Below are 60948 nucleotides of genomic sequence, written 5' to 3'. Positions count from 1 at the left end.
CTTCCATTTCAGTCTACTCTTGAAAAATATGTTGACACAGTTCTCGATTAAGATTTTGAAAACTGAACAAACAAACATTCCGGAATGTCTTATATATCGTTGCGATTGTATGGCAATGCTTCCCACGTACTGTGCAACGCCTCTTCTGTTCAAATGTTTATCCCACGCAAACGAGAGATAGACGATCAGTCGTACGGGCCGTAACTGTTGTTCGGAATACCCCGTGTTAACATTTTTCGAGGTTGCATGATTAGAAAACACATTCCGACTGCCACTTTAATGATCTGGTAAGCGACGCTTTGATTGGTCGGATGAAAGGTCGTTCTGACGTGACCCATAATGGGATGTCCTCAGATCTTTGTTTAGCGATAGTGAGAACTAAGATCTGATTTTAATGATATTGGTTATATCTGTGATTGTTATCATAAGGAGGGTCTCTGCTCCAAGTTCTATGGTGTCTATTATCATAATCAGTTTTTGTTTGTTGTCTGGTTTATGGATTCCCCCCCTAAAAAGTTCAATTCATTGGGGAAAAATATATATAAGATTCTGACATGACAAGGCAAGGTAACCCAGCTGTGGCTGGAGTTTCTACCGCTCTGTCACCACTGCATTTCTTTCATGGCAAGTCGTCTCGATACTGTGTTGCGAGATTCTAGAAATATTCTTTTTTCTACTTCAAAAGTTTTTCGGAATGGCAGTGATAAAAATAATTTTTTAGAAACTGATTTTTATATTTTAATTGTATTTCGATTTTTTCTCAGTATTTTGGGTCGGAGAATCCACAAACCAAATAAAACAAATATTTTCAAGGTTAAAGTTAGTAAGTAAAGTAAGTGTTCTGGTGTTGATTCCATCAATTTACTGTATAATGTTGTCTCTTATCACATGCCAGGACAGCATGAAAACCAGACAGAGCCAAGATAAACATTAAACAAATAGTTCTACCCAGTCAACACACCACCAAGAAATACCCTTAACAGCAAACCTCAGTGCAGCATTTGACATTTAATGCAACCCAAATTGCCAACTTCAGACAGGCATTCTGAGTTGGGGGCACACATATACATATACATATATATTACAAAATGAAGCCCACAAAAATTGTTTTTCTTTCAGAGCAGTTTGTGGTGTCAAGGTGGTTGCCTGAAACTAATTGTCTTTCATGTGTTCCCATGACAACCACGCTGGTTCCGTCAAGACCACCACCCAATGGTTCATATAGGAAGAGTTTTCTGTGCTGTTTTTGAAGCCGCAGAGTAAAATATTTTGGTGAAGAATTTGAGTCCCGTCTGCCCCCCTGGAATGTAGCTGATGATGTACCTGTGAAGACATGGACGCAGGATGAGGAGGCTGGAGAGTTGGGGATTGGTGAAAAAGGTTCAAGATTGATTGTGGTAAAAATAAGCAAATCACTGATCAATTAACTATCAATCATGAATGAAAACAAACAACATACATTTAGAGTATTCTTTCCATGTATCTGTATTTTTCAACAGAAAATATAATGGCAAAACACTGAGATTGTATTTCAGGGTTAGAAATTCCTTGTCTTTCAGTCTGTGTGTAACACTTGACTGAACTGTCAGCAGCATTTCTTTGTACATTTTACTGATGTCATATAGAATTTGATCAGTTGAGCTTACTCCACCGAACACAATTTTACCAGACTTGGTCTCTGGACTAGTGGTTTATGTCGCAGACTGGTATTTTACTGCCCATGGCTCGGTTTAAGTAATAGTGACATGGTTAAGATAAGTTCTCTGTGCTAATGGTTGGTTGGTTGGTTTGGTGTTTTATGCCGCTCTCAGCAATATTCTAGCTACATGATGATGGTCTGAAAATAATCGAGTCTTGACCAGACAATCCAGTGCTTGATATCATGAGCATCGATCCACGTAATTGGGAGCGATGACATGCTTCAACCAAGTCAGCGAGCCTGACCACCCGATCCCATTAGTCACCTCTTACGACAAGCAAAGTCGCCTTTTACGGCAAGAATGGGTTGCCAAAGACCTATTCTACCCCGGATCTTCACGGGTCCTGTGCTATTGGACACACTTAGAAATAATGGGTTCTTTACCATGTTAAAAACAATACAGTTTGACAGTGTTTACTATATAGACTAGTGACAGATGTACTTTCACACAAATAAACATATAAACACATTGAAAATGGTGAACATGTGTATGTATTAAATGTATTCTAAGGGAGACAACTCTTACAGACCTTTTTCATTATCTTTTAGTGTAGTTTTCAAATGACCATTGGAAGTGCCATCATTGCCAGTCTTAATCTACATTGGGTTTTAAGTCAGTGGTTGCCATGGTGAATATCAGGAATAACAACACTGATACATGCTATAGCACCCTGAATGCTCCAAAACCTGTGCCCTTTAACACCTTGGTGAAACCCACAAGCACAGGCATAGCGCTGACAAACCAAGTACACATAATCAGGGATTCAGACCCACGATGATAGTTTCCTGGAGTGCCTAAGGGATGCAACTCTGCACAACTAATAGATGCCTGAGCCACCAATGCCTCATATAGCCATGAAGACAGATAGCATTGCTAATATAATGGAGTGTGTCCTCTTGTGTCCTACGTTCTGTATCAGTGACTGTATCCCTGCCCTACGAAACGTATCCAACATAAATATCAGATACACAAAATGGTACCCACCATACTAATGCAATGACTTGAGCAATGGCAAACAGCACTGTAAATATTGTACTCTTCACCTGCAGAGGTAAGAAAAATATGTGTTACAGGATAGTTATACATACAGGTTCTTACAATATCTATCAATGTCTTCATAACATTCCAATAAGCACCCCCTTAACCAATTTCTCAACCAATCTGTAAGTAATCTAAGTCTGAACAGTTGCATGACCACGATGACAGTCTGTACTTGTTTGTTTCCGATGTTTCACAGAAACACAGTAGTGTAGAAAGGATAATAATTGCCTTGTAATATCGAAAATGTTTAGTTTCATCGATGTCAAAATGAGTTTATTTTGTACTGCTCAATCTCTTGACAACAAGTTTTAACTTGTGTATGGATTTAATAAGCGCCCCATGTGTGTATTTTAACAGTGTGTCAGCTGTATCCCGAGGTGTCAGCTTGGTGAGGGAACAAAGGCTGAAGTAACACAGGACAAAGATGTGGACCACTTGAAGAACACAAGCACGGATAAGGTGCCAACAAATCAAGAATCATAATCAGGGCAAATCTGGGATTCAAACCAACAATCATTGGATTCTGGTACTACTAAGGGATGCAACTCATCCTTGACTGTCCAGGATACTATATCTTCATTCCATTATGATAGTATCTAGCCTTATTTCAATCATAAAAAGACTTTTATTACATCATATCTTTCGAACTAGGCACCACACCTGAAGCTTTAGCAGTGCATGTGACCAGAATTTTTATCATAAATAGAATTAAATAGATTAGAATAAATGGAATAAAAAAGAATTGAGATAAATAATCAAGAGGGTTTTCAACACACTGATTATTCACTTTTTCTGGAGTACAAATTGTTTGCGTGTCATCCTTTTCACCGTGTTGATATACATGATGCACTCACCCACATAGCAAAGTACAGTGTTAACACCATGGTTCCAAAATAGGCTGCTGTGAAAGGCAACCTTCCAAGTGAGCAGAGATGCTTCACATGATGAACAGGGCCCCAGAGGAAGGAGAAGCTAGGGAGAAATACAACAGTTACCATGGTTACTGTCTTACAACAAACGTGTAATAGTGTAATACCGTATATGACATAATAACGCCCAGAGCACTCCCAAAATTAGAAATAGGGGGCTCTTATTAGAATATTATTTTGGTGGAGAAAGCAGAGTTGAAAGATAAATTTCGTGGTTTATGCTGACAGCCTGAAATGTTATATATGACAGATATACTTTTCCAGAATTTAATTGCCCATAATTAAGGGTGCATATAACACACGAGTGCGTATTATACGCGAATGAATAAGTCTTGTATACATTGATCAATCGGAAGGGGAGCTAATTGGGATTGTTCAATAGCCAATATATTAGCAATTATCGCCGTGGGCGCTTATTACGTCGAATATGGTAATACTAAAAACCATGGTTCCTTTGTCTTTGACTGTGCATTATCTAGCTGAATTGTTATTAAAACACCAATTGGCTTTGTTTGACTAAACTTTTTTTCCTTATAATTTACCTTGATGATGGAATAATTTCACGAAACTGCCCATGCCATTAAGCCATCACAATGTAAATATGATTGTGCAATTTGTTTTTTGTTTAACGAAAAGTTCAAGTTGGCTTGACTGCCTCCATGGCCTAGTGGTAGAGCAGAAGGTCAGTGGTTCGATCCCTTGACACATCATACCAAAAGATATCAAAAGATTGTACTTCCTGGCACTCGGCATAAAGGGGCTAAAACAAGGACTGGTTGGCTCAGTATACTGTGTCTGAGTGGGGCATGGTATCTCAGTGGGCTCACACTATAAAACCGGCATTAATCTGCACTACTGGAAGCAGACCGACACCCACACACATGTGCATGCACGTCGCTATTTGAGAGCAATAATCTTGAACGCACGTTAAACATGTTAAACCCAATTTCACCTCACTTGTAAAATCCTTCAGATTTTTATGAATGTTACAAGGGGTAATTTGAGTCAAGCTACTCGCATGGAATTTTCAATTTCAGCTGTATCACAACAGTTTGTTAATTACTGAGTATGGGTCAGACAAACCAGTGGTTGACATTATGAGCAACATCCCTCATCAGCATGGAATGATGACATGCAGTCCACCATGTCACTGAGCCTATCGCCTCTCACATGAACCATAGCTTACTTGGGACAAATTCTACCCTCAAATCCTGACAGACAGGGCTTAAATTTAGCATAATCTGATAATCACTAATAAAAGCCTGGAAGAACTAGGGACATTTCCCAGTGGACTACCATTTTTACCATTAGGTAAACGGCAACTCTGAAGTAGATCATTTTATGCGGACAAGTGAAAATACAAAAAAATGAAACCTGAGGGAGTCCAATGAATAATGGCACAAACTTTAGCTCTCACCTGGAAATAATGAACAGGCTCCCAAGAGAATATAGTAAAGCAAATTTCCTTGCTTTCATGATCAGCAATGGTATGTAGAGACTCGCCTGAAACATATATGATACAGGTGAGTAAACATTATCAACCTGATAAAGAAAAATCATCACAGTACACTACATTGCGCTGGCCTCAGCATGCTTAAACATGGTAAAATGTAGATGAAACTTTTATACATTTTTCTGTTTCAGTATCAACCAACCATGATCATTTGATCAGAAAATAAAATGAAAATAGTCTTAAACATATTTTGATTTGACTCACCATGCTCACTGCTTTATCTCTTATGGATATAAAAAATAATAAGATACAAAATCATAATCAATTCACAAGTCATGACCAACCACTGCAGTACATAAACATGATGAAGTATTGTCAAGTTTTCTAATCTACAGTGATCTATGCCATGTATGAATATAATATGAATTTTGTGTCTGTATATACAGCACTATTGTCAAGCAGCATATTATGATCTGTACATGTATAATGGGTTGGTATCCCCTTTACATGACTAAAAACACAATATACAGCTTATCTGGAGCTCTGCAGTGAACAGGGTGAAGCGCCCAGCAAATATCTTTCTTCCTGTCCCACTGAGCATGCTGAGAGAGAAGAGCTGATTGGCTTGCAAGTCTTCAATAAACTCCAACTGACACACATTTCATAACATAGGCAGAGAGAGTAGAGACTAAAAGGTAAATTCCTCACCAGTGACATACAGAATGTCCCCAATAGTAAGCATGTTACAAATCCTAGAATTCTTTGCTTCTTTGACTGAAAAGGAAACAAAAGCATATGAACAGGATAACTACAAGCATTATCTGATTATCAGATGTGTTCATAATCATACATGATGTACAATGTGTTCTCAATCAACACCAGAAGCATGTTAAGTTATCAGGGGTTAACAATCAGGTTAAGTAGTTGATAAAACCTACCAAATATTATGGCCATTGTAACATATTATTATGGTTTTGGGAGTGTTGAATTATGTATCTTAATAAAGAAATCTTCGAAAACATCTCACAATGTCACATGTCTTTTCAGAAAATCAAATTAATAACATAAATATTGTAAAACTGAAGTTTACGCATCATAATAACACGTCATTTGGTCATCAGCCGTCACCATGGTTACATTACACTGTTTTTATGCGAACGTGTCATCCGTAAATGTGTGTTTGTTTGGAGAGTTCTGCTGTTCACCTTAAATAATTTACGACATATGTTTGACTGACAATAAACAAATATGACAAATACTAACCAAACTTGGCAACAGAGGATCGCTCTGTGCCTGGGCGAACCAGTTCCCAGATGTGTCAGTAGGGCTTGGTTCGTCAACATTTTGTTTCTTAAACAATCCAAATCCCGTAAATCCTGATGATAAACTCGATGATGTACTTTCACTCTTTGGAAGTGAATTAGATGACGATGATCGTGACAGGTAATCTTGCAGACTTTTATTGAGGTCAGCCATGTTGTCACTTTGGTTTCTTCAAAAAGAGGGATCTAAAATATAACATTTGTATAATTGTCATTGTAAACACTTTTTATTTTTGTAAATACGACATGAAGACAACCAATGACTCTAATATGCAGATATAACATGAAGTAATTGAAATGCCTCTGTCTCTTTAATTAGTAAACACACGCTAATCTCAATTCTAATCCATTTGTACATTTAGTTATCAATTTATGAAAACCCAAGGTCAAGGTAATGAATAGTACTTATCTGAAGTACCATTCGTTTAGTGACAGTCTCAAAGTTTAGATCATAAGTCATTCTTTCGTGAGTATTTATTGGCGTTCCTATTTAATTATTTAAACAAAAAAGCAAAATATGTTTCTTCATAAGCTTTTATCAACTCATATAATCAAAGTTACCTGAAAACCTCAGGTGGAGAAAATGTTCTAAAACGTAACTTTTTTCCTCTTACGCTTAATACCGTATACAAAAGATAATATATTCCTTCCAACATATCTCATTTATGAAATGAAGTCACCGGCTGTCGCCGACCGATGCGAATTTAATGTACACACTTTGAAATATCTCAAATCATGATAGTTATAGATAAAAATGAAAATGCAATTTTTCATCAATAATTCATATGTATATTGTACAATTACAGATAAATAATGTACTTCTACCACAATAAAGCACCAATCTGTCTCTTTGATAACAGGGGCGGTCGGGTAGCCCAGTGGTTAAAGCGTTTGTTCGTCACGCCGTAGACCCGGGTTCGATTCCCGACATGGGTACAATGTGTGAAGCCCATTTACCGTGTCCCCCGCCATGATATTGCTAGAATAATGCTAAAAGCGGCATAAAATCAAACTCACTCACTCTTTGATAACAAGATGACACACACAATGTACCTGACATCAAAGACCATAAATTGGTCTTTTTATGGTCTCTGCTGGCATGTTCAACTTATCGGCGTTGTGATAAAGAACCATTAAGATAACAATAAATTGGTACTTATAAAATATATAATTTGAAAGAAAATACAGGGGGGGGGGGAAATGTCTCAGATCCTCCAGCAACATTTGTTCGGTGGACACACTGATGCTGGGTGTTGTACATTACATGTTCGACGCTACCTCTCAGAGAGACCCGTGAAGATTCCGGGGTAGAAGAGGTCTTCAGCAACCCATGCTTGCCGTAAAAGGCGACTATGCTTGTCGTAAGAGGCGACTAACGGGATCGGGTGGTCAGGCTCGCTGACTTGGTTGATGCATCTCATCAATCCCAATTGCGTGGATCGATGCTCATGATATTAATCACTGGGTTGTCTGGTCCAGACTCGATTATTTACAGACCGCCGTCATATAGCTGGAATATTGCTGAGTGCGGCGTTAAACAACAAACCAACAACAACAACCTCTCAGAGAAGAGTTGACTTGTGAGCAAAAGATATCGAGTCTCTTACAAAAATGCCATTTAATCAAGGATTTATGGCATGTTTAGCGATTAAAGGAGTTTGAAAAATTGTAACATTGCCAACCCCAGCATTGGGAACTGGACAATCCGTTCCCACGGAGATCCGTATAAATATACGTACAGGTAGAAAGCTATGTATTGGGCGCTTCACTGCAGATTTCCAGATAATATGCGTATTGTTGTTTTGGGATCTGGGCCATCCGCACCCCTCGTACTAAATCAACTGGATGACTCACACCCCGAAAAGCGAATCCGTTTCTTACGAAAATATATATGATTTTGAAACATTAATAGTTTCTATTCTTACTTGTAGCAATGACCCGGTAATGATGTGTGACACTGGGGATGTTGTGATCTAAGCTTGGGATGGAAATCCAGGCCTGATGTGGTGAATGTATTACATGTTATGTAATATTGCGTCGCGGCACATCAAGAGGAATGGTCAGTCGTGATGCAAAAAGTCATCGATAGAAGGATTATCCAATGATACGGTAATTGATTAATCAATGTTAATTTGTCACAAGTAAGTGTTTATATGTGTAGGTTTACTCAAGCAGACGGAATATACCTGTATCTGGTCGAAATGTGCCTATGTGAAAACAACACCGTCCAAAGAATCGGGTTCAGGTCGAAATCTAACTAAAAACAACAACAGTCAATTATATTTAGGTATCTTGCTTTTGATAAAACTTGTTTGTTTGTCATTTGGTAGTAGCAGTACTAATCTGGAACTTGATTTTTTTAACCTATTTCTTTTCGACCACCTAGATTAAATTTTACGCCAAAGATTTTGTTAACCAACTTTTAAAAAAATAAAAGGCGTTATAACCAATACACACATATCACCTTTGAGTAAAAAAACCTACAAACTCATTAATTAATGGTTAGTAGTTAATAATAAGTTTACAAATTCTGCGATTCTTTCAAAACAGGCAAATTGATTTAAACGAAAGGACAAAACACTTTTATCGTCAACAGAGGGCGCTTACAATATTACACGATTATTACAAGTTGTAAGGAGAACTCGATTTAAATGTCATCTGCAAGGAAAACATCAATGGACGATATATGACATCAGACATGAATTAACGTAACATAACAGCTGAGTTTGACAATGTCCAGCCCATCAGATCGGATGAGGTTGAAGGATAGGATCATTTCAAACATTGCGAAAGCAATCAAAGCTGTAAGTATCGTACATCGCAGTTGTGTCAAAGGTGATATGTCTGTTGACTGTTGCTGAATCATAATGATTTCTCGTGCATATCACATGACCAGCCAAAGGACGAGAAAAATATTGTGTCATCTGGCTAATTATTTACTCATGAAGAAAATGTAATTATTCCACACGCTTTACTGTGTATTGAACATGATTTTATATGATTAATACTTAATTTCAACCAACAAGTGTTAATGCATTGTTCCGTTTAAAATCCTTTATATTTTGACAAGTTGAGACTTAAGGTACGTTGTTTCCAGGAACTATTTTAACTGGAAGTATTGGTAAATAAAATCTCTGTCTTTAGATCTCAACCTCGTTATTGGGCCTAATCCTTTTCTGTAGTAGTATATTCACGCAGAATACTGATGACTTTTGTGTATGATTACTGTTATGATCACTGATCAGATCTGCATTCTTACTCAACATGTTCATTCAGAGGTTATGATTCTTTCTGATGATTGTTACCTGGATCATTTGCATTATGCAGAATTCCCATTTCTAGAGTAATGCATGACACGAACTGGTTTGGCCATATATGACCTTGACTTACTGCATTAGGTGGCCTATACAGCTAAAAAAAAAGATGACCTAGTCATTTGTAACACTGAGCCTCTCTCATTATCATCATCATAATGGTTAGTTTTGACACAGTTTAAGTCAAAGATAGCATGCAGGGGTGTATCTGCACCTGCTCAAGGCCGGTATTTGTCTCCAAGTCTGCAGCAAATGTCAAAGAAATTCAAAATTCATGTTATAACTTATGACAATATTTATGGCTTTGAAAACATAACCTGTTTTTCATTGATAACCAGTGATAACAGGACCAATAAACATGATAATGAAGAAGAGGTTTTAATGCTTAGTTTTTGATATTAGATTAAACATGTTGAATGCAATCTCAAGTACAAATTTAAACATGTTAAAATAATGCTTAATTTAAAGAAAGAAAAAGAACTTTTGGCCTACCTTTAGAATACAGTACCACAAACTTTTCAAACACGTGATCATACCCTATGACGTAATTTGTAGTATTTTGGTGCCAGTCACACCGGCGCAACAATGCCCAGTGACGTCAGGGGTCATCGAGTGTGCATAAGCTCCTCCTAGTGATCTATCATCTCTACACGCAATGCCATTGAATATGCCCTGCGGTGTTGAGAGTTTTGAGTATTTGTTTACTAATTATAGCCTGCAGTGGCGCATTTTAGAGCAAGCGCTAGTTTACGAAACCATTTTTATTTTTTATATATTTTTTATTTCGTTTTTCTCGTAATTTAAGTGGATAAAATGGTTATAAATGGGAACTAATATACAATGATATACATATATTATTTTTTCGGTTCATTAATTTTCATTATTATGCACAAGAATGCAGTTTATTAGGGATATTATATTGGCGCTGAACACATCCGAATGTCGCCAGTTTTAGGATAGGTTACCCCGAACTCTCAATCCTTAGCCCTTGGATCCCTTTTACGATCAATCACCCCCTTTACGATCATTAGGGTTAGGAACCCGTTTAGTGGCTATTAGATTACCCGAAGTCTATCCTTAACACTTGGATCCCCTTTACGATCAATCACCCCTTTACGATCATTAGGGTTAGGTACTTGATTAGTGGCTATTATAGATTATAAAGCGGCTCCTAATATTCTTCACACAAAAACGTCGAGTAAAAAAGATGAAATGGTTTTGTGTCGAATATTTTGGCTACTGGAAACTGTCGTGGAACATTCACACAAGCCACTTTCACCGGCTACATTTTTTCAGTACTGATTCAAAAGCGAACTCACCGTTGTATCGTCACTAGTCATGCTTATTCCTCCATTGTTCCTTACTATTATCCACATCATCCTTACAGTGTTCCCTACCACACTTTTCTATCACAAAAATCACCCGACGAATTATTAAAAACCATATCATTCATGCGTACTCGCAAGTTCGACGTCTGACGCCTGGAGCCGTTTTCAGTTCGCGGCATATCGGCTCATTCCCCACCAATCGGTATCTTGTAGATTACGGAATGGGACAAGTGTGCCAAATGGCATCGGGATCATTCGTAAGTGTCTAAAGTTGCGAGACACCATGCCTATCCGTAACCTTCGTAAGTGTTCGTCACCTATTGGACCCTTTTCGTTCAGTTCCGTAACGTCATAGCATGACTAGGTAAATTTGCACTAAGTTTAACAGTGTGGACGTAGCTCAGTCGGTTAGCTGTCAGGCTAACAATCTGAAGGTCACGGGTTCGAGTCCGACGGATTCTCACACAAAACTGGTTGCTTGTCTTGAGACATGTGACCTACGGCAGAGATCGTCCTCACGAGAAGTTGTGGTACTGTATTCTAAAGGTGCTCCGAACTTTTAAAACAATGCCAGTTTAGAAAAAGTAACTGTTTTTTACCTAAATTGCCCTGCCAGGGGCACTTAGCTCAGAATCCTTGCTTGATAAGTCCTTGTTACATGTGTGCACCTAATTATCATGTAATATCACATAAAACATGTAAAACAATGTAAAATTTATTATGAATAGATGTGTACATTCAATTCTTAGCAAAGCCTAAAACCAAATGAAGGAAAAACTATCAAAGAAATATAACGTAAAATAACTTTATGGTTGAAATTAAGTAGAAAAAAACATTAGAAGGTTAAAAACTGAATTAAATGTAAGCATTAAATGCCCCCAGTTTCAACTTTTAACTGAGAGTTACAAATAGAAAGTTTTCTTTGTTTATATGTTATTGAGGTAGTTGCAGCTAAGGAACCGGAAGGCTAGCAAGAATGATTCAAGTTGTTCAAACAACACTTTAGTGGTTTTCGAACTCTTTATTGTATGAGGTAATCGTGTTGGTTTCACACAAGGAACTTACTTCAATGTCAAGGCTGGAAATAATCATTGAACAATGGAGCATGGTCTTCCTTGAATAACTTTATATTAATTGTGAAACATGAAACTAGACACAAGCACAGTTACAATATTAGATCAAACATTGTTTCCATAGTGATACTAAATGGAAACAACCCACAAAGTATTTATAGTTTAATATTTTTGTCATTTAGAGCATTGAAGTTATATTATACTTAATACTTATTTATTAATAAATTTATTATTAAAGTTTATTTTGAATAACTACCATTGAAGGTTTTCTAACCATGCTAAGGCCACAAATGGGAAAATTAACATTCTGAGTTTGCTCTTTTTGTTATCCTGCCAATGAAAGCTGATTGGATTGTACATGAAAAATATTTCAAAACAAGAACCCACTGAAGTTGACAAATATTAAACATGAGAGTTTAATCATGTTAATGAGGATGCATCATGTACAAAAGTATTCTTGCTTGATTCGTCAGGTTTGCACTGGTTAAAACAAATTGCTTTGCTTTTTATTTTCCCCATCTACTGAAAGGTAATGTCCTGTAAAAAATCCATAAAGCAAATATTAAAGAAAGTGTGGCCTAACAGTAACTGTTGTTATGGTTTAAGCATTATTGCAAAACATAAGTTCATTTTTAATGCTGATGATAATACACCCACAAGCATTTGCAGCAAAAGTGGAGAAGAATACCCACCATGGGGTCAATCAGAGTTTTGAAGACTCTTCAGTAGTTTCATATAAAATATCGCTTGCACAATCCGGGAACAACACCTTGTGAAACAGCTTCTGCCAAAAAGATATTTATCAGTCATCAGTAATATTGAACAATGCTGAATAAGGAACATTAAGTAGAGAACTTTATACATTACTTTTCATATCATTTGCAGTAGAACTTTCTCAGACTTTGCAATTAAAGAAAAAAGAGTGTCATCTGTTTTGATTTCTCCGCCATTTTGTGTACATGCATGTGTGACATAATTTCAAAGCAGTTGGACGATAACTAAAATAACAAAAAAACTCTCATTTAAGTTATTAGTATATATCATTATATACAGAAAGTCAGGCGGTGGGGTAGCCTAGTGGTTAAAGCGTTGGCTCGTCATGTCGAAGACCCGGGTTTGATTCCCCACATGGCTACAAAGTGAGAAGCCCATTTCTGGTGTCCTTCGTTGTGATATTGCTGGAATTTTGCTTAAAGCTGTGTTAAACAATACTCACTCACTGTACAGAAGGTACCTTACATTTATGAAGAAAAAATAACATACATTGCAAATATAAGCTCATGTTATTATTTTTCCTGGTGTATTTTTATGAAAGTGTACAGCTATGCTGTAATCATACTTACTTCAAAACTAATTATTACCACATGGACTGCCTCCATGGTTTAGGGGATAGAGTGTTTCCTGAGAGAGCTGAAGGTCAGTTACGATCCCCTGTCCGCATCATACCAGAAGACGTCACTAGATGGTACTAGTTGTCCTGTCTGATGTTCGGCACAAAGGGGATAAAACAAGGACTGGTTGGCTTGTTGTCAGTATTACTATGACTGACTTAACTGAAAGATATGAGTGAGTGTGAGTGAGTGAGTTGGGTTTAACAACGCTTTGAACAGTATTCCAGTTATATCACGGCGTGTCAGCTTAATGTGGGAGGAAGGCCTCAAGTGATGCAGGTCTCAGACGATTACCACTTCGGTGAAACCCACGAGCACGGGTATGGTGCTGACAAACCTAGAAACATAAACGGGGCCAACCGGGATTGGAACCCACAGACAGACACATTCACACACTTTCTATTTGGACCTGGGCTTTGGACCAGTGACTAAACATGCTGACGTCATAGTCTGCCTGTGAAGTTTGTTGTTATGCCGTTATGAAAGCAGCAGAATATGGAATGACACTTTGTTCGAGTGACAACCATGACTCAAGCAGGAATATGATGATGATTTCAGGAAGTGAATCAAATTCAGCAAACTTCCCCATATAACCTACTGTTCATAGCAAACTTCCCCATATAACCTACTGTTCACAGCAAACTTCCCCATATAACCTACTGTTCACAGCAAACTTCTCCATATAACCTACTGTTCATAGCCAACTGCCCCATATAACCTACTGTTCACAGCAAACTTCTCCATATAACCTACTGTTCACAGCAAACTTCCCCATATAACCTACTGTTCATAGCAAACTTCCCCATATAACCTACTGTTCACAGCAAACTTCCTCATATAACCTACTGTTCAAAGCAAACTATCCCATATAACCTACTGTTCATAGCAAACTTCCCCATATAACCTACTGTTCATAGCAAACTTCCCCATATAACCTACTGTTCATAGCAAACTTCCCTAAATAAAACCTACTGTTCACAGTAAACTTCACCATATAACCTACTGTTCATAGCAAACTTCCCCATATAACCTACTGTTCACAGCAAACTTCCCCATATAACCTACTGTTCACAGCAAACTTCCCCATATAACCTACTGTCATAGCAAACTTCCCCATATAACCTACTGTTCACAGCTAACTTCCCCATATAACCTACTGTTCATCATGTTCATAGCAAACTTCCCCATATAACCTACTGTTCACAGCAAACTTCCCCATATAACCTACTGTTCACAGCAAACTTCCCCATGTAACCTACTGTTCACAGCAAACTTCCCCATATAACCTACTGTTCACAGCAAACTTCCCCATATAACTTACTGTTCACAGCAAACTTCCCCATATAACCAAGCATACATGTGTCAAGACAAGCGTCCCCACGGCTGTAGATGGTAATCTAAAAATGTACTCAAAATTATCATTGTCCTGTTTTTAATCAGGGTATGTTTGTTTTGATGAGTAGTGTAGCAGGATTTGTCCAGGTGTGTGCATGTTTCATTTATTGGGTCCTTGAAAAGTACCTGAAGTTAATGTGAATGGGAATAGTGTAAATGGTCTTTTTTCAAAAACATGCAGAAATTTCAATTCAAGGGATAAATTGAAATGGGTAAGTCATGTATGAGTACTGACTGTTCAGATTTTCGTCATTTTTGCCCATCATTTGAACTCTTATTGTGATTATCAGATTCTCTGGAACCACCAGCAGCTCGTGCACATAGCACTTGTTAGCATTTAGATCAGAAGCTTTGAACATTTGACCACTTTCTAAATGGCATTGTGTGTTCATAGCTTTCGGCTATGGGAGCCGTTCCAATTTACACTTGTCAGAGGGGTACACAAAGTATGTGATCTAGACTACTGGTTGTCGGACGTCATTTTTGTAGAGGCTTCGGTGGCTGAGTGGGTTAGATCGCTGACTTTGTGTGCTGGCGATTAGGTGCCTCACTCTGGCAAGTGTGGGTTCGAATCCCGGACGGGACTCAACCTAAAAAAAGTACGAGAATCTGTACTTTACAAAGAAAGTGTTATCTCAAATATAACATTTGTTACATTTGACCACTTTCTAAATGGCATTGTGTGTTCATAGCTTTCGGCCATGGGAGCCAGGCCAATTTACACCTGTCAGAGGGGTGCACAAAGTACGTGATCTAGACAACCAGTTGTCGGACTTCATTTTTGTGGAGGCTTCGGTGGATTAGATCGCTGACTTTGTGTGCTTGTGATTAGGTGCCTCACTCTGGCAAGTGTGTGTTCGAATCCACACAAAAATAGTACGAGAAGCTGTACTTTACTAAGAAAGTGTTATCCCAAATATAGCATCTGTTACATTTGACCACTTTCTGAATGGCATTGTGTATTCATCTGTTAAAATGTTTTGCATCTTTTGATATGATGAAGCCAGGGGATTGAACCACGGACCTTCCTCTCTCTGGGCAGATGATCACAGGGATGGTTTAGATACATAAGATGTTTGAATTGCAGAAAAGTGTGTTGTTCAAAATGGCAACTGTAGCATCATGTATAGATGTCAAATTTAAGAATATCAGATGCAAACAATTGGAAAGTCTACTTCATCTGTACTTGAAACCGCGGTAAATGTGTGTGAGAAGTAATTGTACTGCAATTGCTTGTACACACCTGTGGGTGAGAAACCCATGTGAGATAACTGGGATGAAACATGTGAGATCAAATTCCAGGTCCCTGGCTTAGGGTCAGGTTAGGACTACTTCCCTGATTGTAATCGACTGATAAGTTCCTTGTGCTTCAGTCAGATTCACCTTTGTCTGCACTGAAAATTTAAAAATTATGCTTTGATGCTATCTCGTTTGTATCATCATCATTGCCGTGATAATCCAGAGATATGGCTGAGTAGTCAGCAGTATGCTGGATGACGTCACTCATGACAGTTGTTATGTATTAATGCGCCACTGCGATCATGAGAATAGACAAAATATACATTGATTTGATGCTAAAAGGTGTGATTTTAGGTGTGTTAGACACAGATGACTGCACTTGTGTCTGTCATGTACCATTTATCTTACAACTCCTTGTTTCAAAACATATCTAACTCGCTTTTGCTCGATAGATATGTTCTGAAATAACTCGTAAGATAAATGGTATATGGCAGACATACATGTAGTAATTTCTGTGTTTGCAGCATGTGAGAATCCCCGACGCTGACAGCATGTTTAAATCTCTGTCTCTCCATTGGCTGCAGATTCAGGAGTACCAGTTTTATAGTGGACAGGAAAGCAGTATCCTCCTGACTAACTCTGATTGGCAGTGTCACAAGCTATGCGAGCATCTGGATCACGCTCTCCTGCATGGGTAAGAAAAACTTATCATAGATTTTATTGGTCATGGAGCCATTGGTTTCCTTGTTATCATTCACGTTGGGTATTGATAGTTTTCTTTGGGTCATCAATATTATTTTGCTCTCTGGGGTTCACATGTTGTGATGTCACAATAAAATGACATCACTAATGGCTCTGCTACTGAAGCTGTTAGAAGTACTTTTAACACTTAAGACACTGCTTATTACTGTCTACAAACTGAAAAAGTTGGAAGAATGATGTTGGATGATAAATAAAATCTCACCCTCTTGTCTTTTGATATCAGCAAGCCTCAGAGTTTTTCAACTTTAATTATCTCATGTTGAAATATTTGATATCAAAAGACTCTCGGGTGAGATTCTCTATTTCTCAAACTAACAATATGAATAATGAAAATTATGTGAGTATAGTTGAGAAATACATATTCAGCAAAACAGAATTGGGTGTGTCGTGTTTGTCAACATGTTTAAAAACAAATGTAATTATGAAATGTGCAGCTATTACTCATGGCAGTGCAGTGAACCGAAGGACATGACTAGGCGGCTACTGACTCACCAGTCTCATGTTTCTAGGTTGCGCCATGTGACCCATGGGTACTGGAGGATGGTGAACGAGTTCACCAGAAAAAATGCCATAAAGGATATTGAGAGAATCCAGAATATTACCACGGATCTGGGAAGAGGTAAAATGTTTTAATATTTCACTTATTTAGTTTTGATATTATCTTTCTCAATTTATCTGCGACAGACGTTGCCGTGTTTATCCTGTTGGTTTAATGTTAATTCATGGACATAGGTGGCGCTGTGTCTGAGGCACTGCAATGTGCCATAGTTGCTGGGGTTTTGAATCCATGATGAACCTTGACACATTCGTCGCCACTCGCCCATTTCCATAACCTGCAAGAAGACTCATCCCCCTATCGATGAATGTTATGTGGGAAAATATGACTAACCAATCAGAATCCGTGTATGATTTCAAGTTCTTCGTCAAAGAATCCCTCAGAATTTTTTTTTGATTTATCATATATCTTACATCTAAAAATATACCCCAAACACAGTTAAATGTGGTCAATCATACTGTATAATTCTGCATGTCCCGATGTGCTTTAAATTGCATCTAAAATATATATAATATTTGGGGAAATATATGTGAACCATTACGCAACGAGTTGACAATAATTTTAGGTATGCCCGTTTGCGCTAAGACAGAACCCGGTCGCAAAAATGGCCATGAGAGGGGCACAAGTCGCTATTCCGCTTGTCCTGGAATAACACGAGTTCGTCACGAATGACCTTGACAATGACCCTTCTTTATTAACTATACAACGTAACTATGGTAACATCCATCTTTGTGTCATAGGGAGGGCATGGATCTTCATGGCTCTGAATGAAAACCTCTTGGAGAGTTATCTCAAATGTATCGCAGACAACTCCAAGTTTGTCAAGAAGTTCTACGTAAAGGAAGCACTTGTTCTTGACGATCAGGTATGTTTAATACCTAATATTGACCCAATATCATATGTGACATTATTCATGAATATTCAGTGTGGGATGACTGAGATATCAACAGGCACTCACAGTGAACCCTGAGTGAAATTTGAGCACCAGTCTAAATGATTCTAAAACGATTTAGCATTTTTGCTAAACCATCTCGACTTGGAAATTTCAATTTTAGTCAAAGAGGACTGCAACAGAACAACAATATACCTTTGCTAGTTCACCCATTTAGCATCTTCCCGAGGCGGACGCTCCTGAGGCAAGACAGTTAACTGACTATAAAAGTCCAGTTTCCACCCTTGCCGAACTAGGCTGGTATTATGGAGTTACATTTTGGCTGGACTAACGAGTCTATGCATAGTCCAATCAAAATTGCGCTCCAAAATCAAAATCTGGTTCGGAAACTGCCATGCAGATTTCGGTCGATTAGAGAATTTGCAAAGTATGTGCACCGCTAACTCGTTGTCAACAGATATTTTCTAAATCTTTTCATGTTTTTAATCAAGGTGCTCACGTGATTTGATGCACACCGTGATGTAAGGCTCATTTTATCACAATATAGATCATGATTATTGATCAGATCGTCTTGACGGGGCGCCACCGTTTGAAGCAAATGCTTGTTTGAAGCAAATGCAAGTGATATGAGAGGTGGAATCTGATTGGTCCATAGGAGAGGCATAGAACTCGTAATAGCCACTGATGGCGCTATGATCGAGCCCAGGAATTCCAGCCTAGTTCGGCAAGGGTGGAAACTGGACTTTTAAAGTAAATAAACTCTCTTGCCTCAGGAAGATGCCCATTTAGCAATGTTTAGGTGTGGAGGCCATGGCACTTAGAAACAACTATAACAATATTAGAATTTCCACATTATGATAGCATGGCTTTATTATTTGCATTCCGAGCCTCCCATCTATATTCGTTATCAAGATACAGAAATCAAATATTCTAGTCTGAATGCCTTGCGAACTTGCACCGGGATTTTAGATGCTTCAATGCTGATCACCTGACATTACTTCCTATCGTATCAGAGTAAAAGATCTGATTTTTGTAAGATTGATGTTCCTGTTATTTCAGAGAATGAATCTACTGCTGACCTTGACATCTGGACTTGAGATGGTCTGTTTTCAAATGGAATGTGTAAGTACTGGATATAAGCAATGATGAGATACGATAGTTTATATGTGGAAAATTTGCACAAGATATAAAACTGTGGACCATGATGTATCCCTTATCTTTTGTAATGAGACTCTTATATCTAAATATGTACCCAGTAATCAGATGTTTTTCACTTACCTTCTTTCTTGGAAATTGGCTATTGCCCAATGCAATCTTGATGCAGATGCAGTTTTGCCTCAGCATCTCCACTACTTCAGCGCTAAAAGACATCAACTGATGATACTTCTTGTTACCCTGCCTGGTGCTTGTCTTTAAGGGGATTAAACAAGGACTGGTCACTTGGAGTCAGTATACTGTATCTGAGCGAGGTGTTCATTTTAAACTGCGTCATGTTGTCCAAGTGGACAAGCGCTATAAAACCAGCATTAGTCTGGACTGGTACAAGCAGACGCACACGCACCCAAGCATTTTGCTATGTAAGTGCAATAATCTAGAATGTGACTTTAAACTCCATTTCACCTGACCTCGACCGTACTTCATCGTGATCTGTGTTTGTCTTCACAGGATGTGCCATACCTGGACCTAAGCACGTACCCACCACGTAGTCGCTCTCTGTCCAGGGAGAAGTCTCAAGAGGAAGATAAAGTGTCCCTTCACAGCATGGAGAGTATTGCATCTCGGAGGAGCGTCTCAGGGGTTGAGGTGAGTGTTTCACTGAGAAGTGTCTGAGTTGAGGCTAGCGACTCTCGGAGAAGTGTTCTCCGGGGATGTGGAGAGAGTTTTCTGAGTAGAGCCTCATTTGAGGTCTTTGTATCTTGAGAAGCTTCTCGGGTTGATGTGAGCATCTGTCAAATAATTGTGTTGGGTTGAGGTGAGTTATGCTTTGAGAAGAGCTTTGGTTAAGGTGGGTGTCTCTCTGAGAAGAGCCTCAGTTGAGGTGGGTGTCCCTGAGAAGAGCTTCAGTTGAGGTTGGTGTCTCTGAGAAGAGCCTCAGTTGAGGTGGGTGTCTCTGAGAAGAGCTTTGGTTAAGGTGGGTGTCTCTCTGAGAAGAGCCTCAGTTGAGGTGGGTGTCTCTGAGAAGAGCCTCGGTTGAGGTGGGTGTCTCTGAGAAGAGCCTCAGTTGAGGTGGGTGCCTCTGAGAAGAGCCTCAGTTGAGGTGGGTGTCTATCTGAGAAGAGCCTCAGTTGAGGTGGGTGTCTCTGAGAAGAGCCTCAGTTGAGGTGGGTGTCTCTCTGAGAAGAGCCTCAGTTGAGGTGGGTGTCTCTCTGAGAAGAGCTTCAGTTGAGGTGGCTGTCTCTCTGAGAAGAACCTCAGTTGAGGTGGGTGTCCCTGAGAAGAGCTTCAGTTGAGGTGGGTGTCTCTGAGAAGAGCCTCAGTTGAGGTGGGTGTCTCTGAGAAGAGCTTTGGTTAAGGTGGGTGTCTCTGAGAAGAGCCTCAGTTGATGTGGTTGTCTCTCTGAGAAGAGCCTCAGTTGAAGTGGGTGTCTCTGAGAAGAGCCTCAGTTGAGGTGGCTGTCTCTGAGAAGAGCCTCAGTTGAGACGGGTGTCTCTCTGAGAAGAGCCTCAGTTGAGGTGGGTGTCTCTCTGAGAGGAGCTTTAGTTGAGGTGGGTGTCTCTCTGAGAAGAGCTTCAGTTGAAGCTGGTGTCTCTCTGAGAAGAGCCTCAGTTGAGGTGGGTGTCTCTAAGAGAAGAGCTTCAGCTGAGGTGGGTGTCTCTCTGAGAAGAGCCTCAGTTGAAGTGGGTGTCTTGAAGCAACTTGGGGTGAGGTCAGCATCTCTTTGAGTTAAAACTTTCACAGGATCAGTAGTTTTAGGTCCAGTAACCTAGAGACATTTCAAGTATTAGGACATTACAGACTAAAGTATTTGAGGTCAACAACATTTTGTATTTCAGATGCTTGCTTCCACTCCTGAATCTAATAAGGTCTTGACAGACAGTGATTCCGGCAGCATCACCAGCTTTGAAACAAATGGGGTCATGGAAAGCTCAGTTGCAGGGTCACTTTCTTTAGACTCCGGATGCCATGTTGACACCAACAGCATTATGTCGAAACAAATATGCCCCTCAACAACAGACAACGTGTCAACGTCTAGTCATGGGTCAGGGTCTGAAGTTGAGCCACGATTTCGTAGAATTGAGACGATAATTAGTGTTGAAGAGGACATTGATCAAATTGAAACAGAGCTGAAGGTCATAAGGGTCAAATCAAAAGGTCAAAAGCTGAAGGGAAAGAAATCGAAACGTTCTTCAAAAGTTGTTGAAATTCCTGCCATGAAGGAAGAAGTGGGTAGGATCCCCATGGAGATATCTCAGTCACCAAATATTGAGTTTGTTGAAGCTTCCATTCTTAGTTCTTTCAAAGATGTGTTCAACAGTCATAATGATGACGAGTTTTCAGAACCTGATCCAGCTAGATCAAACATGAATACAGAAGCTTCACGTCAAAGAACGCGGTCTCCAGGAGACGGACATGAGGATGTTCGTATTGTCAAGGAGACAACACCGACGGAACAATCAATGGGAGATAATTATAGTCAGTGTGATCATGTAGGTAACAGAGTTGTCTCCCCTGCAGGTGCAAATCATAAGCCTGTGACATCAAAATCAGAAGTCATTCCAAATCAAGAAAATCATTCATCAGTTCAACTCCGTGATAACAGTGAAGAGTCTGTGTCAGAAAATTGTGACTTTGCACATAGTAAGCGTAAGATTGATTCAGACGTTAGCTTTGAAGAAGCAGCTCTTTATCGAGAGAGTAAAAATTATAAAAAACATCATCAGTTGGCAGAAAATGGTCTTGACAATGCGAAATTGGAACCAACAGGGTCCTTGGACAGTGCAATTGTATTTTCATCAGACTCAGTCCAAAATAAGGAACGAGACAGGCCGAGTACCAGTGAAAAATACTTTGTGGGTTTTCACGAAGATGAGGATTTTTACAAAGTGAGGAGGGTGGAAGAGGTTAGTAATTCAGAAACCGATTATTCCGCAAAGAGGCAGGACTATGTGGACTTCATTGTCGGGGATTCAGATGAACTAAAAGGGGATGAAGTGACAGAAAGTGAGCTGGAGTCGTCAACAGTGGGACTGGATGACCTGGAGTGTGAAGAGAAGGACTACAGTATTGAGTAAGATGAAGGTTCCTTCTTAATGACATTCTCTGATTAGCATTCAAAGTTGATATAAGTAATCAATAACAATAGGGGCCTGTGTATGATGTTCTTGATCAATCCTACCATTCTCTCGATTTTCTATGTCTAGATTTCACTGATTTAAGAGGGAATTTGAGTCAGTTGATTGTGATTCAAACAATTCTTTGCTGTTGTCAGTCATCTCCTTGCAAGTTATATAATTAAGATTATCGTATAAAAGTCCAGTAGCAAAGGCACTAAATACAACATCTGCACTGAAAATGGGCATCACACGTCAAGCTTAATTTTCCTTTGGATGCTGATTTCAGTGAATCATAGTATATATGCCATTTAAATCTGATTCAAACTCATCACAATCACATCTCAGTTTTCTCTACCACAACACAAAGATCTGAGGGCATCCCATTTCTGGTCGTATCAAAACGACCTTTCCCGAACATCAACTGATCAATGATATGACTAACAAGAAGTCAGCATTTGACAATCAGACTTCCATTACAGACCACGCTTTGAAAAATATTTTGGCAAAGTTCTCACTTTCAAAATTTGGAAACTAAACATATAAAAATTCTGGGATGTCTAATAAATGGGATGAGATTGTATGGCAGTATTTCCCATGGGGTATGGAAAGTCTCTTACATTTGAAATGTTTTTCCCATTGAAGCGAAATATCGACGATGATTTTGACAGAATCAGTTGTACAGCGGTAACTGTCATTTGGAATTCTCCCATGTAAAAACATTCTGACTTTCCAGATGTGGTAAGCAACACTCTGATGAAATGTCATTCTGTCGTCACCCGTAATGGGATGTCCTCAGATCTTTGCTTCGCAGTAGCAAGAACAAAGATGATGATAAATGAGATTGCATCTGATTCAGTCAGAATTGTTGATGAGTCATGGTGTGGTTGCTCACAGAACCTGGGAGAAACATACATGGCATATTGATAAAACTGTTCGAGAGAAATTGAAACTGTGTTTACTTTCTCGTGGGTATGAAAGGTTGGTTAGCCTAGTGATTGCTTATCATCCTTGAAGACCTAAGTTTGAAAGCTCACAAGGGTAGAATTTGTGAAACCCATTCTGGCGTGCACCCAAGGTGGTGTGCCTCAGGTGCTGCTGAAAGCTTTGTAAAACAGAGTTCTCTCTCTTTGTCTGTCTAGTAGGTAGTATGTATGTTTCCTGTGTGTGTTTGCAGGCTGGATAACAACACCCTGCTGTGTCTCATGTTGGACGTCTTCTCACATCAAGATGAACAGTTTGGAAAGGTATATTCTGCGAACTCACTGGCTAGACACTCAATCGGTTCCAGTCAACTTCTCGCCTTATCATTGCTAATGTTTAGTAACTAGCTAATATTGTCACAAAAATGAAAAATGAATCAGTGATATTGAGGCGACAAATGGTATTTTTTCATACATTTGTCCAGGACTTTCTTCTGTATCATTAACCAATTTTTACCAAAAAAATGAGGACATGTTGGATGATAATTTGCCAGTGTACAGTCCTCGGACATAGACCAATCTGAAGCCCTGTGTATTAAGTGAGGAACTAATATATTTATTGATGAAATCGATCTGTATTTTAAAATCACATAGATAGAGATGAAAAAGACTTGTTTGTGTCTTCTGTACATAGTACACAGCTATGATTTCGCAGTTTCCCTGAGGCATTACATTTCATTTCTGTGTAGATGTTCTGCACTAGTCAAGGCCACACAGAAGGAGAGCTGAAGAGGATATTTCTGCTGGTGTCGGACCGAGCCATGTATCTACTTCACCAGCGAGAATGCGACCACAAGTTCATCAAGGACAAAGACATTCCCTTCAAGGACATCGACTTTTTAGCTGTACGAGAATTCACTGATCTTATGAGTGAGTGAGTTGGGTTTAACGCCGCTTTTAACAGTATTCCAGTTATGTCACGGCGTGTCAGCTTAATGTGGGAGGAAAGCCTGAAGTGATGCAGGTCTCAGACGTTTACCACTTCGGTGAAACCCACGATCACGGATATGGTGCTGACAAACCTAGAAACATAATCGGGGATTCGAAACCACAATCATAGCTTTTTGGCATGCCCAAGGGACGCAACTCTGCACATCGAATCACTGCACCTTAGATGGCTGGGCCATCCATGCCCCATAATCTTATGATTTATGCCTATTAAGATCTGGTTCAACACAACTTGGCCTTGCGATCGCAGGATTTGCTAAATGTCACTGCACGTTCTTGCAAAAGTATAATTTTAAGATGGGATTCATCTGACACATATGCAAGCTGACACTCATTGTTATGTCATGGATGACCTATTTTATTGAATGCAATTTTCAAGGGTACATATAATATTTCCGATATATAAACATCTGTCATTAAACGCAAAGAGGAATAAGAAGTTATAAAAGCAGAATCCCACTGAAAAAATCACCCGTTCTATTTTACAACAGATCATACCTGTGGCGATTCCAGGTACGACTACAGGTCCCCATCAACCCATTGTTGTAAGAGACGACAAATTGGATCAGGTGATCAGACTCGATGACTTGGCTGATTACATGTCATCATATCCCAATTGCGTTGTTCGATTCTGATATGTCAATTGAATTGTCCTGGTCGGACTTGATTATGTACAGGCCATACAAAAGCTGGAATATTTCTGAGTTGGTGTTAAACAACAAACAAATTAAATTAAAGTGAAACATTCCACAGTTTGACTGACTGTTTTGTGTGCATATCTGCGAATGTTGGAAATATGCAGGGAATGCACGGAACATACTGTTTGTTTGTTGCTTCACTCAGCAATATTCCAGCTATATGATGTCGATCTGTTAATAATCGAGTCTGGACCAGACAATCCAGTGATTATCATCATGAGCATTGATCTAGGTAGTTGGGATACGAAGACATACAACCAAGTCAGCGAGTCTGACCACCTGATTCCGTTAGTCTCCTCTTATGGGGGATGGTCATCTCTTATGGCAAGCATGGGTTGCTGAAGACATTTTCTCTACCCAGATTTCATAGGTCGGAATATACTGATGCATGTTATTATTGTGAGGTAGTTTCCCCAAAGATTTTTTTTTTTTATGTCTCAACCTTTGAGGTAACTCTGAATGTGATAAAAAAAATGGCAGAATTATTTCACCTAAAATCTGTGTGTGGTAAGGAAGGTGTCATGTTATTGAAGACTACAGATGATGAATGTTTATTTGCATCCAACAGCTCAGTGTCAACAACCAGATTATCAACATCGTGTGCACAAATCGACGGAAACAATTCTGGCTTACAACAGGAAATGAAACTCTCACATGGTACGTGGAGATTTGTCTTTTGTCACCCGCTTGAGAATTCACTGTACTGCAGTGAATAACGTACAGAAACACTATGTTCCGCTAATTGTATCTGAGACATGTATCCCTGTCATAAACGTATGGAACATGTGAAAGACTTTGGCCAAAAACATACATACATCTATTTACTACCAAGAGGGCAAACATAATCAGGGTTCAACAAAATCATATGTGCCGTAGGGCCATATCACAAGACAACAGTGTATTGTTTCCGTCATCGGGACGTCCTTGTTGAAGTCATTTAAATCTTGTGATGTGAGTTCGGAATGATGTCACACTAGAAACGACATCATAGCTGAAGAGTGTTGATGTCATTCCACAAATTGTGTTTCCGCTGCTGTTGCGACTTGCTGTCTTTAGAGGTTAACACTAAAATTTGTCTCTGTATGTAGACATCTTCTTCGGTAATAAATAGAACATGTTATTCATGTTCATGTCGTATTATTTTTATGACACTTGTGCCTAAATTCCAGTATTTACCTCGCTGTCGCTCGGGAAATACCGGAATTTAGACACTCATCTCGTAAACATGGTATAACAAGAACACTAATATAATATCCTCTATATACCTCTAGCTTTGACCAGCATGTGAACAGAAACAAAACAGTTATCTGAAACAGCATTTTAAGCAGAATTATTTTTTAAATGGCTACTCACTGGTTTTAAAATACCCAATAGACTGGACCCAAGGAATAAAAATATTTCAGATACCATCCTATTTTCATGTTCATACATTTTCAAATTTACTCTTTCCTGCCGCCTAACCTGGGAAACATTGCTGTTGACAATGTATTCTTGGAGTTATGTCCCTTTGGCATAATGCGTTCAAGCTCCTGACAGTGACACCTCTCCCGGATCTCTCTATACAATGACTGAAATACCTCACTCAGTTCATAGTATCACTGCCAGTCAACAAGTCAACTCATCACTGTGTTTGGCAGCCTGCAATGTAGAATGAAGTTGAACTTGCCACAACTGATACTGAATGTCATGGGCTTAGTTGTTCTGTTTGTTCGTCAACCGGAACCCTTATTCCAGTTAACAGGTAACCAGTGTGATGAGAATCTTACTGAGATATCTGGTGATTTTCAGGTAGTCTGCAATCTCGAACACCGATATTGTAAAACTAACAAACATAAAGTCATCTAGAAAGACGTAATTACATGTATTATTACATGTATTTTTTGTCAGTTGACACTTTACTGAAGTTTTTGAGACACATACATTACATATCAGGCTACATTTTAGGTTTGAAGGAAAATTGTCAAGATTATAAATGACTGGAGTGAGTGAGTGAGTTGGGTTTAACGCCGCTTTTAACAGTATTCCAGTTATAACACGGCGTGTCAGCTTGATGTGGGAGGAAAGCCTGAAGTGATGAAGGGGTGGTCGGGTAGCCTAGTGGTTAAAGCGTTCGCTCGTCACGCCGAAGATCCGGGTTCGATTCCCGACATGGGTACAATGTGTGAAGCCCATTTCTGGTGTCCCCCGCCGTGATATTGCTGGATTATTGCTAAAAGCGGCGTAAAATCAAACTCACTCACTCACTGAAGTGATGTAGGTCTAAGAAATTTACCACTTCGGTGAAACCCATGAGCACGGGTATGGTGCTGACAAACCTAGAAACATAATCAGGGCGAACCGAGATTCGAACCCACAATCATATGTTTCTGGTGTGCCAAAGGGACGCAACTCTGCACAGCGAAACGCGCGCCTTAGACGACTGGGCCACCCGTGCCCCCATAAATGACTGGAAGGGAAATGCAGATCTCTCATATGGAAGCTAGTATTGAGACCTGTAGTACCTCACTGAATGTGATGACACGTTTCTTCTTCATTAAAAATCGGACACTTTAGTTCATAAAAATAATTAAGATATTTTTTGCTTTTGGTTAAATGTTTCATTCATGCTTGTTTCAGTGCCATCACCAGCTATATTTCATCAGCAATGGAGAACTGCGAGTTCCCCATCCCCAAACTGACTGTGTTGACCGACGCTACTACACAGAAGATATGCATGAAGAAATATGCTGCCGTTGATGCCAGGATTGAGGTATGAATGCTGCTGAAGTTATGGTGTAAAAGGGGGACTAGAGACTCAGGCTGGGCAAGTCCAAATGTATTACTTGGGTACCCGACCCCCTGTCACCCAGATACCCGATGTCAGTCTCAAGTTGGCTGTAAAATGTCCAATTTGTTTTACAAGAGCCCTGGCAAAAACTACCTACATACACACATAAAATGATATCATCATTCATACTCCCTGGTGTACTGGGAGGGTCCACTGTGTCAGGGTGGTTGTCTTGTCTCTGTGTTATTGTTACAGCCTGGAGATGTATGTGTCGAGGGCTACTCCCTGGTGTACTGGGAGGGCTACTCCCTGGTGTACTGGGAGGGTCCACTGTGTCAGGGTGGTTGTCTTGTCTCTGTGTTATCGTTACAGCCTGGAGATGTGTGTGTGGAGGGCTACTCCCTGGTGTACTGGGAGGGCTACTCCCTGGTGTACTGGGAGGGTCCACTGTGTCAGGGTGGTTGTCTTGTCTCTGTGTTATTGTTACAGCCTGCAGATGTGTGTGTGGAGGGCTACTCCCTGGTGTACTGGGAGGGTCCACTGTGTCAGGGTGGTTGTCTTGTCTCTGTGTTATTGTCGGTCTCAAGTTGGCTGTAAAATGTCCAATTTGTTTTACAAGAGCCCTGGCAAAAACTACGTACATACACGCATAAAATGATATCATCATTCATACAGGGTGGTTGTCTTGTCTCTGTGTTATTGTTACAGCCTGGAGATGTGTGTGTGGAGGGCTACTCCCTGGTGTACTGGGAGGGCTACTCCCTGGTGTACTGGGAGGGTCCACTGTGTCAGGGTGGTTGTCTTGTCTGTGTGTTATTGTTACAGCCTGGAGATGTGTGTGTGGAGGGCTACTCCCTGGTGTACTGGGAGGGCTACTTCCTGGTGTACTGGGGGGGGCTACTCCCTGGTGTACTGGGGGGGGCTACTCCCTGGTGGACTGGGAGGGTCCACTGTGTCAGGGTGGTTGTCTAGTCTCTGTGTTATTGTTACAGCCTGGAGATGTATGTGTGGAGGGCTACTCCCTGGTGTACTGGGAGGGTCCACTGTGTCAGGGTGGTTGTCTAGTCTCTGTGTTATTGTTACAGCCTGGAGATGTATGTGTGGAGGGCTACTCCCTGGTGTACTGGGAGGGTCCACTGTGTGAGGGTGGTTGTCTAGTCTCTGTGTTATTGTTACAGCCTGGAGATGTGTGTGTGGAGGGCTACTCCCTGGTGTACTGGGAGGGCTACTCCCTGGTGTACTGGGAGGGTCCACTGTGTCAGGGTGGTTGTCTAGTCTCTGTGTTATTGTTACAGCCTGGAGATGTGTGTGTGGAGGGCTACTCCCTGGTGTACTGGGAGGGCTACTTCCTGGTGTACTGGGAGGGTCCACTGTGTCAGGGTGGTTGTCTAGTCTCTGTGTTATTGTTACAGCCTGGAGATGTATGTGTGGAGGGCTACTCCCTGGTGTACTGGGAGGGTCCACTGTGTCAGGGTGGTTGTCTTGTCTCTGTGTTATTGTTACAGCCTGGAGATGTATGTGTGGAGGGCTACTCCCTGGTGTACTGGGAGGGCTACTCCCTGGTGTACTGGGAGGGTCCACTGTGTCAGGGTGGTTGTCTAGTCTCTGTGTTATTGTTACAGCCTGGAGATGTATGTGTGGAGGGCTACTCCCTGGTGTACTGGGAGGGTCCACTGTGTCAGGGTGGTTGTCTAGTCTCTGTGTTATTGTTACAGCCTGGAGATGTGTGTGTGGAGGGCTACTCCCTGGTGTACTGGGAGGACCCCCACTCACAGTCAGCCAAGATGGAGCATGCAAACAGGGAAGGAACATTGCTGTTCAAGTCTACTGACCATGGGAAAGGACATATATGGAAGCCTGTTTATGTCATTCTCAGGTTTGTCTTAGTTTCAGTTAGTATTTATGAATCCCACAGTTAATGACAAGAGACAATGACCAATGTTGGAAATTCTTTGGTTGTAAGCTTCTTGGAAACAGACATAGAAATCCAGTTTTCTTTAAAAGTCTAAAGTGGTTCTTGCGTAAGAAGATAAAGGAGAAAGTATGATAAGAGCTGTCTTTGGCTCCCTGGAAATGTCAAATGTTAATGTAATGTAAAACTGTGCAATCAAGTGAAAAACTTCTGGCATGTTCATCATAGGACCTCCAGCCTTTTGTCTTTCTATCATTTGCAAGTTTTGGACTTTATCAAGAACAGAAGTATGGCTAATATGATTGATTAGTAAAAATGTTTGAAGATCAATTTAAATTTAGCGAGTTGATAAGCAAGCTGAATGTTTTACGAAATGTTTCATCTTCCTTACCAGCATCTGTGAAATTTTAGCTTTGATCAAAGATTTACTCATGTAATATTAGAAAAAAGAACTTTTTCTGAAAACTTCTCAAAATAAATTGTTTGATAGGCATTACTTAGAAGTTGATGGATGACAAAGACTGGCTTGCTTGACAACGGTGTAAGGATCTGTACCGAAACATCGCTTTTTTCAGTATTAAAGAAGATTTATCCATAAAAACGTGTCTACCTTGTCAAATTAGCCTCACCTCTGCATTTGGTCTTTTTGTCCAAATTGCAAATGATGAAAAGAACAATTCTTTTCTATATACAATCAGCGGCTTCGGATAGCCTCGTGTTAAAAGTGTTTGCTGGCCACACTGAAGTCCTGTGTTCGATTTCCCCACACATATAATCATGATATTTTCATAAGAGGTGTTAGAATGTCCTAAGTTGCTGCTTCTTTCAGAGACGGGATGCTGTGTGTGTTTGAAGACAAGAACAGCAAGCCGCAGTGCTTCTTGAGGCTGGGAGGGGAGCAGTGTGTGGGTTGTAGGCGAAGCACGGACAGCGATCGCGAACACTGTATCGAGGTCATCAAGTCAGATGGAGGACTCTGGCAGTTTTCTGCAGCCAATCACATCGAGGTCTCTGACTGGCTGCAGTGTCTATGCAAAGCTGTGTCGGAGGGAAGTCAGGTATGTGTGAGGGAACCTACTGACAGTGTAGTAGGGAAGATCAGCTTCTTTATTACAATTGAAGCAACAGTTTTTCATTACCTGTCTGCGTCAGGATCTGATCTCAATAGGTGAACCGCGAGAGAACTTTAACTGCCCGGTCTGAACAAAGGCTGCATCAATTGTTGAGCTAATCAGCTGCTGATTCTAGAATGATTCGGCCACAACAAAAACGTATAGACGTCTTTGGCCACAACAATACTTGATGGTGCTGCTAATAATTTCTACTTTCAGAACTTGTCGTTTTAGTTAGCTTTTGAGATACTGCTTGCTCATACCGAGAATTTAGAAACCTTGATGTTGATTGGCCGATTATAATGTTCCACTGATGTGACCAATGTCCTCAGATGTTCATGCAGACAGGCATTGTATCGCAGTAAAAGATCTGAATTTGATGAGATCGAATATTTTCATGAAGGGTCTATTCATGTATTTCTAATGTATCTTTATCCGATAACACTGACACAGACTGAAAGTAATCCCGACGTAAAGAGTTAATCATTTGAGTTGAATTTAATGAGTAATGTATTATAAAGATAGTTTAACTTTAACCCTTTACATTGCTCTGAACAGCAGAATTATTTCTGTATATCTTTTTTTGTTACCTGAAGAGTTATGTTTTTTGTTTTCATCATGTTTGTGAGTGGTGCAGTAATGTCAGTTATATATCCATGTTGTTTGATGGGAAAGTCCCTAAGAATTTTTATGTACTTGTGTTTCAGAGCACTGGGGACAGTTGGAGTTACCTCCCCTGCTGTTCTGTGTTGACCCATCAGAAGCTGCTGATGTGTCACGAGGACGTCCAGACAAGCTTCTTCCGCACGCTGGGCAGTGCCAACATGGAGGAGGTCACAGGGATCACCATTGATGCTGAAGTCAAGAACTACTGTATACTGGTACGATTGATTGTTGTCAATGCACAATCCATGAAGTAGGATTTGTTTGGTTTGTTTGTTTGTTGTTTAAAGCTGTACTTGGCAATATGCCAGCTATATGACAGCAGTCTGTACATAATCTAGTCTGGACCAGACGATCCAGTGATTGAAATCATAAACATAGATCTACACATTTGGGATACAATGACAAGCATCAACCAAGTCAGCAAGCCTGACCACCCTATCCCGTTAGTCGTCCCTTACGACAAGCATAGTCGCATTTTACGGCAAGCATGGGTTGCTGAAGACCTATTCTACCCCGGATCTTCACGGGTAACCCCAAAGTAGGAGGGGGATACAGGAATGGATGCTGTCCGTCCATCCATCTGTCACATTTCGCACTGGAGCAAAACTCAGAAACCATTTAATATTTTATTGTTACAGGAGTTTAATTTTGACATTCGTGTGATGCAGGAGTTTATTGATGATATTTGTGATGCAGGAGTTTATTGATGATATTTGTGATGCAGGAGTTTATTGATGATATTTGTGATACAGGAGTTTATTGATGATATTTGTGATACAGGAGTTTATTGATGATATTTGTGATGCCAGAGTTTATTGATGATATTTGTGATGCAGGAGTTTATTGATGATATTTGTGATACAGGAGCTTATTGATGATATTTGTGACGCAGGAGTTTATTGATGATATTTGTGATGCTGGAGTTTATTGATGATATTTGTGATGCAGGAGTTTATTGATGATATTTGTGATGCAGGAGTTTATTGATGATATTTGTGATGCAGGAGTTTATTGATGATATTTGTGATGCCAGAGTTTATTGATGATATTTGTGATGCAGGAGTTTATTGATGATATTTGTGATGTAGATGTTTATTGATGATATTTGTGATACAGGAGTTTATTGATGATATTTGTGATGCAGGAGTTTATTGATGATATTTGTGATGCAGGAGTTTTTTGATGATGTTTGTGATGCAGGAGTTTATTGATGATATTTGTGATGCCAGAGTTTATTGATGATATTTGTGATACAGGAGTTTATTGATGATATTTGTGATGCCAGAGTTTATTGATGATATTTGTGATACAGGAGTTTATTGATGATATTTGTGATGCCAGAGTTTATTGATGATATTTGTGATACAGGAGTTTATTGATGATATTTGTGATGTAGGCGTTTATTGATGATATTTGTGATGCAGGAGTTTATTGATGATATTTGTGATGCAGGAGTTTATTGATGATATTTGTGATGCAGGAGTTTATTGATGATATTTGTGATGCAGGAGTTTATTGATGATATTTGTGATGCAGGAGTTCGAGTCCCAGGAGGCTAGGGTGAGCAGTGTGCAGTGGGTGCTGTACTTCAACTCCGGCTCGGAGATGATCCGCTTCACCAAGGCCATGTCCAAATGCTGGGAGCAACAGTTCCAGGTATACAAACAATACACACTGTCCGCATGTCATGTATGTTGGACATGTTTTTAAGGTCAACATCAACGGGATGGGCCTGAACCAACATTGTTTTAAGGGTTTTTGCAGGGCTACGAGTCTACAGTGAGTAACTGGTACACATCTGCCATCTGTCCTGGGACTCATTATGGTCTGTTGCCCACATATGCAGTGTGGTCATCAGTTTAAAGTGTGAAACAGCTGTACAAACCTTTAATTAAACTCGTAATCAATTCTTCTTACTTTGTTTTGTGAAAAAAATATATACGTGCAGCGTTAGCAACTAACATTCCACTAGTCCTTCAATGATAACATGTTCCAAATCCCTTAAGATGGTAAATTCCCACTTGTCCTTATGATACCGTAACTATTTGGCAGTTTCGCAAGGACCACAAGACAAGTGCCAATTTCTAATGCTGTTACGTGTATATACTTTTGGAAAGTGTCAAAATGAGAAACAGGGTTGACAATAGTACTCAGTATTGGATATTGGTGAGCATTATCAGAATATAATATTTGAAAGAAAAGTCTAATCTTGTATTATGGCTCATGCATTTATCTGAGGCACCTCAATACACTGCACAGAGTTGCCTCCCTTAGATGTGCCAGTAACTGGTGGTGAAGGAAGCGGGTCCTAGTTTTGCAATTATGACCTATAATCAGCATAATGGTACTTGTTGTTACCTTGCCTGGCACTTGGCATTAAGGGGATACATCTGGTCGGCTCAGAGTCGGTATTTTGTGTCTGTGTTGGGTATCCATATTAAACTGCGGCATGGTATTAACACGCATGCACATTGCCTAGTGGTTAAAGTGTTAGATCATTATGCCAAAACTCCGGTTTGATTCCCCACATGGGTACAGTTTGTGAAGCCCATTACTGGTGGTCCCTGCCGTGATATTGCAGGATTATTGTGGCGTAAAACAATACTCACTCACTAACTTAAAAACATTTCACCTCACCTTAAAGCAAATTATCAAGGCTCCCTCACTCTGTCCGGATTATCATGAATTACCACCAATAATTTATGGATACCTCTTCAATTTGACCATATTGTTTCAGATTGAAATCCCCATCAACCAGATAGATGATGCTCCCCTCCAGACCAGATGCCAGGAAACAGCTCGCCACGTCGTGGGACTCTACACGTTGAAGTAACTTACCAGACTCACCACATGTACCCAGACTCACCCAGGCTTAAGGAATACACTTCTAGTTATATGCAGTTATGATATTGACAATATAATTCAGAAATTAGGTGTTGACAACTCCAATATCTGTCTCGTATCTTCATCTTGTGTTTGCAGTCTTGTGATTAATCATCAATTATGAGAGAAAAGATTGTTTCACATATGCTTTGGATTGCAAGTTTTGTATGATTCAGCTTCAGTGTGAGTGGTCAAGAATGTTGTAAAAATGCAGCATCTGTGCGTATCTTGATCTGTGTTTGTGGTCTCCATTGGTGAAGCTATTTAAATAGAATAATGTTTAACTGAAGCTTAACTCTTACGCACGTGACTATTTCTTGTGAGAATGGAAGGCATATCTACCAGTGTTCTCTGATAGTATTCCATTTTGAAAAGTTGTCATTATTACGAATTTCAAGTATTTTCGTTATGACATGAAGCTTAAAGTTATTTCTAAATGAAAGGGAACAACATTCATGGAAAGTTAGGCTTCGACAAATATATTTTGTTCTGTCAGTGACGAATCTCTCAGACAAATCACTGGCGCCAGAGTAGATGCCTGATTTGAATATTAAGTTTGGACATTTGATTCTCAAATGGTCTGCCGATTTCAGTCCTTTCTGTTGATTGTAAACAGTGGAAACCAGTGGGACGTCCTAGATTTGAAATTACTGGTCCTGAGTAATGTTTGCTGGCATTTGTTGAATTGATCGGAACTTTAGTGAAACTCATCATGGTGAACTTGAACATATGATTCTGGGAGCAGTGGCCTCTTTTGTTGGTCGCTGATCGTAGGGAGATGTGGAAGCAGCTCAAGATAGAGATGCTCCTCGAGATGCAGTCTTGTCAACTTTGTAGATATAGTCCCTGTGCTCTCAGCTGATTCTACTTAATTTGACACTTTATGGGGTGGACGAAATCTAATAAATTATTTGCTATTTATAAGGTCCAATTCCTCAGTCTGTGCCAAATTTGTTCATGTCTTTTAACCCAAACTTGGCTCTTTGCATAATTTTTAGTACATTTTATGTGCATTTTAGTGTTATATGAATTTTATTACCTGAGCTTACTGGACCAAACCAAATTTTACCAGACTCTGCTAAAGTCCCAGACTTGTTCCAACAAACAAATAAAGGAATATTTTATGAATATTGAATATATACTACTGAAAAAAAGGTAGGCACCACCCGATTCTTTCATATAACTATAGTTAATCTGCCTTAGTATGACAGTAAACTAGTAATATGGAAGAATCATGTGGTCCTTAACTTTTTTTTAGTAGTATATTATCATTATCGGTAATGTCATTCTCAGCTCTGGTTGTGTAGAATGTCTCGTCCTTGTTTTACTATGGTGACTATGTATCTCAGTTGCCAAGATTAACATCAGGATTTTACTGTTTATCGAATATTTGTATTTTTAGCAGTTTTCGAACAATGTCTGCTCAGTGTTTTAGTGCTTTTGAGTTTCAATGTTTTAGCTGATTATATTCATTTATTATTCTTCAATAGTTAAGAATTTGAAATCCACATGTACATATGTTTTCCCCAGATAGGAACTCCATTGACAGTTTTAACCTATTCTAAAGATCCTCTTCTTAATTTATAATATATTTAAATAATGATTGTTGCTTGCAGACTTTTAGTACCATGTTGTGTGGTAAACTCAAAGAAGCTTTTTAGATAAACATGAGATATTGTTATTTGACACCTGATAATAGCTCCTTTGTTTGTCTTGACTCTTCTAGGGTCTTTGTTGTCAATATATTTTGCGTTTTGGGATGTATTAACTTAAAATCTGGTGTGCATAGTGTGTAAATCTGCCCAAACATTATTAGTTATCCCTCCATAAACTCAAAAACATATTGAAGTCAAGTCTAATAAATAAATGCATAAAAAGTTATAACTTCACAAACTGCTTAAGTTTTAAGAAAGAAATAACCTAGAGACAATACCAAATTAGTGAAATTGTTCAGCACACAAGCCCTGCCCATTCTATTGTCAACCAATCAGGAAACAGTAATTCATTAGTGGGCGTGGCTTAATATTTTTTGGGGTTAATCATTTAAATGCCACAGAATCACTTGCAATTTTTTAGTAAATTTATGATTTTGCGGTAGGGTAACGCTCAGCTTATAATCTCTTTATCATATAATGTCATTCCTAAAATAATGAATCTTTAAGACATAATTTCACTGAATGGAGGTTCTGTAGAAACCACAAATGTATAGAATGTTTAAGTGAACTGCCCAAGTGATGTTATAGTGCCAAATGACTTGTACTTAGTTACAGCCATGTTTGGCTACAGAAACTCAGTGCAATCACTGGATTGTCTGGTCCAGACTTGATTATTTACAGACCGCAGTCATATAGTTGGAATATGGCTGAGTGCAGCATTAAACAACAAACCAAAACAGAAACACAGTGACACATTGGTGAAAACCCTCAACTTAGCATATAAGGAACATTAATCAAATCCGCTAGATGGGGGTGCGCATTATACATGGGTGCGCACTATACTCAAGAAAATACAGTAGTTATCTGAGAAAGTAGGCATTGCATTGAAGTAAGGAGATTGCAAGTACATGTACTTAGTGATAGGTGGTCTAGTGGTTAGTCATGTGATATATAGTTTAATGACGAAAACTATCTAGAACTATATGGTTACACTACAAGTCACTAATGTTCGCATTTCTTTCTGACTATGCACCCATTCCTTCTGACTTTTCTTATGGTTGAATGAAGATATAACTTAAGTCAACTTCAGTGTATGCATGACCAGATTGTTAATACATGTATCTAAATACATTTTGCAAGTGTTGTGGTAAAAAGAAAAATCACAATCGGACATTTTGTATCTCTTGAGACCTACAGTGGGTACCCGGGTAGGGTCGGGTAACAGGAGTGGGTACCCGGGTAGTAAATTTGGACTTGTCCCAGCCCTATTGCACATGCAGTTCATATACACATTTCTCATATGTTACCATGGTTACATCATCAGTGAGGTCAACGTTCCATCCCAGCTTCTCACGGGAATCGTCAATTTTATTGATTTGTTTCAAAATCTCAACTTGACTTTATAATCCTAAAAACTGGCCTTGTGTGTACTGACGGTTGTAACTGACTGTGGATTTATTGCAGCGTCAATGTAGCACTCCGTTCTTGCTGTTCCCGGTTCAATGTTCTGCTGTAAATAAGATTTTATGTGTTTCAAAATAATTTACTTTTTAGAGATGCTTTGTAAGTCAATTTATTTATATTTTGTTTTGTGTGAGATAGGTATTTGTTGATAGATGCTCAAACTTATTTTATGTGTTGACAGAATCTTGAACAGGGTGTTTTATGTACATAGAATCATTTTTATGTGTAAATAAGTAGTTTTCACAATGTTTTATTGATTTCTTGTGAAACTAGCTCAGATCATTATATTTCAGTGCAATGAAAGTAACAGTATATCCCAAAGACAGGCTACTGCATTTTTTAAACTGTTATCTGAAATATGTTTGACACATGTTCTATAATGGTTCTCAGGCCTAACAATAGCAGAAAGCAGCATAGAAGTCATTCCTTCCTGCTTTGGAGCTGATTTGATTGTTTTTTTACATGTACCGTATTCGACGTAATAAGAGCCGAGGGCGCTCTCAAAATTAGAAATAGGGGGCTCTGATTAGAATATTATTTTGGTGAAAAAAACAGAGTTGAAAGATAAATTCTGTGGTTTATGCCGACAGTTTGAAATGTTTATGTATGACAGATATATTTTTCCAGAATTTAATTGCCCACAATTAAGGGTGCATATAAAATTCGAATGCGTATTGTACGCGAATAAATAAGTCTTGTGAACATTGATCAATCGGAAGGGGTGCTAACTTATTAGAGCGGGGCGCTTATTACGTCGAATACGGTACTTGTTTTGTAGAATCTGACAAATCAAAATTTCACATGTGCAGAACAACAAAAAAGTCTTTTATTCCTTCCGCTAGTCAGTTTATTTCAAAGTAGGTCAATAGGGTAAGGAAATATACCACTGACATTTTATTTAAGACAATGTCTTCTTTTCATTATTTTTCTTACTTCATTTCACCTTGATAATACATGTAAGATATCAATCTTAAATATATATGTTTTTAAAATTGTATTCTTATGTCAATTATGACCACCAAGTTTGTATTTTGGAAATCTGTAATTGTAAACCACGTACTTGAAGAAGGAGGTTCAGAAAAACCTTTCATATTTCACTACCATGTTTTGTTTCTACATTCCCATGTGTCTTTCATTGCTTGTTGTTTATTGATACCTCCATACCACCACATTTCTTGCTGCGGCAATGTGTTAGATATACCATATTTGCCATACTAAGTGTGCACCCCATGACCAACTTCTACAGCTGTAAGGAATCTTTATATGCAAGCCGTACAAAGCCCCAAAATGATATGACGTTTCTTATTTTCTTGTACATATTACAGATCTTTGTACATTAAACACGGCGCGGTCGGGTAGCCTAGTGGTTAAAGCGTTCGCTCGTCACGCCGAAGACCCGGGTTCGATTCCCGACATGGGTACAATGTATGAAACCCATTTCTGGTGTCCCCCGCCGTGATATTGCTGGAATATTGCTAAAAGCAGCGTAAAACCATACTCACACACACACCCACTTACAGTAAACACAGCAGTGTGAAAAGGGTATGTAGTAATTATTTTGAAAACATTTTGGTTTCAGGGGCATTGTATTGAACGAAGTCTGTTCTCTACCACTCTTATTATGGCAAATACGGTAGTTTTAGTGTGTACAGCTTGTCATATATACTCCAGTAGACATGTGTGAGTTTAGTTCGTTCGATGATTTAGATACAAAACATTTACCTTTTCTAGCATTGTCTGGTTTAGAGTTTGCTTGTATGACACGTCAGGGCTGGAATCTAACCTGCAATATATGTGATAACTCTCCCTCAAATAACTTTAAAATGTTTATTTTAATAAGCTTAGGGGGAAATTGCTCAAACTTTCAGCGCATGACAATATTCAGTACCATGATACAAGTATCATAACAGGTGGTCAAGTATCAATACAAGTATATAGGAATAAGGATACAAGTATATAGGAATAAGGATACAAGTATATAGAAATAAGGATACAAGTATATAGGAATAACGATACAAGTATATAGGAATAACTATACAAGTATATAGGAATAACGATACAAGTATATAGTATTTATGAATATTTAGGTCATATGTATGATATGAACTTTATATGTAAAATTTTATTTTTGATATTATGTAAATAAGTTCTGAAGTGGTTATATTCAGTTGACTGAAACCAAGCAAATATGTGTTTTTGGCCTCTTTTCATTCCCTTGTTGCTGGAGTTTGTGTGAAGTCTTCATGTATTGTATGATGACCTTGCTGTCCAGGGCCCACTTGCACAAAACGATCTTAGCGCTAAGTCTATTGTAAGCCTATGTTAAAGTATGGGAGTTAAGATCATCTTAGCACTAAGATCGCTTTGTGCAAGTGGGTCCAGATGTGTTAGTGTGTCACTACAACCCTCCTACCTTGTTGGGCCTAATGTCTTACCCTGCTCGTCACGTGGTCTTTGATGGTGGTTTACTGTGCAAGTATGTGCAGCTAAAGTCAACAGTTATCAATTGTTTAAGATAGAAATACAGCTGAATCTTGTGTTATTTCTGTAATGACAGCATGCATCTTGTTTGATACCGGTAATTATAATATTGAGACTTTGGAGAGTTTCCTTAGTATTATTTTACTATTCCTAAGGCTAAAAGGCTAAAAAAAAATAGTCTTGGTTCTCAGGCACCGCCTGCATTATCATAAAGTTTGCCGCACGTTTTGTTTTTATTTTCATTTTAAATTATTATTATTTTAAATACTCAAATACTTCAAGTCCAATGGTGGTCAAATACTGTATTCCAGTATTTTACTCATCAAGGAATACACTTATGTAGGGAGGCCCTTTCCCAGGTTGATTGTTCACAATTGTTTATTGATAACACAACTGTTTATTGGTTACATACTAGTTTAAACAACCTTCTTTCCTGTGTGTGATTTGTCAACAAGCAAAAGTGATGTAAGAGAGGTAGTTTTCTTAGAATTATACGCAATGATAAGTATTGTTCGATGTCTCCAAACTTCTGGCACCATCTCTGTCCATATACACAAGCTTGTGATGCACCTGATGATAGTACCACAAGAGACTCTTTTTTAAGTACTTAGTCCGACCTCAGAGCAACAGCCATAACATCCTTGTTTGTTTTGTATTGATTGTTGGAAGTTTGATGTAAATGTCAAACCCAGTCCCTGTTGAAGTTGACTATTTATTGCCCTTACTACGATGTATTGTTGCAACTAGACTGCTAAAGTGTCCGTGAACAGGTTTATTCATTCTGCTCTTTGTGTACAAATTCTATTGACAAAATATGTACCATGTAGATTTGAAAATAATGATGCCAATATGTAAAGAAATATTGTTATAATCGTGTCACAATTTGTGTGAGTTGACTTATGTGTATTGTGCCTCAGAAACAGATATATTTTCTGCATATGTTATGTTATTACCTGATATTGATAGGGGACCTGTCATTAGCTTATTGTTTTTTAATGTAGTCTTGTAACAAATGAGAGTGTGTGTTGGGGGGGGGGGGGGGGGGGGAGAAATTTTCTCAATAGCCATTGACTTTTTTTCTGAATATTCCCAATTTGTGAAAAGTTTTTGATTTTTTAAAATAAAAATTCCCAAGTTATGTGCTGAAGGCACTTGGTTTAAGGTTCCTAGATACAGCCTGTTTTCCCTATTTACATGAGATAGTGTCTGAATTCCCCCAGGCAATGAGTTCCAGGCCATGAATATTAGTCTGTCTTTGCACAGCTTTTACAGCTGGATTATACTGCAGCACAAAACAACATTCACTCACTGCCTACCTAACTAACAGGAGCCAGGGTAGAATAGGTCTTCCGTAACCAATGCTTGCCGTAAAGAACGACTGTGCTTGTCGTAAGAGGCGACTAACGGGATCGGGTGGTCATTCTCGCTGACTTGGTTGATGCATGTCATCGTATCCCAATTTCGTTGATCGATGCCAATGATGTCAATCACTGTACTGTCTGGTCCAGACTCGATTATTTATAGAGCTCCGTCATATAGCTGGCATATTGCTGAGTGTGGCGTTAAACAACAAACCCTGCCGATCTATAAGGTGATGTTTCAAGGTAGAAATGCCTTGCTGAGTGAGACGAGTCCATCATGCTCCATCCTGTTACCGTCATATGATATCGGGCCCCTTCATTACAGACAAGTGTGAAGCCCATTTCCGGTGTCCCCCACCGTGATATTGCTGGAATATTGCTAAAAACGGCGTAAAACCATACTCACTCACTCATTACAGACAAGTTAAAAAAAGCTGCAGTCAGTCAGTCACATGACAATACAGACAGGATGTTTACAAACAACAGCCGATACATCGTTGGTGCGTACGATTGTCATGATGCAAAATTATCATCAAATCGAGTTTGATTAAAATGTGCATGAGTGAAAAAGTATGTTTTGTTAGTATGTTTTCATCACTTACATCTTTTCTCGTGCAGCTTAATTTGCAACATAACTTAAGCAGCAAGTGACGAACACATGTCTTCTGCGGGCTTTGAAGTGTCTTCATTGATTGCATCATTAAACCAGGGTCAAGAATTGTTTATGGGCCTAAAAAAAGGTGAGGCTCAGTAACGTGTGACATGGGAGTACTATATGTATGGCATGACAGATTAACTATAGTTATATAAAAGAATTGGGTGGTCCTGTACTTCTTTTGAGTAGTATTGGTGATGATGATGAAATGTCCACATCACTGACATGTCCCCACAACAGTCATGAAGGAAACACAGCAAACTAGTTGACAGGAAGCTTCCAAGGTTAGTTGCACAGACGGTTATCTCTGTAAAACATCAGAGTAACTTGATACTGATTACCAAACTTACTTGTGTCAAGGGGGCACGGGTGGCCCAGTCGTCTAAGGCGCCGCGATTCGCTGTGCAGAGTCGCGTCCCTTCGGCACGCCAGAAACCTATGATTGTGGGTTCGAATCCCGGTTCGCCCCGATTATGTTTCTAGGTCTGTCAGCACCATACCCGTGCTCGTGGGTTTCACCGAAGTGGTAAACGTCTGAGACCTGCATCACTTCAGGCTTTCCTCCCACATTAAGCTGACACGCCGTGATATAACTGGAATACTGTTAAAAGCGGCGTAAAACCCAACGCACTCTCACTCACTCACTCACTCACTTGTGTCAACCACTCAGTGTTGGTTCATTATTACTAAATTCCTCCGATATTTGGATATTTAGAAGAGTTCTAACTTAAATCACAATTTATTTATTGTTGATTAACACTCATCATGATATTGAAGATTTTGCAAAGTTCATTATGTTATATTCATGTTTTGAAAGCTATAAATAGGGTCAAAGCTTTTTGACATGGTCCCCTTTTCGGTTTGTTTGCACAGCTTCCTTGAAATGTACATACTATTTGAAGTGTCAGTCAACTGCTTCTACAGTTGATTTTATACTGTCAGAAACTACTGACATGTTATGTATGGAATGTTGATATTCTGTAATTTCCCACACAGAGTATCTTTCCTTGTATTGACCACTTCTGTGGTGGAGTGGACATGGTGGAGGGAGCGTCTGCCTGGGTACCAGGGCGGGGATTCGATCCCCAGCTGATTCATACAAAAACATGTTAAAAGATGGTACATGTTGTTACCCTGCCTGGTGCTCGGCATTAAGGGGCTAAAACAAGAAGTGGTCGGTTCGGAGTCAGTTTTCTGTGTCTGAGTGGGTATTCATGGTAAACTGTGTCATGGTATCTCATTGGACTAGTACTGTTTAACTGGTACTAGTCCAGACTAGTACAGACTATTACAAGCAGACACACACAAGTGCACCCAGGTCACAATGTAAGTGCAATAAAGTTTTAAGCTCACTTTTAGTGTGGTATGACGCAACTATAATGTGGAAAGTATACTCCCAGTTTCCACAGCTTGTTCTGACATCGAGAGTCCGGTGGTTGCAATGTGTGACCTGACTCACCATGCGCCCAAGATTGTTGCTTATGCCTTCAACCACTGTTTATCTTACCAAAAAGTTGATTATTTGCAGGCTGCTGTGATATATCTGAAACCAATGCTGATGTAAGACTGGTTGTCTTGCCTGGTCCTCCAATGTTTTATGTTTTATATTTCACTACCTACAACATGTCTGACATCGTACTGACCTGAGTGTGTCACAGACCCTATGAATGTCAACAATACCTGGGGTATCATTCTTTGGCAGTCTTGTGAGCCCTTCACCAGTAGAAAGCTGTATATAATGAGAACTTGACAATTCAGCCGTATTAGACGTGTTAGATGTAGGATCTTTCATCACTGTGGCAAGACCAATTGGATTATAGCCGACCCAAATTGTAGCTTAATTAATAATTATTTCTTTAGGCATTATTCAATGTGTATTTTAAGGAAATACCCTCACATCAACACTGACAGATAAAGAAATATTATTTCCCCACCTGTTCTTTGCATTTTGACCAAGAAAATCCCTAAAACAAGACAGTTTTCCTAAAAACTCTCCATGTTGATGCTTGTAGGTAGCCTTTATGAGCATTTCTTGCCAATTTGTTTCTTGAACAAGTTACTGTGAGGGCAGATATTATGTCACACTTGCCTATGGTAGTTTTGTATATTGGCTTCATCATTTACTGTACTTAGAAATATAACAATATAGAATTATATATTTTCGATTATAGTTATGATAATTTTCAATGAACAATATTACCGTAATTAGTTGTCTGACATAGTGTACATTTTGAGGGATTGTGCAATTTGCTGGGTATTTTGTGTCCGGGGCCCCGTTCCACAAAGCGATCTTAGCGCTATGATTGTCGTAAGTCAGTGTTAAAGAATGGGACTTACGTTCAACTTAGCGCTAAGATCACTTTGTGGAACGGGGCCCTGATCTGTTGATTCTTGTCAGAGATGCTGCAGTATGTTCTAATGAATACTATGTGAATAAAACTGACTTGCTGACTTGAGTTTGACTTTATTTCCACCTCAACAGGGGAGCAGATTAAGAGAGGATATTGTTCATCCATCATGCTGTCCAATAAATTTGCTTGATAAATAAAACCTGTTACAAGTTGAAAAATTAGAACATACGAGGAATAATATTAGAAATATTAGACTGAATGTTTTGAGTTCACTTTCACGGACTTTCAAGAAGCTGCATGGCTTTGATTTGAACTCAGGTCATAGGTCACGTTGCTTCATACTGCTCCTGCAACAGTTCCTTTGCCAAATGTTTGGAGCCACGGACCAGCGTTCTACCATGGACATCCAATGTCAAGCAAAGAAATAGACGCAGTATCGATTTACCGTATTCGACGTAACAAGCGCCCCGTTCTAATAAGCGCCCACGGCGATATTTGTTAATATATTGGCTAGTTAACGATCTCAATTATAACCCCTTCCGACTGATCAATGTACACAAGACTTTTTATTCGTGTATAATACGCACTCATGTGTTATATGCACCCTTAATTATGGGCAATTAAATTCTTGAAAAATATATCTGTCGTATATAAACAGTCAGGCTTGAAAAAATAAAAGAAATGATTGTCAGGCAATGACTTTTGAAAATATAGTGGGGCTGGCAGTGTTTTTTTGTTTTTTTGCTTGTTAAAACTAGTATGTAACTAAATACACAGTTGTGTACCATCAACCTGGGAAAGGGCCTCTCTACATAAACAAGCATACAAACTCCTATTGCTGCCATGACCATAACACAAGATGTGCAGTAAAGCAGTGCACATGTAAAGGGAAGTTACATTGGCTATATTGGATAAAAATGAAACGTGTGACAGACTTTATGGTGATGCGGGCGGTGCCTGAGAACCAAGACTAATGTTTTTCTTAGCCTTAGTGTAGGTGTTGTTCATTGGTAGGGTGCAGTATGAACAGTTGTTTGCAGACGCATGTGCAGCGCACAGGTCACAGGTCACAGGTCACAAACCAGGCTAAGCATTGATGGTCATGTGGAGCAGGTGGTTGGTTTTTCGGTCCTGGCCTAGGACTCCTTGCAATGACAAAACAAAGACCTGATTTGTTAAAAAAAATGTATTGACCCCAAGGGATGACATGAGAAATGACAAATATACATATGGCATGTGTAACCATGGTAACCTTATGGCAGTCATAAAGGAATGAGTATATTTACCTCTCCAGGATGTTCATTAAGATTATAACAGCTCCTTAAATTTTATTTGAGTGTTTCAACCATTATCAGTTCAACTCATATTTTTACAAGTCATCAAAAAGAATCCAAATACACAGCAATGGTGTGATAACAAATTATTGTAAAAGTCACTTCCACAGAGACAGCAATAGAGGGAGTGATTGAGTTAACACACTATGAACTCCGTAATATTAAGGCATGCCAGCTTTCAATTGGAAGTAATCCTGAAGTGATGCAGGTTTGAAACGTTTATCTCGGGTACGGTGCTGACAAACCAAGAAACAGAATTTGATTCGAAACCTTAATCATAAGTTCCTGGCACACCAAAGGGAGGCAACTCTGCATAGTGAATTGCAGCACCTTAGATGCAGGCCAATTGTGCAATGGAAGAATCTCCATACAAGCTACTCCATGTAAAACATTTGTGAGTTGACCATTGCATTCTGTCCAATGACGTGGTTGAATGATACGGAGCAAATTCTTGTCCACAATCCATGATATATCACATTTCTCCACACTGTGACACAGTAATTGGCAGTTTGGGCTTATTGTTTGGTCCTGTCGGCACGTTCTCTATCTTCCTCATCACCAAGTGTCCATCAGCGATCTTCCCTGAAAAGCAGGATGCTGACATGTTACTTAGAATCGTAGGTTGTGATTACAACAGACTGTTGTAAGAGGCGACTAACGGGATCGGGTGGTCAGGTTCACTGACTTGGTAGATGCATGTCATCATATCCCATTTGGGTAAATCGATGCTCATGATGTCAATCACTGGATTGTCTGGTATAGACTCGATTATTTACAGACCGCCGTCATATAGCTGGAATACTGCTGAGTGTGACGTTAAACAAGTGAACGAACAACAGTCAGATTGGTCACCCTATTCTGATATCTTGATCCATTGTTTGATATATTGTCCACAAATCAGTTATGGAAAAAAACATGAAATGATCTATCAAATTATATTAATAATATACAACCAAACATCTGGACATAATTACCCTCATCATTGACAGCACCAAAGACATTTTTATTTAACATTTTCATGATCAGATGCTGTTTAAGGAAGAAATACTGTAAATCTTGAAATTAACGCGAGCGTGAATTAAATGCAAGAAATGCGAGTGGTCTTTGTTCTCATTATTAAACATCGCATTTATATCAACAATAAGACATTTTGGATAGGAGAAATACCAACTTAGACATGTGCTGAAAACATACAGCTATGTATTCCACAACACTGATTTCTTCAGCAGCACTTGTAGTAAGTATACAAACATTATCATTCAAACACTAATTACATCCTGTGAATTGTCACTGCTGGGGTCAAGACAAGCGTTCTACTCACTTATGTCATCACTGATCACACCTGCAAGTCCCAACAGACGCCACCCACGTAACACGGTGTCTTTGTTCTTTGCGACTGTGTCAAAGGCCGACACGATCCAGCGCGCATGTATTGTTTTAGCGGAAGTACTTTACTCAGCGCTAATAAGCAATGCTATTTGGTGTGTGATTGGATTAATGTAAGGATGGTTTACAATGTGGATTCTTCTGTAAACCTGACAGGACATTTTCTTTATACATAAATCCACTGATGCTTGAGAGGAGGTGGGTGTTGCATTCATATTGAGTCGCATTTTTTGCTAGGGGCCAGTGGTCACATTCTTTTGGAGACGCATTCCACGATTTACAGTATTGAGAAGATACAAAAATTATTGTAACTGTTACTGATTATGAATGATGATTGATCGGCCAACAGGAATGAGTAATGATGACCGATGAATCCGGTATATTTTGACACTTACCAAACACAACATGCTTCCCATCCAGAAAGTCACACTTTGAACATGTGATGAAAAACTGACATCCATTTGTATCTTTACCACTGTTAGCCTGGATAAAAATAATGAAAGCATGGGAAGCAGGTAAGATTGGTTGGTTTGTTGTTTAACGCCGCACTCAGCAATATTCCAGCTATATGACGGCGGTCTGTAAATAATCAAGTCTGGACCAGACAATCCAGTGATTAATATGAGCATCAATTGGGATCGATGACATGCATCAACCAAGTCAGAGAGCTTGTCCACGCGATCCTGTTAGTCGCCTTTTACGACAAGCATAGTCACCTTTTACGGCAAGCGTGGATTGCTGAAGACCTATTCTACCCCGGATCTTCACGGCCCCTACCCTTTATGGATGTAAACCATTGACCTTATACATAGTATGCTATGAAAACATGTCAGGGAGTCGTTCAGTCTTTTACGGCAAGCATGTAAGAGATTGTGATGGCAAATGATCGATTTTGTATGTCTTAAAAACTTTATTCATGCATATTCCCTGACTTGTGATATGCTTGTTTGTTTGTTGTTTAACGCCGCACTCAGCAATATTCCAGCTATATTACAGCGGTCTGTAAATAATCAGATAATCAGATAATCCAGTGATTGACATCATGAGTGTCAATCCACGCAATTGGGAGTTTCTTCAGGTATACAATAGTGAGTTCGGGATAAGATTTCAGTCATGTCAGCTTGTGTCAGATTAATGTGGGAAGAAAGCCTGAAGTCATACAGGTCTTTGATGGTTACCACTTGGTAAAAACCATGAGCATGGGTATGGTGCTCACAAACCTAGAATTATAATTGGGGCACAATCTAATTTAAACCCATGATCGCAGAATCCTGGCATAGCTAAGGGATGTAATTGCTGCATCTGAGCCGACTGGAATACCCTTGCCCCTTAATCCAATTTCCCTTTTAGTACTTTATGATGATTCTTATTACTTGTTTACTCACCATGCTAAGTATTCCAGCTGACCCGTGCTTTAGTCTGAAGTTCTCGTCAGCAAATGCCCCTCCATAGATGCTCATCAAGCCAGTACCATCTCCCTAGACGATGATTAACAACATGGCAATGTGACTAAAAGTAGGTGGGGCAAGGTCAAATGGGGTTCAATGTCGGATTCGGGATTATTGCTTTTATACAGCAACATACACGCAAGTGTGAGTGGCTGCTTGTACTCGTCTGGACTAAGGCTGGTCTTATCGTGCAAGCCTACTGAGATACCATGCTGCAGTTGGACATAAATACCCCACTCTGAGCTGACGAGTCCTTGTTTTGGCCCCTTAATGCCGAGAAAGGACAAAAGGATTTACCATCTTTTCACGTCTTTTGGTATGAAGAGGCCAGAGATAGAACCATCAACCTTCCTCACTCTGGGCAGATGCTCTTTCCACAAGACCAGAGAGGCGGTCATCTAGCAGTGGGACTTTCAAACAGACACTGTGAAGTTGTTTTAACAGCACCTTACAGGGACAGACAAAGCCACTAGTCCGTTAGTCAAAGATGAGAAACAATCAAGTTGTTTTATCCCACCATCTTATTTCACATAACCACTAGTCCGAAATGAGCTGCAGACTACGTTGGCTATGACCAATGGTGTTTAGTCCTGCCCAAGAGCATAGGTCAGTTATATCATGGTGCATCAGCTAGAGGGGGGGGGGGGAGGTTGGAGATGTTTACCACTGTAGTGAATCTCTGGAGCTTGATGGTGACAAAGGTGCAATTAGAGCCCATGACCAACACATCCTGGCATAACTAGGGGAGACAACAAATTACGTTGGGTGAGGTTAGGGTGGTGCTAATAAGGACGAGTAACAGAATGGTTAGGGGCCGCTTATTGCAGCAGGACACTTACTTCAGCATTGGTTGGTTGGTTGGTTTGTTGTTGAACGCCGCACTCAGCAATATTCCAGCTATATGACAGCGGTCTGTAAATGAGTCTGGACCAGACAATCCAGTAATTGATGTCATGAGCATCGATCCACGCCATTGGGATCGATGACATGTATCAACCAAGTCAGCGAGCCTGACCACCCGATCCCGTTAGTCGCCTTTTACGACAAGCATAGTCGCCTTTTACGACAAGCACGGGTTGCTTAAGACCTATTCTACCCCGGAATCTTCAGTCTCTTACTTCAGCGATGAAGATTAGAAGTATACAGCCCACATCCATGTAGTGTCTCTTACCTTCACAAAATCTCCACCTTGAATCATGAAGTCTTTAATGACTCTGAAAACAATATACTTATTACAGCTTTAATATCAATACACCAAAGGAAAAGAAAAATTCTAATGCTTTGAATTACAATATTCATATTACAGCAGAAATGACACCAAATTGACAAAGATGGTCTTGCTTGGTGACAACTGCACCATGCGACCTGGCGAAAAACAAAACTGTATCCTGATACTATGTTTCAGTGTTTCTTCATCAACATTTGTTTGCATGGTTCATTGTGTGTCATATTCCTGTTAACTTTTATTTATCAGCATCATAAACAAATAACACAAACCTACACAAATCAGAAACCTGTTCATACAAATGTAGGCACCTGTTCATACAAATATAGGCAGTCTTGTCTTACCTGTGGAAAGTGGTATTCTTGTACCCGATAGGAACACCATCTCTCCTGTACTCACCAGTGCAGAATTGCCTGTAAGGTAGAACACAGCTAAAGCATATGAGAGGTAAATGCATGTCTTGAATATTTTGAGAAATATTTGCATGTATTTTTATCCAGTTTACATTCATCATGTTAAAATATTCACAATGAGGGGCTAGAAATGTTACAAACTTAAAAGGAATTATGTTCGAATGTACAAAACCATTCCTTATTCTAGTTTCTACACATGGACACATGATAAGGCTGGTTTCAAGATTTATCACGATGTCATCAACCAGTATGTTTGTATGAGGACTGTTTTACCTTCCTGAAGAGATATTTCCCTCATTCTACCATGCAAACTGTAAACTATATTTATAATGAACACGCTTAAAACGAACTGACGGATGTAACGAACCATTTTTAGTCCCGTCCATTTGCTGTATACCGTATTCGATGGAATAAGCGCCCCACTCTAATAAGCGCCCACTGCGATATTTGCTAATATATTAGCTAGTGAACAATCCCAATTAGCACCCCTTCTGATTGACCAATGTACACAAGACTTATTTATTCGCGTATAATACGCACTCGTGTGTTATATGCACCGTTAATTATGGGGCATTAAATTCTGGAAAAATATATCTGTTTCACATAAACATTTCAGGCTGTCATCATAAACCACGAAATTTATGTTTCAACTCTGTTTTTTTCACCAAAATAATATTCTAATAATAGCCCCCTATTTCTAGTTTTGAGAGCGCCCAGGGCGCTTATTACGTCGAATACGGTATATGCAGTATGAGAGCTTATAATTAACTATGTTTATAACAAACTAAATCTAGTGGTCCAAGTGAGTTTGTTATAACCATAGTATATTGTATTTTCATTTTCCATTATTTTTCTAGATTTAAACAAATAAAATATTCACTCACCTGAAATTTTCAGCAGTTCTAGGAACTGTATCGGCAAACAGTTCAAAAGTGATCCTTCCTGCATCCTAAGTGAAAAACAAAAACATTCATTGATTTTTAGGCTTGTTGTTTTTAAATTTGAAGTCAAACTCTAATCTATAAGTTGTATTTACTCTACCCTGTTGATATTTGTTTTTTCATCTTGATCGGGTTATTCGCTACTTTTGTAGTAATATTCCAGCCATATCAAAGGTGACTATATGTACTCAAAATGTGAGGTTTGTCGGACAAAACTTTTGCAAAATGAAAATAGGTTTAATGGGTCCACAAACCCCACGGATTTCCCTAATGGTACCTCAGCTGATACAAAACCCGCAAAAGTCCATGACCATGTGTCTCTGTTTATCAGTATTCCCCTTACAACAAGCCCATAACAACCATTGTTCATCGGACAAGGCAACATTTTCATAATGTACAAAAAATCTTTCATGTTATAGCTCTCGATGAAAGATATAAATTTCACTTACAGTACCACCTATTTGAATATCGAAGAAAACGATCGGATTATTTGGATTCGGGTCAGCCATCTTGCCGCGAACTGGGGTCCGTCTCTACATGTAACAGTTTGGCGATCGCGCAAATAGAATCGGAAACTATCTTATTCACCGAAGGAAACTCCAATTTTGATACGTATGTCTTGATTGGTTCAAAACCACTAGTTCATTATTTTGATTGGTTAAATATCATAAGTCTTTCCCAGGGGTTTGTCATTGCACATGTTTAATAACCAAACTGGAAAGATTACAAAGCGCTTAGAAATATTTTTATGTAGATATTATACAAACATTTTAATATGCCATATGTGATACAGATATCAGTGTGTATAATAATAATAGTAGAAAGACACAGCATACATATTGACAATTGCTGTCCACATGCATAATAAATGCTCATCGCTTAATACACACCAAATAAAAGAAATTCACTGTTACTGAACGTTCCTAAGTTCTTAGAGAACTATATATAATCAGATAATATAACACACTGAAAGAAGAAATTACAATACCGTTGTTTAATCATAAACATAAAAATAGATATTTTATTGTAACGTGAAAGGTGAAGGTTATCACCCGGTCAAAGTTCAAAATGGTGGAAAAATGTAATGATACTCAATTTGTGTCAGGATGTTAACAGCTCTTGTCCAGACAGCTTCTCTGTTGATAAAAGTTACTTACTCTGTCCTTCACAGTTTGGTATCTTACATCTTTCCACCTACATTTAAGGACATAAGTGAAGATGTCATATTGATAACTGGGGGCGGAAAAGGAATTGGTAAGAAGATCGCCATCGGATTTGCAAGAAGACGCCCATCCCACGTAAACAATTCATTTTTCTTAAAACTGCAGTTTCATATTTTTGTTCCTGATAAAGATGAGGACAAGAAAACATTTCTAACCATTGTATACGTTTTGTTTCATGCTATGTTGGCCAGACGTTGTATGTTTGGAATTTTAAATTGTTAGGCGCATCCATGGAAACTACTCACTCAATGTGTCATAGTGTTATGACTGTTAATTGTCATTATTGGACCATTTGGACTGTGTATTTGTGTGAACGTACATTCATGAGTATATGCAAAATTCATGTATATATTTATGTTTGTGTGAATTTATGTATTTGTGTATGTTTGAATGTTAGTATTTGTCTATCACTTTAGTGAAAAGGATAATGAATATATGATGAGTATATAAAACTAATACACATTTTTTGGTTTTAAATCAGAAATTTCACTGGTCCATGCTGGGTAACAGTAGTCCTCCCTCTTGACCATAGAAGTACAATGTATTTTGGTGTTCATTTTATTTTTCTCTATACTCTCTTTTATATCTTATGATATATGTGGTTTAATTTTGGCCAACAAAATATGGTGCTAATTTTCACCACTTTGGTGCCGTTGTCACAAATACCCCACAAAACAGACCAACTGATGTGGACTCCTTTGAGGTTTTGTTGGAATTGTTCTGCTGCCGCTGGTAATGTTGCTAAGGCCTACTACACAGAGATCATAGATATTTAAGATCATCCTGCACTCAGTTGTGTAAGGGAGTTTACTAAAAACATAATGTAAGCCAATCTGTTGCCAATATGAAGCGATGACACTGAGAATCGCGAAAAAAAGTTAAATTGTCAAAGATACAATGTTATTGATCAAATGAAATGGGGATCAATGACCAATTTAAGACGGGTTGTGTATTGCAAATACAAAGCAAAGCTAAGCTGAAAGGGAGAATTTCCACAACATACCTGTTAATTACATTTAATTTAATATTATTTTTTCAGATTATATTATGGGGTCGCCATGGAAACACTCTCGAACAAACACAAAAAGAAATAAAAGAACTGGGTGTGAAATGTTCATACATGATCTGTGATGTCAGCAACAAAGAAAATATCTATGACTGTGTGAGTTTTTTATCATTATTTTGATCCATTAGATTTTAGCTCACCTGAGCAAAGACGAGGTGAGCTTCTTTTGTGAGCTGTTTGTCCATTGTCATCATCACTGTTCATTGCATGAAAACAATTCCTCTTCTGAATCCACAAGGGGGCGGTTGGGTAGCCTAGTGGTTAAAGCGTCACACCGAAGACCCGTGTTCGATTCCCGACATGGGTACAATGTGTGAAGCCCATTTCTGGTGTCCCCCGCTGTAATATTGCTGGAATATTGCTAAAAGCGGGGTAAAACTGTACTCACTCACTCACTCACTGAATCCACAAGACTGACATTGTCTGGAATTGTTGGAGTCTTCTGTATGAAGTTATTCAAATCTCTTGTAAGGGGAGATAGTGTTTGTTGTTTGTCTGCTCCTACACTTTTGACAATGCATGATAAAACATTTAAATTTGGGCAAATCTTTCAATAAAAAAAGACCTATTTAACCCATCCAACAGTATATTATGAACTCTCCTATATTACCACTGGTTCTGTTATAATGTCAAACAGGCCAAACAAGTCAAGGATGCTATTGGGGAGGTGACGATTCTTGTGAACAATGCTGGAGTTGTCTACGGCAACCCGATTCTCACAAGCAGTGATGATGATGTTGTCAAAACAATGCAAGTCAATGTTATCGCACATTTCTGGGTATGTATTCCCTTTGCCTCTTCTTCAAGTACAAGCAAATCACATTATAGTTGGGGGTGACTGTGCCAGCCATGTCCCAGTGTTTTCTGTTTCATGTTTATGATGAACCTGCAATCAGTTTTAAAAATACAAAAAAAGAATAATGTTGTGTGATGAAGTTGACTCTAGCACACAGAGGAAAAAAGTGAGGTTTTCCTGCTTAAGAAAACTGAAGAGCTGAATGCTGATTGGTGGTACTATTATCTTGACAACTAGTTGTATGAAGTTGACAGTGAAGAGGCTTCTGTTGAAAATTCTAAAGATTAGGTTTGTGTAATTTCAGCTAAAATATAGCACTATGGCAAGGATGTTACAGAGATAGTATTCTTAGAATAATTAACAATGTCTATTGTTCCTATGATTGTGGGTTTGAATCCAGGTTTTCCCTGATTATGTTTCCAGATTTGTCATCATCACAGGTTTCAAGAAAGTGGTAAATGTCAGAGACATGCCTTATTTCGGGTTTTCTCCCAAACATAGCTGCCACGCCATCATGTAACTGGAAAACTTTTCAAATGTACTTTGAACCGAACTTATTTACTCTTGGCACTGTCAACATCATCTGCTGAGAAGCCACTGGTCCAATGAAGCCGAACTTCACATACTTGTTCCCATCAGTGATGACACCTGAATTTGTTCTAGAGGTTCATAACAATTGAACTGTGTAACGGCTTGCTGGCAACGTTTACTTCTCTACATCATGTGGACAAGGCATCCGACCTCAGAAAGTCTAAGTTTCAAATCCAATAACAGAACTCTTGTTTTGACCATGCTCTTGAATTCTCTCAAAATGGCTGTGTGAATACATTTCCCCTCTGAAATTGCTAGACTGTGGAATTCCCAAGTTTGGCGTGTATGTTTTTTTTTATGAGGATAACATAAGATGTTCAAATCATTGGGATTTTAGGTATTAGTCGTCAGTATTTATGCTGAAAATATTTGAATATCAATGCTGACACTTGTTAAGTGTCTGTCATTGTTGACATTTAATACTGTTGTTTACATATTCAGGTGAGCTACAGTGTCATGGCACAATTTCTTATTTTTATCATTTTGCCTCGAACTCGGTTGGTGGGGTAGCCTAGTGGTTAAAGCGTTCCCTCGTCACGCCGAAGGCCCGGGTTTGATTCCTCACATGGGTACAATGTGTGAAGCCCATTTCTGGTGTCCCCCGCCGTGATATTGCTGGAATATTGCTAAAAGCATCATAAAACCAAACTCACTCACTACCTCCAACTCCATGTCATGTGTGTAACAAGGTATAACAATGGCGTGGACCCGACTTGATATGGCAGATACTGTATTCGACGTAATAAGCACCCCACTCTAATTAGCGCCCACGGCGATATTTGCTAATATATTGGCTGGTGAACAATCCCTAATAGCACCCCTTCCGATTGATCAATGTACACAAGACTTATTTATTCGTGTATCATATGTGTGTTATATGCATCCTTAGTTATGGGAAATTAAATTCTGGAAAGATATATCTGTCGTATATAAACATTTCAGGCTGTCAGCATAAACCACGAAATTTACGATCTTTCAACTCTGTTGTTTTTCACCAAAATAATATTCTAATAAGAGCCCCCTATTTCTAATTTTGAGAGCGCCCTGGGCGCTTATTATGTCAAATACGGCATATAGACTTGATAATACCCATGTGCTGATGAGTACAAGATTCAGAAACCATCTGATGTGAAGATGAGAACTATTTGTAATGTGATACCTTACGATGCAGACCAAAGCAAATTGTGTATTGTATTGCTGACTTCAGAATCACAGTGCATCACTACATTAGGAAACTTTTTTGTATTAAATCCACCAGAAAATGTCAAGATGGAGTAATGGCATACATCGAGTTACTGATTATTTGACATCCAATATGTTTCAGACCCAGAAGGCATTCCTGCCAGCAATGATAGAACACAATAAGGGCCACATTGTGAGTATCAGCTCAGTGCTGGGGCTCATGGGATTGAGCGGAGCTGGAGATTACGTTAGTGCTAAGTTTGGCTCGACAGGGATGGCGGAAGCGTTAAGTGATGAGCTTCGAGTCCTGGGCAAGACAGGAGTGAAGGTGACGAGTGTGCACCCGTACCATATTGATAACACGATGTTTGATGGACTGGAGTCAAGGTAAGCTGTTTGTGTAAGGTTGTTAAAAACAAATGGGTATTGGGCTGAAGTAATAGACAAAGTTGCATCCCTTAGCCATGCCAGGATGTGCTGGTCATGTGTTAGAAGTCCAGATTTTTCTTCATTGTCCCTCAGCTTCACTGACCCTTTATGGTGTATACCATGCCTAGTCTTCTGGTAGAACCTTTAGCGTCTGATATCGTCACTCAGATATCTAACTTCCATTTTGTTTGTTGTTTGACACCGCACTCAGCAATATTCCAGTTCTATGTTGGCAGTCTGTAATAATTGAGTCTGGACCAGACAATCCAGTAATTGATGTCAATGTATACAATTGGGATACAATGACATGCATTAACTAAGTCCTTCAGCCTGACCATCTGATCCTGTTAGTTGCCTCTTACGACGACTATAGTTTGCTGAAGATTTATTCTAACCTGGCTCTTCACGGGGGTAGAATGAACAGTATTGACAATGGTCCAAACAAGCTGATATTACTTGCAATATATATAAAATGGTTCAACTGCGAAATGAAATTTGATATGAGTCATTGTAAAGTGATGAGACTGTGTACTGGAATCTGATTGGCTGAAAAAACAGGATTCAAAGCCTGGAAATCTTAAGTTTTCACTGCATATGAATTTTTTTTGATTAATGTAATCTTTTTCTCAAAGCCAAAATTTGGTATTTGACCTAATCAATTTCTTTGATAAATATATAAGAGAACAACTTCCACTTAATTGATATTTCAAGTCTGGACATCAAATACAATAATACCAGCAAATTTGAAAACACATCATGTATATTTATTTTGTACTGGTATTGTGGCTTTTGGCCCGAATGAGAAATAAATCACACAATCACATTATGTTTATCTTCTAATTTGTTCGTCTTCATGCAGCATAACAATATGTTCCACAGGTAAATGTAGCAATTGTTTTTCACGTTTATGCAAGCACTGGAACCGTTCTTATTGCCAGACTATCCCGATGGTTGATTCCACCATTATCAGAAGACTACGTGGCGAATAAAACAATCCACGCTGTCCTCACCAACAGGTGCAAGATACTCATGCCGCGGGTGATGTACTTCCTCAACTGGTTTAAAAAGTAAGTAGCGTCGGTGCATTCAATTTTTATTTTTTATTTTTAACAAGTCTGAAGACTGACCTTGACACATGTTGCTTTTTCAGTGTGTCTCCCATTGATGTCACCATCGCACTTGCCCGTGTGACTGGAACTGACCGAGCTATGGATGGATTCAAGGGTCATGCCAGGGCCAGCTAAAGCAATCATATTTTTCAATTTTGATTTTTAATCGAAAAATATTACTTTGATTTAGAGTTAGTGTAAAAGGTTCAAAAAGCATTTTTTATGGTTTAAGAATGATTGAAAGCTCTGTTAATTTGTAATTTAATTGATCTGGTCCAATTTTAATGAAAAATACTGGAACCGTAAATTATATTCAAATCTTTCAAAACCTGAATTGCACACAATATTGTTTTGCAATATTAGGCTGTACACACAGAACAGCTGAGTGCCAGAGATTGCCAGTGATTCCAGTGCAGTGATGGGACCACAGTGCTTTCAATTGCTGAACCCAAAGATTCTTTCCAGTAAAATGTACTAACCGTATTCGACGTAATAAGCGCCCAGGGCACTCTCACAATAAGAAATAGGAGGATCTTATTAGAATATTAATTTGGTGAAAAATAATAGAGTTGAAAGATAGTAAATTTCGTGGTTTATGCTGACAGCCTGAGATGTTTATATACAACAGATATATTTTTCCAGAATTTAATTGCCTATAATTAGGGTGCATACTGCATTTAATACACGAGTGTGTATTATACACGAATAAAAAAGTCTTGTGTACATTGATCAATCGGAACGTATGCTAATTCGGATTGTTTACTAGCCAGTATATTAGCAAATATCGCTGTGGGCACTTATAAGAGCGGGCGCTTATTACGTCGAATACGGTAATGATTAATTTCTGAACAGTAAAATCCTTCAAATCTAAATGAATGGTAATATTAAGATGGGAATCGCTAAGACTGCATACCATTTCGACCCATCAAGATTGAATAAAAAGTAATGTTGAGACTATAATGCTATCACATCCATCAGAATGGTAATTTGAGACTTGAATCTCCATTACAAAAAAAATTCTTCAAAATTAAACGGATGATAAATTTAACCACAAGTCACAATGATAATTTTTGGGTGTTACCTAAAAAACAAATTTCATTAATCTGACCCTGAAGCTTGATGGTGTTTGCCTTACAACTGGTGGAAATGAATGTTTATAAGATGTTGCATCTGTTGTCGTGTTTGACCATTTCCCTTTGACCATTCTTCTCCCTTAAGTAGGTCATCAGTATCAAGATGCAAATATTTGCATGTCTATATTTATTTCTGTTTGTAGTTTTTCTGTCATCTTGCCTTGTTTTGTTTGTACCATTTGTTACAGGTTTGTTTTGTTTTATTTCAACAATACATTTTAAATGTGGAAATTTATTGATTTAAATTAATGTAGTTGTTTTTGTTTCAACTGAGAAACTTTGATGTTAGCATTTGATATATTTAATTACTCTTGTTTAATTTGTGTGCCATATTCCATCACAGAAAAAACATTATGTGTTGGGGAAATAGTATATTTTACAGCTGCACTACAAAGCAAGGTCCCAACATTCTGGGAGTTTGGTGATATCACTGACCAAAGACGTATATAGATACGTCTTTGCACTGACACAGTTGACACAAAGTTTCTTCTTTTTCGATGGGCATTTCAATTGGTTTCAGTAAAACATTTCAAAGCTCCACAGATTTGGTTTGACAAATCCCTGTTACCATGGTTACAAGACAGTATATTGAGATGTGTCACATGGTATGGCAGATTACTATAGTTATATGAAAGAATCGGGTGTTGTTTAACTTCTTTTGAGTAGTATAATTATATTGAGACACTATATTTGTGCTATTTTGCATTTAAATCTCTACACTGCATGTTGGCCTGTTGGGAAGACGTTTCTATCAACCAGTTAGTGTTTTACTTACATTAATTAAGGCTCATTCTAGTTGTGTTATGTGAGCAGATTTAGATTCTTTCATAAATATTGCTTTATGAAATTCAATACAGATTTATGCCACGAATTGATATATGGGTGTCCAGATCATGTGTCATATCATAATCTTTACGATGTGTCACTAGATGCTAGAATAAGGACCAAAAAATCATGTGTCAAAATAATGTCATCTGGACCATTTATTGCACTTCCCAACTGTTAAACCACTTCCCAACTGTTAAACCACTTCCCAACTGTTAAACCACTTCCCAAATGTTAAACCACTTCCCAACTGTTAAACCACTTCCCAACTGTTAAACCACTGGGGGGCACGGGTGGCCCAGTCGTCTCAGGCGCTGTGACTCGCTGTGCAGAGTTATGTCCCTTGTAAACACCAGAAACCTATGATTGTGGGTTCGAATCCTGGTTCGCCCCGATTATGTTTCTAGGTTTGTCAGCACCATTCCTGTGCTCGTGGTAAATGTCTGAGACCTGCATCACTTCAGGCTTTCCTCCCACATTAAGCTGACATGCCGTGATATAACTGGAATACTGTTAAAAGCGGAGTTAAACCCAACTCACTCACTCACTCATTGTTAAACCACTATACAAATGTTAAACCACTGTACAACTGTTAAACCACCACCCAACTGTTAAACCACTATACAAATGTTGGACCAATATACAACTGTAGAAAAAGTTTATGAAAGCTACACAAATATTTGCGCACCAGATTGCAATTGTTATCTGACTGTGCAAGCGTTTATGACTCTACAACTGTTAGGTGTGTGCAAAAATGCTGAAACGTGCAGAACTTGACAACACTGAGATTCCCCAGACAATTGATAGTTACCTGACCACAATGCTGAAACATGCAGACCTGGACAACACTGAGATTCCCCATACAACTGATAGTTACCTGACCACAATGCTGAAACATGCAGACCTGGACAACACTGAGATTCCCCATACAACTGATAGTTACCTGACCACAATGCTGAAACATGCAGACCTTGACAACACTGAGATTCCCCATACAACTGATAGTTACCTGACCACAATGCAATATTAAACCCCTCACTTACTCTCAGTACCATGGAAACAAGTTTGTGATTCTTAGCTGTTGTGGAAAAAGAATACTTACATTATTCTTTAATGTCCAATGTTTTTGTTGCCACATTAATTATATGTTTAATCTGTATTTTATTGCAACTTCATTTTAACATTGTTGTTTCATTCTCTGTGCCATTTTGTTCCTTGTGTGATCGTTACTTTGAATTTAGCAAT

At 38.9% G+C, this 60948-nt stretch overlaps 4 protein-coding genes across 4 annotated transcripts; 2 read left to right on the top strand and 2 right to left on the bottom strand.

Moving 5' to 3' along the window:
- Positions 1–278: 278 nt before the first annotated feature.
- Positions 279–6618, bottom strand: LOC124149279 (protein transport protein SFT2-like). The gene is made up of 6 exons (XM_046520751.2): positions 6387–6618; positions 5832–5897; positions 5088–5173; positions 3596–3713; positions 2685–2743; positions 279–1323 (listed from the first exon to the last, which is right to left on the bottom strand). Exons 1-6 carry the CDS (start codon positions 6597–6599, stop codon positions 1218–1220), a joined length of 648 nt encoding a protein of 215 aa, XP_046376707.1. The 5' UTR covers positions 6600–6618; the 3' UTR covers positions 279–1217.
- Positions 6619–9090: 2472 nt separating this feature from the next.
- LOC124149280 (pleckstrin homology domain-containing family M member 2-like) lies at positions 9091–35163 on the top strand. The gene is made up of 16 exons (XM_048394142.1): positions 9091–9249; positions 16770–16879; positions 17457–17566; positions 18244–18368; positions 19455–19517; positions 20061–20198; positions 21389–22623; positions 23844–23913; positions 24339–24494; positions 25864–25952; positions 27912–28044; positions 29778–29938; positions 30804–31032; positions 31794–31967; positions 33289–33408; positions 34490–35163. Exons 1-16 carry the CDS (start codon positions 9178–9180, stop codon positions 34583–34585), a joined length of 3081 nt encoding a protein of 1026 aa, XP_048250099.1. The 5' UTR covers positions 9091–9177; the 3' UTR covers positions 34586–35163.
- Positions 35164–45780: 10617 nt separating this feature from the next.
- On the bottom strand, positions 45781–51930 carry LOC124149283 (peptidyl-prolyl cis-trans isomerase H-like). The gene is made up of 7 exons (XM_048394141.1): positions 51799–51930; positions 51293–51357; positions 50340–50408; positions 49942–49984; positions 48708–48800; positions 47718–47805; positions 45781–46518 (listed from the first exon to the last, which is right to left on the bottom strand). Exons 1-7 carry the CDS (start codon positions 51856–51858, stop codon positions 46409–46411), a joined length of 528 nt encoding a protein of 175 aa, XP_048250098.1. The 5' UTR covers positions 51859–51930; the 3' UTR covers positions 45781–46408.
- Positions 51931–52385: 455 nt separating this feature from the next.
- Positions 52386–60105, top strand: LOC124149281 (short-chain dehydrogenase/reductase 3-like). The gene is made up of 6 exons (XM_046520753.2): positions 52386–52647; positions 53612–53734; positions 54276–54416; positions 56350–56594; positions 57575–57703; positions 57787–60105. The coding sequence occupies exons 1-6, from the start codon at positions 52456–52458 to the stop codon at positions 57878–57880; spliced, it is 924 nt and encodes a 307-aa protein (XP_046376709.2). The 5' UTR covers positions 52386–52455; the 3' UTR covers positions 57881–60105.
- Positions 60106–60948: the final 843 nt, after the last annotated feature.

Source organism: Haliotis rufescens, unplaced genomic scaffold, assembly GCF_023055435.1.
Source record: "Haliotis rufescens isolate VD_foot unplaced genomic scaffold, xgHalRufe1.0.p SCAF_13, whole genome shotgun sequence".
Taxonomy (NCBI): domain Eukaryota; kingdom Metazoa; phylum Mollusca; class Gastropoda; order Lepetellida; family Haliotidae; genus Haliotis; species Haliotis rufescens.
The sequence above is the reverse complement of the archived record's forward strand: the minus strand, read 5'-3'. Positions and strand labels throughout refer to the sequence as shown.

Bases quoted from the DNA above. Each gene is read 5' to 3' on its own strand.
- LOC124149281 (XM_046520753.2), top strand. From the start codon at position 52,456: ATGTTAACAGCTCTTGTCCAGACAGCTTCTCTGTTGATAAAAGTTACT. The intron at 52,648-53,611 runs GTAAACAATTCA...TTATTTTTTCAG, and splicing joins CAAGAAGACGCCCATCCCAC to ATTATATTATGGGGTCGCCA. The intron at 53,735-54,275 runs GTGAGTTTTTTA...AATGTCAAACAG, and splicing joins AAGAAAATATCTATGACTGT to GCCAAACAAGTCAAGGATGC.
- LOC124149283 (XM_048394141.1), bottom strand. From the start codon at position 51,858: ATGGCTGACCCGAATCCAAATAATCCGATCGTTTTCTTCGATATTCAA. The intron at 51,358-51,798 runs GTAAGTGAAATT...TTTTTCACTTAG, and splicing joins ATATTCAAATAGGTGGTACT to GATGCAGGAAGGATCACTTT. The intron at 49,985-50,339 runs GTAAGACAAGAC...TATTGTTTTCAG, and splicing joins AAGAATACCACTTTCCACAG to AGTCATTAAAGACTTCATGA.
- LOC124149280 (XM_048394142.1), top strand. From the start codon at position 9,178: ATGTCCAGCCCATCAGATCGGATGAGGTTGAAGGATAGGATCATTTCA. The intron at 9,250-16,769 runs GTAAGTATCGTA...CATTGGCTGCAG, and splicing joins TTGCGAAAGCAATCAAAGCT to ATTCAGGAGTACCAGTTTTA. The intron at 31,033-31,793 runs GTATGTGTGAGG...CTTGTGTTTCAG, and splicing joins CTGTGTCGGAGGGAAGTCAG to AGCACTGGGGACAGTTGGAG.
- LOC124149279 (XM_046520751.2), bottom strand. From the start codon at position 6,599: ATGGCTGACCTCAATAAAAGTCTGCAAGATTACCTGTCACGATCATCG. The intron at 5,174-5,831 runs GTGAGGAATTTA...TATATGTTTCAG, and splicing joins GGACATTCTGTATGTCACTG to GCGAGTCTCTACATACCATT. The intron at 3,714-5,087 runs GTGAGAGCTAAA...ATTTCTCCCTAG, and splicing joins AGCCTGTTCATTATTTCCAG to CTTCTCCTTCCTCTGGGGCC.